The sequence below is a fragment of the Coturnix japonica genome, chromosome 1 (assembly GCF_001577835.2).
Source record: "Coturnix japonica isolate 7356 chromosome 1, Coturnix japonica 2.1, whole genome shotgun sequence".
Classification (NCBI taxonomy): Eukaryota; Metazoa; Chordata; class Aves; order Galliformes; family Phasianidae; genus Coturnix; species Coturnix japonica.
Genome location: NC_029516.1, coordinates 5,958,303 through 6,018,047, shown reverse-complemented (window position 1 = coordinate 6,018,047; position 59,745 = coordinate 5,958,303). Strand labels below are relative to the sequence as shown.

The window sequence follows — 59,745 nt, the reverse complement described above, 5'->3', positions numbered from 1 at the left end:
GGGGGGATAGAGGTTAAGTTCAGAATTGCTTACCATCCAAACCTTGGTTTCTGTTTATTTGTAGCACTAACACACTGCAGCTTAGTAGGTTGAGCTCTCGTTTCATCAAGGTGCTTGTTGACTTGAGCCTCCTGAAGTAGCTGGAATGCAGAGTTTTGGGGGTACACCCTGTCATCATGAGATGGCCTGGAGCAACAGCAGAGCTACACTCCTGGAGCTGTACTGCAGCAGTAATGCTGTGTCTAGAGGAGCAGGACCTGGCTGGACTGCTCATGCAGAAGGGAATGATGAACCAACTGAGCAGGTGTGAAGGTTTGCATACATTGGGCTGCCTGGCATTCAAGGCCAGGCTGGATGTAGCTCTGGGCAGCCTGGTCTGCTGGTTGCTGACCCTGCACACAGCAGGGGGTTGAACTGGATGATCACTGTGGTCCTTTTCAACCCAGGCCATTCTGTGATAAACGGATTGTCACTCTGATGGTACAGGGTAAACTAAACAATGCCATGAGGGATCTGAAGAGGAGTGGTGTGGTTCTAAACAATGTGGTGGCAGCAGGGAGCTAACAAAAATGACAACTTTTGGAGCTTTGATCTCAGATATGATTGTTTCCAGTCCCTTTATATTCAGCGTTAAGTCAGATGAGAGGGATCTTCCCCGCGTCCTCCCAGCCTCCAGCGGACCCTCCCATCTACAAACCCTGCCAGCTCTCAGCTCCTGACATCCTCCTTTCTGAGCATGCACGGCTGCCGGCGCATGTGCAGCCCATGCGAAGTCTGCAGAGCATGATGGGGCTGCGCTCCTCCCCTGCTGCGTATAAAGGCTCGGGCTGCGGGTCGGGCGCTCCGGCTGCGGGGCGCAATGGAGCAGCTGGGGAAGCGGTCGGGGCCGGCGGCTCGGCTGGACGCCATCCTGCGGCACCTGAACCCGCGGGCAGCCCCTGCTCTCGTATCCTTAATGCGTCGGGTGGGATGTTGGCACTGTGGGGTGGGAGCTGTGTGCTGGCTGTGCGGGTTGGCGCTCCAGGCTGGGATGCAGCAGGGTTGTTGCGTGCCATGGAGCTGTGCTTGGTCTTATGGGCTCAGCAGACGGTGTACTTGAGATATGAATATTCATAAGGTTGGAATCTGCATATTATCTGTATATCGGATATATATACACAGCAGTTTGGGGGGAGATAGCACACAGGCTGTAGAATTAAAGGCCACCTCAAACACGCAGGGAAATGGAAGATTCAGAAGGCAGCCACACAGCTGGTGTTATTTGGATGTTGGACTTCTTAGGTCACGTAGCAGTGGTGCTGGTAGAGCTCCTGGGGATTCTCCCGCTGTAACTGACTCCCAGCATATGGACTGCAGATGAAACTGATGACAAAACCTACTTATACTAGAAGAGCTCGTGCCTTTATGGCACGTGGAAAAGGTTGTGGTGAGCCATGGAGGAAGGTCTTCAATCTCTATAAAGCTCAGGAGTCTCCCAGTTGGACCAGCACATAGAGATCCACTTGATAATATTCCTTTTTGTTGTCCTTTCCCCTGCGTCAAGTTTCAGTACCATTGTGCAAAGCTGTTGTGAGTGTTCATTACCAAGTGATGCTTCATTGTTCTATGGATGAGGTTGTACTGTCTCTACATAAGGGAATGCAGGTTTTCTTCTGTCTGTGCTTTCCCTGTGAGGTTTGGAGGGATCTGCTCTCTGCAGTAACTGGAGGCAGAGCAGGTTTGTGCCACCGCTGTGTGAATGTGAAGTCCCAGGTTCATCTCATTTGAATTCTGGCTCTGAATTTGGCACAGCAGCAATTGGAGGGGAGAGATTGAAAAGCACCTGCAGGGGACAGCACAGGCTTTGGGTAGGTTTGACTGTTCTCTGGAGCATAGGGAGACCAGGCAAGTAAACATCTCCAATGAGCGTCTCCTTAAATATCTTCATGTTCTTGGAGATAAACCCTTTGAAGTCTCGGGCATTGTACTGACTTTCCTATATGTGTGGACAAGGCGCATGCTTTTATTGTGAACCATACTGTAGGATTCAGGATGTGTAGCTGTTCTACTCTTTTGTGCTGCAGTTCCTTGATTTTCATTCCAGACATTCGTTCCTACTTCAGCACAAGTTAGTGCTGTTCATCAGCCGGGGAAGTTTCGGTAAGTTATAACCTCATTTATAGAGAGGAAAAGCCAAACTAACAAAGCACAGAACCTGCCATGGGGAGGATTTATCACTGTTTTCCTTCAGGCATTGGGTGGGGGTCTGGTGCTGCTGTTGTACCTGCTGTGCACTAACGTGTTTCCCTTGTGTTTCCCAGCTTTACTCTGGACAACAATATCTTGACTACAGAACAAAGGCAGTTCTATGAAGACAACGGTTATCTGCTCATTAGGAAGCTTGTTTCAGATGAAGACATTGAGCGTTTCAGGTACAGGATGCTTTACCTAAGGTGCTTGTGGGTCTTATGTACAGCAGTATCCTGGGGAAGCTTTAGGAAGCTACATGAAGTTGGGCTTTAACTGAATGCGTGTGCGTGGTGTTGCTGGATTCAGTGTGTTTGAGGAGGGTCGTTTGGCCAAAAATAGAGAAAATAGACCATCTTCTTATTCCCTGTCCTTTTCAGGAAGGAGTTTGTGAGGATCTGTAAGAAAGAGGTGAGAGTTCCCGGAGCCATGATTATGAAAAATGAGGCCCTGAGATCCCAGTACGGCCAGACTGAAAGCGTCGTTAACAAAGTGCAGGACTTCCAGGAGAACGAGGAGTTGTTCAGATACTGTACTCTGCCACAGGTAACAAAGAACCAGCTTAAATTAAAACAGAACGGTTGTGGAAAAGTATATACGAATTAATTGGGGTTTTAATGCCTACCTGAAGAAACTATTTTGGTTGTGCTGAAGCCATATCCATTATCCTTAAAGCCTCTGCATGTCACTCCCATAAACGTATTAATGAGGGAAGATACTAAACCATCCTCTGTTCATTCTGCATGAACATGGGATGGATGGAGGCCTGGAGGGGAAACTTAAAGCAAAGTTCATCAGCTCCTGTGGTGGGTGACCCACCTGCTGTGCCCTCATCCTCAGCAATTTCATCTCTCATGTTTCTGATAATTTTTTTTCTGATGTCATCTTCCCTGTAGATCCTCAAATACGTTGAGTGCTTCACTGGGCCCAACATAATGGCAATGCACACCATGCTCATCAATAAACTTCCAGATTCTGGTAAGGAGATCTTGGGAAAGATAAGTACAGAAATTAATGTGCGTATGTTGTTTATCTGGCCAGAACTGAGGCACCTTGTGGTATAGGTTGTTTTCTTTAAATCACGACTTACTGTGATAACATTCATTGTATTTCAGTTTCAGGTGTTTTTTTTTGTTGTTGCTGTTGTCTGTTTCATATAAAGACTGTTATTTTCTTGGCTGCACCACTGATTTTCAGGGTGGGCCAGCGAGCTCCCTATTCAGCCAGCTGCACTTGCACAAAGGCTCGTTGTTGGAAACATGACATGCTTTTAAGCTTGACTTTTCAAAGGTGTTGAAAATAAGTGTTTCTGTGGACGTCGGTGAAAGGCAATAAATACAGAGATCATCCTTTGCTCGGAGTTTATATGCTCCTGACCTCACTGTCAGTTGGTGCACGCCCAGTGGTTCTATATGAAGGTATTTGAACGTGTGCTAAAGGAAGGATTTTGAAGCCTGGCTTTGGCTGCTGCTGGAAATTCAAATCATTACTGATACGAGAGCGATGAATAGGAAGATGTTCTGGCTTTGTCTGTCCAAGGTGTAAACTCCATGGCAAAATAAATCATCTAATATGTAAAAGGTTTTGGTGTGGAAGAGGATGATATGGATACGGTTCCATTTCCATAGTGGGAAGAGAAGTAGCAATCAAATTTTCAGTAATGTTTTTTGGTCTAGGCTTCAGGGGGAAAATAAATCTTTAGGAAGAAGGTTAGTAGAGTGCTGGGTAGACTTTGTGAGGAGATTTAAAACAAGAAGAGAGAAGACTGAATAAACATCTGTTGGCGCAGCTCAGGGGGGGGTGATTCTGCTTACAACACAGCAGTAGATCAAATGGCTTCTGGATAAGCCTTTCCAGTGCTGCTGTTGAAAGTCTTTGTACTGGGAGAGGTTACGCAATACTGTGTAGGTTAAACGTTCACAGATTGGACAGCAGCCATGAAAGGCAAAAGCGTGGAGAGTGGATGGTGGAGGCCACCAAAGGAGGAGTCTTCTGAAGGGTCACACAGCCAGGCAGCCTCCTGGCACATGCTGTATTCTCATGCCGTTGCTGACGTAAGTGCATGGATTTGCTTTTGGTCTTGGACTCTAGGGATGAGAGCACAAGCTAACCCATTTCATTTCCAAATCAGTGGTGGTCTGGAGCATATGTAAAATCAGCAAAGCCTTCATGCTTGCAAGCAGTGTCTTCTTTAGACAGGATATGAGTGCAGTGTCTTCATAGGAAGGAAGAGACCATGCCTTATTTGTTAAGTTGAAGATTTTGGCCTTGTGTTGCAGATAAACAGACTTTTCTCCACCCCATGCATCAGGACTTGCACTATTTCCCATTCCGGCCGGCAGACCGCATCGTGTGCTCCTGGACTGCCATGCAGAGGGCTGATGAGAACAACGGGTGCCTCGTTGTCCTGCCAGGGACACACACGTTGCCCCTGAGGCCTCACGGATATCCAGAGTGGGAGGTAGGGTTGCATGGAGGCACTGTGTGTGTTGGGACCGCGCTGCAGCTGGGGAGGGTTCACAGGGAGAGGTGGTGAGCATGTCAGAGCTGAGGCTTCCAACCATGGCTTTTCTGCCTGTCCAAACACTCACTGTTGCTTTCTGGCAGAGCTGCTTAGTTTACTTCACTCCATATAACTTAGCAGCGGCTCTCCTGAACCTGGGCAGATTTGCTCTTGTACCCAACTTCACCTAAAGCCCTGTCGAGTGAGGTTACTTTGTTTCTTCATCAAGAAATGCCTGGTTAATCATGGAGAAATGTTGGCCTGCTCTCCAGAATACTCTCCAAAATTTGAACCTGGGTGTTGGAGGGGATCCTTTTCTGGAGCTGAATTGCAACACCTAGTTCAGGGCCAGGACCTCAGGTTTCTGAATAGTCTGGCATATTGTTGCATGACTGCATGAATACATGCAACCATTTTCCAGTGTCCTTGCCAAGTCTGAGGACTCCCTTCTCCTGTGAATTAATTCCTGCTTGGTGAGCACGTGTGCTTTGCTGTAGGAGAGAAACAGAAAACAAACAGCTGGCTGGAGTGAAATATCTGGTGTTATCTTCATCTGAAGAACAGATGCTACCTCACCTGGCCCAGCACAGATGATGGTTTTACAGGGAGCAGAAAGCCGGACTCCAAAGGTGCTCTTCTCTGTTCTCTCCAGCAGAGAAATTCTTGGTTGTCAGCATAGAGCTTCAGAAAACAGAAGCAGTGTTAACCTGCTGTACCTCAGACTTGTAGTAGGATGACTGGTTGGCAAGCAGGCGGGCTCTTAGTTGAACATACTGAGTGGACTGCCCAGAAGCTCACAGATCAGGAGCCTCCCTGCTTTTCTTTCACTGGAAATCTGCACTTGCTCCATCTTTAACTGAGTTATTTTAACTCAGCTTTTTATTTTATGTTATTTTATTTTTCCTAGGGTAAAACAAACAAATTGTTTCACGGGATACTTGATTACAACGAGAAGAGTCCCAAGGTTCACCTTGTCATGGAGAAGGGAGACACGGTGTTCTTCCATCCCCTGCTCATTCACGGCTCTGGGATAAACAAGACATCAGGTTTCCGAAAGGTAAAAAACCAACTAATGCTCTGTTTATGTATATTTAAACTGATCAAAAGGATACTTCACCTCTCCCCCTAGCAAGCTCATGAACATTTGGGTTAGAATCATAGAAGCAAAGACTCGTTAAGCACATCAGCTACCGGGAGTCTCATCTGCTGGCTCTCTCCAATGCAGCGGAGCTGTAACTTTGTTTAGTTTCCCACAGAAGCACAGGAGCTTTGTTGTTACTCTGCATTTGGTACTAACTAATGAGTTCTTGGAGTTCCCTGAACAGAGCTATGGTTCAACACTCTTGGAAATGTCATGATTTTGCTTGCTGCTGACATAGCCCTTTATCCAGTTTTCAGCTGTTGAATTCTCCTAGACTTGCTTAACCACAAACTGATTACAGAATCTGACATAGAGCTGCTATGACTCCAGCTTCTCTGATTGCTGGTTTAATTGCTGATAATCTCAGTTCAAGTAGGCAGTGCATTGCTTGTTGTCAAGAGCAATAATGTGACTTGTGCTGTTCAACGCTCAAGTGAAATCTGGGCATTGCACTCAAAGCTTATAGAAACTTATAAGATAGAAAGCTTAGTGCTGCTTTATCATTTCCAGGGTATCTGGAAGCATCCTGCCTAATTCTGGTGTGTGGAGGTAGAGGGATGGGAAGAGGGGAGAAAGAAGAGCATGTGTGCATGAGTGTTTCTCCAGGGATACGCTTAGAGGAATAGTCTGAAAGGAGGAAGGAATTTGCTGACTTGGTCAGTAAGGATGGTGTGGGGTGTCTATCATCTGGGACACAGGAGCTTTTTCCTACCATTTTCTTTCTTTGCAATCAGTTTGGGAATGAGTGATGGCCCGTTTCCTCACACAGAGCATAAGCTGCCACTTTGCCAGCTCAGATGGCCATTATATTGATGTCAAGAACACGACCCAAGCAGACCTGGAGAAAGAAGTGCAAGAAATAGCACACAAGAAATATGACATGCCTGATCTGGACCTCAAGGTAAGACTTCGATATATGTGCTTCCTTACCATCCAGGTTAGTCTCCTTTGCTCAGCTTCTCTCATACGACAGTTCTGTTGTCTGATGTCACAGTTGGAGCCTGGCAGAATAAAGGGTGCAGAACTCTGAAAGTGGCTGCAGGTTTTGGGTTGTTTTTGACCTTTGTGCTGCTAAGACATTTTGTTGTCTGGCTGTCTGCTGGAGGAGTGATCCTGCTCTCCAGGTGTATCCTTCATGTCCCTCGAGCTCCTCTTGCAGCCCTGCTTATCAAAACGGGTTTTGAGAATGTACCTTGATCCCTTGCTCTGCAGGCAGGATTATCACAGAATCAGAATGGCTCAGGTTGGAAGGGACCTTAGAGATCATCTTGAGTTTGTGCAGACTGTCAGCACTTCTTGAGGTGACTGCAGCTGGAGTTGTGTAAGTGAGGAGGAGCCATGCGCTCTGCAGCCCCGAGGCTGCTCACATTTGCTGCTTACACCAGAAAGCTTTAGGTTTTCTGACCAGACAGCCCAGCAGGGAGGATGAATGACACAAAGCAAGGAGGCTTATGAAGAACTTTACCCTTCCCTGCATCCCTCAGCTCCAGGTTTGTCCTGAGGAGTGTGTCTGAACCAGAGCTCTTTGCAGTTGTGTTTGGACCGTGTGATAAAGCAGGAAGATGCATTTATCTCTTGCCCTGAGTTTGCAGTAATGAGGTGCAGTCAATTCTGTGCTTGGCCACAGTTCTCATGGGTTCAGCTCCTACTGGCAGGTGCGTTTTCTATTTAAAAACAAGGAGCCACATCTCACTGGTTGTTGTTGTTGAATTTAATCCTGTATCAGTTGTTTAGAGCTGAGACTACAGCAGGAATGCAGGCGATGATATACATCTGCCTCAGAAAGATAAACAAATGGGCGTAATGCGTTCTTGCTAAATAACTGAAACCATTGCGTAAAATAGAAAGCAAATCTAAAGTCTTCCAAGGTTCAGCCACTGGAAGGAAAATAAACTTTGTTGCAGGAATTTCTTAACCCACAGCAGCTCACAAATACGTACACATCCAGTAACAAGGCAGCAAAGCCTACATGGGATAGGCAGCATGTTCCTTTTAAATCCGTGCAATATCTGGGCTGTTGTGGAGGAGGGCTTTTCTTCACACTGTTGGCTTGTTGTTTATTTTCCCAGCGTGTGCCAAGGTAGGGCTGGGTGTCAGCCTCTGTTTGGCAAGCCTGGATTTAATTATTGTTTGTACAGTTCCAGCTGATTGACTTTTGGCACCTGCAGTTAGTGAAGTTCCCAGTCCAAATGGATACACATGGAAGCTCATTCCAGCTCATGAGTTGGGAATAAGTGCGTGCCCATTTAACTTAGATGAGTCTGTGTTTTCTTGTAGCTTTATGCTTTTCTTTAAAGCGTTCTCCCAAATAGTGCCCAGATATCAAATTTTGCCTTCCCAAGACTAATAATGAGAACTCAGCAATCCTTGGGAAAGCAAGAAGAGAACTTGCCCAAGGCTTATCTCTGTGAAGTAAACAGCAGGCTTCCCCTCTCCTTTGCAGTCTTCAGCTGTGTCTGCTCAGAACTTGGTTCCCGGCTAAGGGATTGTATTTGTATGTAGTATTTGCAGCTGGTTTCTGTTGCACAAGGAATAGTGCATGCTCATGTGCAGCAGTGTGCAAGATGCTGGACTGTGAGCTTTTACAGTCGTCCAGAAGTGTACAAAGGAGGCACTGTGCTGTTCAAGCAGGTTAGGACACCTTCAGCAAGGATCATTCCCATTGTGTTACTCATGTTTTCCCTTCTGTCACTTGCCAGAACTGAGTCTGGGTATCTTCCAGCCTGTGTCAGAGCTGCAAACGATCCCCTTTCTGCAGGTAGAAGCTGTGCCTCAGCCCTAATTTTGGCTGTATTTTGGTTCTTGATCTTTAGGATTTGAAAGGATCCTCAGTGTCTCAGTATGATTTGTCTCCTTTTTGTCTTGAAGGATGTTTGGACCTTCAGAGCACGAGTTGTGCAAGGGGAAAGAATTAATCTGTAGAACAACCTGCGAAGACCAGGATGGAAAAATGTGCCTTTATGAGCTGCTGTGATGGGAAAGCACTGACCCTACATCAGCAGTTGGAATTCTGTGCGCTTTGTTGACCTCTGTGTTGGTAACTTAGCCCAATGCTGCACTGCTAAATGGTTTTATGCTAATACAAAGTAATTGCACTGAGGTTGAAACAGCTGATGTATGTCAAGGAAAATCTAACCTAGAAAAACAGATTTGCTGTGGTTCTTTCAGACAATCAAAGAATAATGGTCTTTAAAGACCACCTTGATCTTCTTGATGTCTTCACTCTCATTTTTAAGGTTTCTCCTGTGACAGACCTTTGAGCTGATGCTATATAAGATTTTTATGCAAGTGTAAGTGATTTTTAAACTGCCCAACGTCCTGTTCTATGCAAAGGAAGCGCAGGGAGAGTCAGTTTCATGTGAGCCTTCAGTACAGGATGAGCTCACGTGGGAAGTCATACTGATACCAGCAGAAAGAACCCGCAGGGAACTGGGTAAAGGGAAAGCAGCAGCTTGGATAGAAAAACGGGTGGAGCAGAATATTACTGCTTGCACAGTTCCTCAGACATGGCTTGGTATGGTGTGGTAGCTAACCAGGCAGCACTGGCACAAGCTAAACGTGTGTCTGATACAGCTGGAAACCACTGAGCCTGCAGAGCATCCTCCTGTTGGCCTCACACAGCTGCTGTCGGGCTGTGTAAAACAAGGGAGTCCTGCTGAGACGGGCAGTTTGGTAAGCGTGCCTTTGGTATTGCCTGCTCAGAAGGTGGTTAGGATCCCCTCAGCATGTACCGGGTGGCAGGGTGGATTGACGTGCACTGAAATGATCTCTTGCCTTTCATAGTATTTTTCCTCAACTTCTGAAGGATTCTTCTGCTTTCAGAATCTGTTTTTGGAAACAATGATTAAACGCGAGTAAAATGACACCGGGAGGCTGTGTTGTGTTCTTGCCATTCAGAAATCCTGTTGATGCACATGGAGTTGTATACCCCAGTACAAAAACCGTAGTCCTCAGTCCTTTTCTGCTCTGCCCTTCCCACATGATAAAGGCACCAACAAGGCACCAAACCCTGCTGCTGCATCCCAGTCCTGCAGGGGCACCTGCTTTGAAGAGGCTTTCCATGTTGAAAATAAGTGCTGCTGTATAGCCTGGTGAAAGACAATGAATGCAGAGGAAGGCTGTTTTTTAAAGTTCAGATACGTTGTTCCAGACTAAGAGTTCAGACATCAGATTGAATCTGTGCCCTCCCTGACAGCTGGTGCATGGCTCAGCGCTTCCAGAGGATGGCACCTGAACAGGAGCCAGAGGAAAGGTTTTTGAAGCCTGGATTTGGTGCCTACTGCTGCAGATCAGAGTTGTACGTTCGTACAAGAGAAATGGGGGGGAAAAAAAGGAAGCTTAATTAACCATATTACGGGCTTTCAAAGCTGATTCAGCTCTTCAGAAGCTTTCACAGTTTAACGAAGCTGAGACCCGAGCTGTTTCCTTTGCCGAGGTGCCCAGACTCCATGCAGGCACATTGTGCAGCGAGTGCAGTTTGGTGGTGCAACTCCACAGAGCAGCTGCAGACCCAAGAGCCAAGTTTGGGCTCTGATTGTGCCACAGAACAAGATTTAAACTCATTTGGTGTCGTAACTGTGTCAGCAAAGAGTGTGCTTAGAGTTTCACCTGCAGCTTTGGGCCAGCTCCTGAAGCCATATTGTCATGTTCTCCTTGGGAATTCTCTGTAATAGCTCAGATGCGTGAGGAACTTTCAGCACAGCTCCCTGTTGGATGATGAGCAGCTGACCAGAGTTTAAATGCAAGCAATACCTTTCTCCTAAGCAAGGATGGTTCCTGATGGAAAGTTGACCTGACCCAGCACTGGAGATACCCTCAGCCCCTCGTGCTCTTCTCCCTTCTCTCCAATAGGAGGCGTGTATTCTTCATCACTTATGCGTGCTCTTTGAGGAAAGCAGTGGGTGACCGTTGTTGTGTCTCTTCTACATGGATAAGTTGCTATTGTTCTCATTTTGCTGAATAATTTCATGTCTGCCTTGGTTTTGTGACTCAAGCCATCAAACTTTCCCCTGGGCTGCTTGATTTTCCTGCGACCCAGGGCTCACCTTATCATGGAGCACAGAGACAGATACAATGTTTTTCCTTCACCTGTGTATTCACAGCTCCAAGAAAGTAACCTGACCAAGTGTGGGCAGGGGTTTGTGAACTGACAGGGCAGAGCTTTCCTCCTGCCTGCTTCTGTTGGCCTGGAGCCACCTCTGGCATAAGTAGCTCTAAAAATTGACTGAGGCCCAATGAATTGGTAAAGTGAAGCCCCCACCACTCCCTCATTTACTGTTGGTTTAAGCAAAGCAATCGGTTTTGGTACCCACACCCTGCTTTTGCATGCAGGGATCAATGGATATCATTGCTTTCAGTCCTTCCCTCAGGAGGTATCTACCTTACCTCTGACAGTTTCATTTCTGCAGAACTTCCTTTCCAGTGGCTGGATAGGAAAGCTGGCAAAAGCCCTGAAGCTTTCAGCTTCCTGCCTGAAGGCTGATGGAGAATTTCCTTGCTTTTGTGGACTCCAAATGAGTAACACCTGTCTGAATGGAAAAGAAAACACAACTGAAAACACAACTGCCTGGATGCTGCTTATGGACCATGAACCAATTTCTTTTGGTGATTCAGCAAAGAACTCTGAAGGAAAAGGAAGATCCTCTTCCTTAGAGAAATGAACCCATACAAACCCAGGGTGCACTCTATTGCACAGAGTTTATTCTGAGTCATGGAGACATTAACAAGCAGCGTCACAGTTCCATGTTTGCAATCACTGATCACAGTGACAGCCCCCTGCCCCACAACAAACAGTACAAAAACGAGACTGAAATGAATGTAATGTGCTGAGCAAACCTGCCCAGCAAAAGCACCACCTGGAGATGGAGGGCTGCAGAGTATGGAGGTCAGCTGGTGTATAGATGCTTAAAATAGTCACTTACTTGCAGCCCTTGTGCAAGCAAATAAAAGAGGTATTGATGGGACCACTGGGATGGGAGATTGTGGCTGTTTCACCAGCACATAGAGCTGGTGATTTCAGGTACCTAAAAACACCTACTGAGCACAAGTCAGAGGCAACAGCCTTCCTGCTGAGCCATCTGCTCTTGCTTCATCTCAGACAGCTCCTGGCCTCCTGGAAGCTGTGCCAGCATCAGAAGTCTGCATGGTAATAACAGGGAAGGATTTTAAGAGATAGAAATAAGGGTAAAAGCTATGAAATGTAGTCACTCCGCTCTTTAAAAGTGCTCACAAAGCAATGCCAGATTCATTAAAACACCTTTCCAAAGTGGGAGTTGTTACTAAGGAAGAGCAGACACGAATGTGTATTTCGCATGCAGCCTTATTCAGTCACTCTTAAGATCAAAGCTGGGTATCCATGCAGTGGTTTGGCGAAGACTCTGTGGATGTCCTTCTCACAAGGAATTCATTTCTCTGCTCATTCATCCCTAAAGCCAGAATCCTCCTGGCGTTCCAGTAAATAAATGTGTGGGTTGGACACAGAATTCAGGTCACTTCAGGCTATTGAGGAATTTTGGTTGTTCTTCCCCTCTCGGTAAAAGTGTTTCTCCACCGATCTTCGGCCCTTTTTTCTCCTAGAAATAGGAATCATGGAGGAAAGTTAGAACTGGGAGCCATCTTGACATGTTTTATGATAGAGTTGGGTCTAATTTATCCAATTCTTCAGTCAGACACTGAAGAAATATTCACATTCTGACTGCTTATGGATACGGAGAAAAGAAATTCTCCGTGGCTACTTAAAGCAAAGCTTCAAGAACAGAAGGCAAAAGGAGAAACTCCACTAAAGCAGAGCCTGTAGGTGACTGAGAAGATGCAGAGCTGCTTGGCTTTGCTGGTAGCTTATAAGGGATGGAAGCACCAGAAGCAGGCAGAGCATCAGGATGCTCAGCAGCTGCTGGTTGACACTTACCTTCAGCATCCCGTCTCGCTCCCACTTGAAGAGGCCACAGGTACTGAAAGATGAAGGTGGCAGATGAAGACAGCTGTGTGCTACACAGTGTGAGGGGATCCTAAACGACCCCACACTTCTACCACACCACTTAACAGATGGGACTAACACTACAGTTTTGGGATGTGATTATGTGCCTCCGAAGCCCAAAGTGCTCTTTTACAAGGTTTATTTCTTACCTGCAGGGCTTTTTTGGGAGCCTGTCAAGGGCAATAGCTCGGTTGCCACAAGGACATTTGAAAAACCTCTTGATGCCATCGTGCCAGTGGTAGTCGTGGTTATCCTGCACACAGGTTTCCAGAGGCTTGAAGTAGGTGTAATTACACTGTCAGGGAGGAGAAAGAGCTGTGAGTGCTTCACCAGCATGTAAGGCCCAGGCTGAGGGTCCTGGTACAAAGTGCTTCAGGGAATTAATGGCAGAATACCAACATCCAAAGAACCCACGGTAATAAACAAATGGAGATGTTGAGCATAACACTACAGCCTGCCATGACAGCATCTTCATATCTCAAAGTCACTCAGCACACAAGCTGCTCTCAGCAAGGAATTAAGCAGTCTCCATTTGATACCTGCACTGAACTATGGCCAGGTGAGTGACTAAAGGGGGTCTGCAGGATGACCCGCTATCACTCTGCAGTCCGTGTCCTAATTTCCTGCTGTCACCCTGACCACCTCACTCACCGTTTTACATGTCACCACTCGACACTTCACTTCCTTAATGCTCCTCATCTTCTCTTCCATTTCTTCTTTTTTCACCAGCGGCTGAAAGTATTGTTCTTGTAGCTCAGCTTCAGCCTGCAGGGGCACAGGAAAAGGGGAATTCATACTAACACATCCTGCACAAGAGCCATATCTACTGGAGGTGCAGTATTCCTAGGAACATGCTCAGGGATCCCTGACGCTGCTCATCATGCTGCCTTAGTGCCTACGACACATTTGGGTGCCTACTTCTTGCTGAAGTCACCATCAGGAGTATTAAGAGCACCCTCATTCTAAGCTATTAGTCATGGCTGGTTGAGGCTGTACCTCTTTCAGGACACTCGTGTGCTTGGATTTGGCATTGAGGATCTTCTGGAACTCTTCTGACTCCAGATAGGCCAATTGCTCACGTCTTTTCTTCTGGGCAGGCTCCTGTTCATCCACACCTAAGAAAAACAAATGATTTCAGCCTTAAGTTCAGGAAAAGGTTGTGATTTCATTCTTTCGTTTCTATAAAACCAATGTTACTTACCATTCTCTGCTTCTGCTTTCTGTGACTGAGCAACATTTTTCTCAACTCTTTCAGCGATTTCTAGGACACCATCAAGATCGGCTCTTTTCCTCTTGATGCTGTTTGGATCGGTTTTAGCAAGAATGTGGCCTTTTGCTCGTAGTCGGTGTATCGCAGCCAGCTAGAAAACAGGAAGAAGCAGTGAGTGTGTTTGTGATCAGCCTGGTTCCTGTGTTCCTTCTTTCAGGAGTAGCAGAAGTCTGTTAAGTGGAGGAAACAAGATCCACTGGTCTGAGCACAGAAGTGGACAGAGAGAGGCCTGATAAAACCCCTATCACTGTTGTACATCTAATTCAACACATCACACAGCTCCTAGTCACTTCCCAATCTATAACATGACCCTTGCAGGGGTGTTATCAGGATATCTCTGCAGATATGCTTTAACTGCTCCACAAATCAGCAGGTCCTGCAGAAGAAATCAGTAGGAAATCACATGTAACTGCTCCTTTCCATACTTGCAAAATGTTACACTCCTTCCTAATAGACTTTCTATGAGAGAGAATTTCTTTCATAAACACATGAACAGATCTGTGCCATGAGAAGAGGAACGAATTAGCCTATGTATGAGGATCACAGAGTCACAGAATGGTTTGGGTTGGAAGGAACCTTTAAGACTTCTGCATCCCACAATCCCAATTTCCCTTAACTTCCCCTTCTTCATAGTCAAAACCCACTCATTCAAAGAACTGTTACCTTTTTGGCTTCTGCCAAGCTGTCCAGCTTTGGTGTTGGAGGTGGAGACCCATCATCAAAGAAAAGGATGTCTTCTCCCTCTGAGAAGCCTGTGCCCAGCCTGGGCCTTGGAGGAACGGACATTTTTGCAGCTTTGGGGAATTCTGCCCCGGGTTTTGGGGACAGGAGTGAAGGCTGCTTGGAGGTGGATGGGAGAGCGGGGCTGCCAGCTTTACTTGTGTTCTGGAGAAACCTTTTAAGACAAAATAATCCACTGAAATAAGGGTATGAGGGACAGAAAGGTTTGAGAAACACACAGGAACAGAGGTGATTTTTTTCCCCTCACCGGCCTTTTGTTGCTAGAAAACCATTTAGTGATTCAGGCATTCAGGAGAGCAAAACAAAACTGGTGAAGGATTCACTGGGTCACTGAAATGAAGAAGTCACTAGAAAAGGTGAACAGCCAATTGCTTTCCAAAACAAAAGCAGAGAGGCTTCAAATGAAGCTGACAGAAAAGGGCCGAACGCGCTTCAAAAGAAATGGGCTTTTAGTGGAGCAGGTAGTTAAAAGCAGCAGGGTTCTTTGTCACACCAGTCACATAAATACTTGAGTTTACTTAAGTCATGGCAGAGCCTGGACGGGTTTGTAGGGGAAAAAAGATCTCTTCAGGGATATTAATAGGCACCACCTTTAGCTTGGGAAGTCCCTGAAATACATTGTTACAGACTGGGGGAAGTATCGAAATGATTGTACCTCAGGCTCTGTTTTGTATCCTTGAACAGAAGCAAAGCTTAAACCTCAGACTTTGAAGGCTACTAGGCTACATCAGCCTCTTCCTGCATGCAGAAGACCCTTGTAGGCCAGCAGTGAACAGAACCTGGAGTCCTGACCCCAGTTTCCTACTCTTCCCACCATGCCATCCAGTTGCTAGGCAGCACACTGGAGTATTTGATTCCACACTGAATAAATAGTTTGTATACAAAAAAAACCAAGTTTCCTCCACAGCTGCACTGGGCCACAATAACGGACCTCCTTCTGTGGAAGTCAGTCTGTATTTACCGTCTCTGAATCTCTTCAGATCGCTTTTTCCTGGCCTCCAGCAATTTCTGTTTCTGTTGCTTGAGCAATGCTGATGCAGAGATAGACTGGAAACCGGCCTCTTGCTTCTTTCCAGCATCTGTAAAAACAAAACAGTGTAAAACACCACCACCATTTGCTAAGAAAGAGCTGTGCTCCCAGGCACAAGGACATACCTGCTTTGGTCCAGTGCTTGCAGAGGTTTCGTGCTCCAAATGTTGGCTGTGCCAGCAGTTCCTTGAATTCCTCAGAACATGACATAGGTCTCTTTCCTGCACCTGGGGAGGAAGAGTCACACATCCAACATAATTGGAGCCAGGAAGGGAAGCACACCTGGCTTTAAAGACGTAAAGTAGTCTAGGTTGGAAATAACACTTATAGGGGGCACCTGATCAAGCACTCCCCTGCAAAGCAGGGCTAACTTCTACATTATGTTTGGTTGTCCAAGCACTGCACACTGCAGGTATATCTACCCCTTCAGCAACTCCATCAGTCTCTCACTCCTCCACTGGCCTTGTTTCCTGTAGTGTTCTATCACTCCCATTTATGGCAGCTTTTGCCTGAAAGGCCCTCATCCATCACATCTCTTCCATGAAGACTTAAGAGGAGCTAAAGGCCAGAGACAGCACACATAGATGACACATGCTGTCTGAAGTGGTGGCAACTGAAAGAACTAAAATGTGGATAAGACATCTAAGCAACATCTGGAGTGCGTGCTTTGAATAACCTATCATCATCTGCTCTCCATTGAGTGTAAAGAAGGTGCAATATTAAGTGCTTTTCAGAAAAGAAATGGAGGCAGAGAAGATCAATGCGTTTCCAAAGGCTATGGAAGGAACATGCTTTGAAGATGACAAAAGGAAAGCTCGAGAAACAGGCTGGGTACTCATCAGGCCCCCTGCACTGCAGACCTGTCTCTGATTTATACTTAGTATTCCTTGGAAGTTCCCAAGACTGACAGAAGTCATCTATTTTAATCAATTAAAATAAATTCTCTGCTTCAAAGTTTTTAGAACTTCCAGTTCTCATTAATCCTCCAAAGATCTTCTGTCATTGTCCAAAGGCAGAACAGGAAACTTAATGCAGGGGCACCGCTGCAGAAAGGTGAGCAGAGCTACACAGTTGCTTAGTTACGTTTGCCTTGCAGCTGTGATCTCAGGAAGAAAGGAGTTTAGATCAACTGAGAAAGCCTGCAAAGGTCTGTAGCAATCATTGCCTAATTCACTCAGTGGGCAACAGGGTCCTGGGACACAGCTACACATCAAGCTGAGAATATCTGGAGGGTGAAGAGACTACGTGGGAAGTTCGGTACCAATTTTCTGTCTGGTTTCCTGGACAATTGCATCAGCTCCTCTCACGACCATATTGGAGAGAGTGGTCTGAACCTTCCTTTTTGGCACTGCAGCAGCTGCCCTACAAAGGGGAAACAAAACCACAACATCAAGAGTTTTTCCGAGTTCAGAGCAAGGACAGAGGCTTGAATGCCATCCCAGCACTAAAACTCCAGATGCTCTTTAGTCCAAACTGGTGCTTCTCTCCTGGCATTTTTCTCTTTGGGAACATCAATCTAAATCCAAATTCCAGCACAATGCTTAGGATTCTTTTTCTCACTGGCTTGGGATACACATTCCTTACGTTTAATATTCTTTCAATGCATATGTCATTGCTAAGCCTCACTCACAGCCAGCTCCAGGGTTGGAGAGGAGGCTGGAATTGCTTCATTACTGAGAGGTCACAGCAGTTCTCAGATGGCAGCAGGCAGGGAATCAAAGTGGTTTGATACAGCACGTGATCCAGCTGTGACTTGAATCTTTCCACAGCTGTCTTCAGGGGGATTTGGATTAAGGGTCTGACCCCTCTGCTCTACCACGAGATGCATACTGACCTTAGCCACTGAATAATACATGAGGTATTGTGTATCACTGGCTTTTCGTTAACACGCAGTGTTACTGCATCATTTCAGTCAAGAAAGGGAGTAGAAGGAGGAAATATAGAATACACCGAGTCTGGGATTAAAAGGTAATGAGCCATGACAAAGTGCAGTAAGGGAATGGCACTGAGAAGTGCTCATCTTGGAGTCTCCAATGCTTGGGACCTCACGATAAAGGTCGTTTAACCTCCTGAAACACAATACCCCACTGGCTTCACAATGCAGTAATAACATGGAGGTAAAAACACATCTTTTCACATTGACTGATGAAATCTGCCTATCAAACAGCATCTCTGTTATCCCATGAGGCCAGAAGGTTTACACCATGCATGGGACATCCGTTCCTGTTTGATGGATGCAGTTAAGTCATGGGGAATTCTAACTAAATAGATGCCCTTATAGAGAGAGCTTCACACTTGTATATGGAAGCTGGGAACTGTACTTTAGCTCAAGAGAAATATGTGGTTTATCTTACATTGAAGCTGCATACGCTGTTGAAGAGACTCCTCCGTAGTGAAATCCATCCTGGCACAACCTCTCCTTCAAACTGGGATTTTTCCGACTAAACTTTTTGGGAATGCGGCCACCAGAGAAGGTAGATTGCAGATCTGCCCTCCTTGAGCTGAGCTTCTTGTACTGGGATTGGATGTGATACTGACAGTACTCACAGTCGTTCTGAAAAGAGAAAGAAAGTCTGTTGTAGGACGCTGGTAGATAGAATTTACTTTGTTCCCCTCATGGAACCCGCACGTAACCTTCTGCCCTGTTGCCATTTCAAATGCTTTTAGTTCCTTCTGAATTCTTCATCCCTTTTCCTTTTCCTCTCCTCACTCTGTGTGCTTCCCCACCAATAGTAACCTTTCTGACTTATCACTGGGTTCCTTGCAGGTCTCTTAATGATACCACAGCCATGAAGTGACACAGTCTTTGAGTCCTTTAAACTAGTACAAGCCTGTACAGTCTCCATAAGAAGAATCCCACCACCTTTTACCCTCTTCTCTCCCTAGTGGTTGTGCAGGCACAAATATTCTGTTGGTTTATGGGCATTATGGCCAAGAGTCTGGTTAAGATGGCCTCCAAAACCCATTGCCAAGTAAAACATCCTGTCACTTCACCTTGGCTGAGATCCTTGGTGCAGTGCTTGCACTGGCACAAAGGAAAATGGGAGGAGGTGGTGAGATGAGTCCAGACCATGGCTTGTCACTGTAGCACTAGCTTTGCATTTAGGGAACTGCAGTGCTGCTGCTCCAGGCCTGTCATACAAACAGCTCCTCCGGGTTACGTTCCTCAGCACTTCCACACATTGAGATACAGAAGCAGCACAAAAGCAGCAGCTACATTTTTACCAACACCTTACAGGATACTCTGAGCTACTGAGGTACCAACCAGGTTCACAATCTGTGCGCAGGGATCGCCATTCTTCTTCCTGGCTTTGCAGGTGCCCAGGTCCAGAGCTTCACCCATGAGCAGGACCTTCTGTGGGTGATCAATAGACAAACACACCTAGAGAGAAATCAGAACGTGCCGTGAGGAGGACTGGATGTGCTTCTCTCTAGATGAATAAAAGGACGTTCATGTTCAACTGCTCGGCTCTCAAGTCATCACAGCTACTATATTTCAATGAATGCATCCTCAGAAGGTGAAGAGATGGAATTCTTTGTCTTTCCATATGCCAAAGTACAACCAAAGCTCACTGCTGTGATACAACAGGAGCATCACCTTTGCACTGCAAATAGTGGGACTTGTATTTGTAGGCAAGAAATAATCTTGAAGTCAGTTTTAATGTATTCTACATGTGTACATTCCAGCTAAGAAGAGCCATTCAGTACTGCCTTTACATTACCTCTGGATGCCTTCCTGCTCACCAGCAGGACTTCCACTGCTTAGCCATGTTAATTTAAGCAATTATACAGTTTAATCGACAATTAATGAGATTCTTAATTTTTCCATTTGGAGAATTTCAAATGCAAAATACTCCATTGAAATTACCCTCCACAGAAGCCAGTAAAAGCGGTTTCCATTCCAGCGCAATTAAAAAGATATTAAAAAAGCATTTAACTTATTAACAAAATGAAGCTACCTTAAATGTTTTGATACATGGAGAAAATTAATTTGTCACGTTCCGCGTTAATAAGTAATTGATTAAACAAATTAAGCATTGTGTATCAACTTACTAATACATAACACGTCGTTTGTTTTATAAACCAAACACTGCGTTTTCTTAATCTTCATTTTGGAACAAGGAGAGAAATGAGCACCCCCTTCATTTTTCAGCTTGTTGAGAGAGAAACGGGGGCTGAAAGCAGCTCAATAATAAAGCGCCATGAAAATACAGTTCTCCTGTATCTGCAGAGCTGAGTGACCTACCAAGAGCAGGTTAAATGCTACAGTAAACTCTGGTCTTAAGGATCTTAAAAGGACTCCTTGAAGTCCAGAAGGCTGGCAGCAAATACACACCATGTAAATACCTGTGTAAGACTGAACTGCATTAGGCAGACTGCTGTAATTCCAATCTGCTCTCACCTCATCTGAGCCTTCCTTAGGTTTCATAGGATTGGCATTGAGCAGCCCAATGACCGTGCCTTGCTCTGTCTTCCAGAGTTCTTTGTGGACATCACCAAACAAGAAGAGCGAGACGCACTGATTGAGATCACGCAGGTCGTTCAGCCGCCAGATGCTGAAGGTTCTGCCCTGGAATAAACATTCACTTTGCTTTCAGCTCGGCAAGAGGACACACCAATTGCACCCCCCTCTTGTAGTTGTGTTTTAAGATTTGTTATTATTTGTAACCTCAGTCCAGCCATGCCACACAGCCAGTACTAGGATTCTTAGAGACCAAAGCAACACAAAATCTTCCTGATATGGGAGCTGGGCAGCAATCCTGCCTGCTGAATAGAGCTCCTGACCCCACTCAACCAAATCCAAGGCATATTCAGTACTGCTTTATCAGTGGAGTTCTATAGGACACGTGCTCCATATAGGACAGAATGATCTCCAGGGGAATTATGGAAGCACAGTCCGTTGGCACATTTAAAGCAAGAGAGCAGCACATGAGCCAAGATCATAGAATCATAGAATCACCAAGGTTGGAAAAGACCTAAAAGTTCATCCAGTCCAACCGTTCACCTATTACCAATAGCTCCCACTAAACCATGTCCCCAGATCTCTAACACAGCAGCTTTTCATTTACTACAAGGAGGTGGCTGATGAAATTGAATGAGTTTCTCAGGATAGAAAACCAGCATTTAGGATCCAGAGGGAATACAGCAAAGTGACTTACGTTATTTGTGCTCTGAGGAGTGACCTTCTTTACTATGACTCCAAATGTTACCCAGTCTGTTTCCTCTAGATTTTCAGTAGCAAGTTTGTGCTTCAGTTGGGACAGTCGGATCAGCTTCCTGCCAGCCATTTTTCTGTCCATCTCAGCTGATGAAACCCGGGGTTTTCTGCATCAAATACACCATGTAGAAGAGAACACATTTATATACATAAATGAGCAGACAGCCAAAAGCACTCAGCATTCTCCTGCGTAGAACGTATTTCACTGCAAAATGCCTTTGTGCCTTATTTCACCCTGAGCTCACTTGAAACAAAACCCCTCTGTTCCAAATGCTGTACAAACATCGGAGAGCTACAAATCAAACATGTTGTTCTTTGTCCAAATAGCTGCACTGCAACTTAGCTCTGAGCCTTCAGTAACGCTTCTCACTTCAGGAAGGACTGAGTATCACAACTCACTGGAAACATGCTAGAAATCCAGCATGATTTCTGGTGAGGAGGGCACAGTGAGTGTTCAGAGACCTCTCGTGGCCATGGGGAGTATGGGAATTCTGAATGCTCCCCGAGGTTTCCACCTGTGAAACCAAATCTCCTCAGTTGGGGCCCAATGAGACCTTGTTTGTGCCCATTGTTGAGGATACGTCAGGGAAGGCAGCGATAATAAAATGACAGATTTATTTAATTACAGATTTTAATAAGCAAGCAGGCAATGCTGTGGCTTTGTGTTAACCACAGTCCTCTGCTCACCACTTGTGCAGTTAACACATCACAGTGCATTCAGTCCCACCACTTGAGCACAGCCTCCCCATGCAGGGGTCAGTGCTGGGCTGCTGACCTCAATCTCAGTCCTGAGAAGGTTTCCACAGATACGGGTTGCTGTGTTGTACTGGAGCATGTTGACACGTGAGGAGTCTTCTCTCTGGGCACCTTATTGGGTGTGTTCCCCGGGGCAGATGTGAGGGGCTGAAATGCCAGACTGAGGACTTGTCGTGGTGGAGGAGTCTTGGTCTCTTTAGCAGGAAATAAAATAAAATAAAATCTTGATAAAGAAAACCTATAACTCAACATAACATTCACTTACACTTGACTGGACACAGGGGTCCAGCACAAGCGAGGAATAAAATGTCTATAACTGTCTTAATATTGTACTGATCTCAAAGTCAGCTCAGAACTGGTTAATATAAATACTGCCCTGGATGTGTCCATGCTGCTGCTGTGAACTATGTAGGCTTTCAGCAAAGCCCAGTGTGTCTCAGTGAAGGCTCACTAAGAACCATACCTGCTGGGGAGGCTTTTGATTTCTGGTTTCCTTTCTTGGCTGCTGGTAAAGGATTGTCCAGCTGGGCTGAGAAACACGGTGACTCCTGCAGCTTCTGAGCTTTCCTTTCCTTTAAGGGTGGACAGAGAGATTTACCTAGCCAGGAAAACAAAAGCACTTATGAGATCTCAGGATCCAGTCTCACATACTAAACATTACTCCAAACTGAGTAATTGTTCAAATAAATCCAAGTCAGGGTCCCACATGGAAACTCTTAATTGCCAGCATGTGACATGCAACATCTGGGAAAGCCCCAATGATTCTTACTCCTTCTGACCTTAAACTCTTGATGTCACTGAAGCCAGAAAGCTGTAGAAAGTAGGAACATGTCTTTGCTTTTCAGTTTCCCTGTTTCATTATTACTACACTAAATGTGCATCAGCAACGAACACGGCTGTATTTTCTGGGTGTAGCAACATTTGAGTGCACCAGCATCTGCTACTAAGAAAGAACCTTTTCCAGCAGAACACTGGAGCACCACAGTCATAGAAGTTGCCCCATTTCAATCAATCCATGATGCCAATAACAAAACCATTTAGTCTGTACTGAAAGAAACAACCTGTACAGGAATATAACAGACCATCATTCCTTTTTGCTACTCAGTTCCCACTTCAGATTATCATCTGCCTATAATTTACACATTGGGAAGTTAACAAATCAGAAACTCATTTAATTAGTCTTGTTACCAGAGGCTTTCTGCCCAGGGCCTGAACTGGACTGCTGCCCAATGGCCGTCTTCTGCAGCTGCTCCTGCAACATCTTCATCTGCTCTTGTAGTTTTCTCAGCTCAGCTAAGAAAGAAGAAAAAGGACAATAATGAGGACAGCAGTAAAAGCCACAGTAAACAGGGATTAACAAAATCCTGGGGAGCCTGGCAGTATTACTACATCACAGATTAGGAACAAAAAGACTAGAGCTACAGGATAGATTTAGCTCTGATTCTACATGGCTCACAGGGAAGGGACAGCTTTCCATGCAGCCTAGAGCTGACTTATATCAATATTTAACTTTTTTGTGCTATATTCCTTGACATGTTGCGTGTATCTTCTCTAGTGAACACAAGACCATTTAAAAGATGCTGTAATAGAAACCTTGTAATTCTTCATTGGTTTTCTCTTCCCCCTGATTGGGAACTGAAGCTGTGACAGTGTTTTCTGCCTCCTCTTCTTCCAGCAGGTCATCCACATCTCCAAACAGCTCAGCCAGGTTCTCCTTCTCCTCATCAATTATGCTGTTGTCAGCGTCCACCTCCTCAGTGTATGATGCATCATCTTCTGCATCAAAGAGCTCATCATACTCATCTGGTTCTCCCTTCTCAGTCTTCGAGGTATCTTCCTCCTCAGGAGAATTCCCCTCTTCAGCTCCCTCATTTTCCGCCAGGAGGGAGACCAACAGATCCAAATCTTCATCACCTGAAGTAGAAATTAAACTCGGTTTTACTTCTATCCTTTTAGAGGAAAGCTGCTACAGAATCAAACATTCAAGTCACTGTCTTGAATACGCTTTTTGCTCAAGAAAGTGAACAGAGCAGCAGAGAAACATGAAGCAAAAGGTCAAAAAGCTTGAAGAGAGTAGATGTAGGTTGGATTTTTTCCTTGTCTTTTACAGTGAGGGTGGTGTGGCACTGGAACAAGCTGCCCAGAGATGTATTAGATGCCCCATCCCTGAAGACTTTCAAGACAAGGATGGATCAGGCCCTGGGCAACCTGATCAAGCTGTGCATATCCCTGTTCATTGCAGGGGAGTTGGATTAAATGACCTTTAAAGGTCCCTTCCAACTGAAAAGATTTGATGATTCTAAAAACAGGGAGAGGAACAGGACAGACAGAGCGGAGATACATACATAGAGCAACATGAGAAAGGTATTCAGCCTTTGGCCCTGAGGAAGACTCAAATGCAGCCTCACAAGAGGATGAGGGTGATGAAGGCAACAGACACAGCCAAAGGGAGCACAATATGATTTCCTTTGTTAAGAGGCTAATGGAGCTCTCTGCACTTGGTCAGAAAGCTTCCCTACTGAAAGTAGGGCAGTGCTTTTATCCCTTACCATCCATGATCTCACCACGATTCCTTCCACAGCCCCCCGAGGCAAAACAGACTCTGTCACAGAACAAATGGATACCATTGGAATGGAGATCACCTACAAACGGAGGCCAGCACCCTCAGTAGATCACTACACTCTCCATCCACAGCTGCCCACAAGAACTTTAATCCACAAACCTATTCCCACACGCGCAGCCTGCCTTGATCAGAGCCAAATGCAGCACAAGGGCACAACATGGAGAATAAATCCTCACCACAGGCCGATCCCAGCCCCCCATCCTGGGATCCCTCCTTCCTTCTTCCACCAAAGGATTCCCTCTTCATTCAGCCCGATCTCCACATTCAAGGGATCCTCTCCATTCGTACCCGCGATCCCATTAACCTCCTTCCCTTTCAACCCTGATCCCTCTAAGGCTCGGCCGCTCTCCCCTCACACACGGCCCCCATCTCCCCTCACAGAAAGCCCGACTCTCCCCTCACAGAAAGCCCGACTCTCCTCACAGCCCCGCTCTCCTCACACACACGGCCCCGATCTCCCCTCACACACGGCCCCCATCTCCCCTCACACACGGCCCCCATCTCCCCTCACACACAGACCCGCTCTCCTCACAGTCCCACTCACCGCCTCCCGCCTTCCAAGCACCCGCCAAAACTCCAACCCCGCTCCGCCCTCCTCGCTCATGCGCGCCGTCACGTCGCTCGTTGCGTCGGCGCCATCTTTAGTGCTGGAGGCGCGGGCGCCATCTTGGCTGCGGGTTGTTTCTCCACAGTGATGCTGTGGAGACTGAGAGCCCTGATGGTAGGCGAGCGTTCTGTTTTAGTCTCTTTCAATTGTTAATTTCCCCTTGTAATGTGAATTAAATCACCTCAAATTGCTCCTAGGAGGGTGAGCTCACGTCATGAATTTGCAGTATTAGATTTTATCTTTCTATGAAGACCTACCTCAGCTCACACCCATGTCTTCCTGTTGGTATTCCTGTGCTCAGATCCTTCTCTGACTGAAGCCTCTTAAAATGATTAAGTTTGGCTTGACAGATGTATAAGTAATTCCTCCTTTGGCCTTTCACATCGATTTTCTATGTTTCCATTAAGGTTAATGCTACTCAGATGAAATCAGCTCTATTGTCATTCTATTAGTTTGATTTTGGCCTAGTAGCATTTCCATCAGTTTTTTGATCATTGCGGAATCTATAACTATTGCAGAGCTCCCGTAATAAAACTGGATGCAAGGGGAAAAAAAGCCCATAAATCCTGCTGTCGTGAGGAACTAATTAAAAGTCAATAAGAGATTGCATCTTCTGGGAGTGCTTGTAATTGATGAAGAAGGGTGCAACCAAGCCAACAAATATCTCCTCACAATAGATTTCAGGCAGCTCTTCCATTAGCTGAAATTATGGATGAAGCTGTGTGGGAGCGTGAGCTATAGCTAACAGAAAGCAGGCATTCAGCTTACAGCAGATAATTAGAACAATAGTGACAACTGCAACAATAAAGACAAATCTTTGCTTTAATTATTAGGGCAATAAAGAGATGTTTTTTTCTTGCTACTGGTAGCTGAGAGTTCACTGACAGCACGGCATGAGAAATGCTTGCCTTCACACACTAAAATAGAGTGAAGGAATATTTTCTTTGCCCCAAGGAACACCTACAGATGTGTTGTTTTTTTGTGTGTGTATTTTAAGAATATTAATCTGCTCGGAGTGAAATATAAATCTCACAGTATTTAGAGCTTTATTTGGAATGAATCAGCTCAGGACTATTTTCATTGTCAGGTCTGAAGCAAAATACCCAGTCGGTGAATTTTTTATTTCTAATTCCACTATTGATCTGTTCAGCGTTTTCTTCTCCTCCATCATCCGCAGGACAATTTAGAGAAGTGCTTATTTATTGAAGCAGGTTGACAGGGGAATTTGTCATGTAGCAGTACAGAATATCTGCTGTAACAGTGCACATTCAGTTGTGGTATCCAGCATCCCTAAGGCTTTCTCCTATAGAGTTGTTCCATTCTTCTTAGCTCAAGATCGCAAGATGACATAAGCTATATATATTACTTTTACTGCACATGCATCTCCATGTGTCATCCTTTTAACTTTGGTCTGAACTTCAGAGTAACAGAAATGTATTGAAGTGTCAAGTGTTCACTTATAAAACATTTCTCCTCCCATATCTGAAAAGCTGTGTTAGGTGTTGCTGATAGCAGTGGACTTCACCACACAGCCTGACATCTTTACCTTAAGAGTACCCTGCATTACCTTCCCTTGCAGCTGTCTGAAACCGAGGCTTGGTGGAGTTTTCTATGAACCCTGTTGTGTTGTGCCATCCCCAAACCAGAGCTCCTCTCTCTTCTGAGATAGCTCAGCTTCCATGACAAACACCATTGCTTACTGCAGTTGTATCATAAGCTGATCATGCTTGTTTATATCTTGTTAAGAGTTGTGTATTTTCCTCCCTTGTGTAACAGCATGCCAAGAACTGTTATCTGTTGAGATCCAAAGTGAGGACAAGAACAGAACTAATGCACTATGATTCTTTCTACACAAGCTTTCCAGTCACAGGTATTAGCAACCCCCTTTCAGCATCCAAAATATTAAGAGGCATTGATAATTTTCTAATTGTAATAGATTTATTTTGAGATTTGAAAATCCATGATACTCCTCTCTTTAAATTAGGTTACATCCACTTCAGCTTTCTCTGACACGATACTGTACAGCTTCAAATACATTTATTACAACGAAGAAGAATCGAGACAACACCTTAGAAATAAACAGTTTTATAAAACCCAGTGACTTGGGTACACCAGGAGCTACATACACCAGACCTCAGTGATCTGCCTTAGACCTTATCTACGTCCAGCTAAAGCAAGAAGTTACGTAAGCCATCAAAAATATAACATCAGATTAGTATGGTCACAAGGGCAGCAACAAAACTGCCATCTGGAGAAAGAGGTGGGTTCATTTTAAATGCTCAACAAATACGACACACTCCATTTTACTGGAAGCTTCCCAAACAGCTGTTTCATATATTCCTGATTAATAGTATATATGAGAGACGAAGTATTTACAGGCTTACAGTAGTTGATGGGCATACATCTCATCTCCTTTTTAACTACAGCAATGCAGCCCAGTGCTGTGGGGTAGCTGTAAGAGCAGAGCACATCAGGGGAACGTTCCTTCAAGATTTCATTGCAGCAGATACACAGGGAGTTCCTTAACGCATCCATGTTGTTAACCTGGAAGAATTTGTTTTCTAACTTATGATAAAACAAGTCCAGTGAGTACAGGGTAGGGTAGGAGGTTTTTCTGTTTTCCCATTAAATAAATGAGAAAAACCTTGAAAATCCCCTTTTGCTGGATGTAGAATTGAACTTACTCAAGCAAGAAAGAAAAAACAACAACTGTGTTTGGCAGGTGAAATTCCAGTAGATGAAGAACCAGAGGGGGTTATTCAATTAATGCAGTCCATAACGTGAATCTGCAGCGTGTCCAGATCGGGCAGAATTTCTTCACATTTTGGACAGGAGTATATTGAGATATTCCGCTGCTCTGGCCATTCTTGACTACCAGTTCCTGCAAGCAGAGAAGATACGTGATTTCCTGTTACATTACTGACAAGCAAAGGTGTTTTAAACTGAACACAGCTGGGCCTGGCCCTGTGAGCTGGAGGCTGCTTACAGTACCTCTCTGGACAAGGCGAGGTGAGCGCTCTCGATCTGGTGCCCTGGCTCCGTGGCGATTCTGCATCTCTGCCAAAGAGCTTCTGAGGAGAAACAGGGCAGTTACTTAAAAGTGCTCTGAAAACAAAACATGACTTAATAGAAGGTATCTTCCCTTTGCCTCCACAAAGTTAAAAGGCTTCAAAGTAAGCCAGAAGATCTACAAGTAACTCATGTTCTCATGCATTCAGTTCACAACTGCTGCTCTGAAACAGGACCTAGAAACACTGCTGCTCTACTGAGATAGTGCAAGAGTCCTGCTGAAATCAGGGTCAAACAACTGACATCAGCAGGATTTAGGCAGCTACACGCTCATGAATCTGGAATACGCTCCTCCAGAAAGCCCCAAGGACTTGTTTGCCTTTTTAACTGAGATGCTACCAAGACAACGTGCCAGCATGCAGGGGAACAAGACAAAACCAAAGGCAGCTCCAGCCAAAGTCTGTTCTCACCGGCCAAGATCTTCAAGGTTTTGCTGCTCTTTTAGCAGGTATGCCAGCTGGACAGCCAGCTGCTCCTTCTCCTCATGGATCTTCTCTCTTGCTGCCCTCTCGGCATGGAAATCAGAACAATAAACCTCCATCTGATCAGATAAATGAAATCACACTGAGAATTAGTAACTTAGACTGAACCAAGTCTATATACCATAATAGTATGCCATGTCAAAGCCTGCATCGTTGTGCCATGCTCCAGTGTAGGATATGGTGCTTCAGGCCCTGCAAGGATCTGCAATGCAGGCTGACTAAGGGAATTATGCTTTGGAATCGAGGAAACAGAGAAACAATATTCCACACTGAGCCATTAAATAGCTCCTTCTGGTTTCTGAATATTGGGTGAGCAAACCAGCCAGTTTCTGACTCATACCTGAGCACGGAGCACAGCCATGGTTTCAAGGTCTTCCTCTTGCTTAGCAATTAGCTGCTTCATTTCATCCATCTGGAGCTGCTTTGCAGCAAGGGCTTGTTCTGCCAGCAACACCTTTGCATTCAGTTCTTCCACCACAGCTTTATCCACCCTGTCAAGCTGCGAGGAAGAACGAAGACTGAGCTCAGAATGTGACTCTGCTCTGAGTGGAAGTTCGCTACTTAATCCTCCTGCCCTTGGAAGAAAACTTTCATCTCCACAGTCCATTGCTTTGGGCCTGAATTTATTCCCACATACATTCTCACATCCCTTCCCACTCCCCCCTCATTCACTAAGATTTCTTCTGTTGATGAATTTACCTCTTTGGCTTTCATTTCACTGATTGTTTTCATTGCTTCAGTGAGTTCAGGAAGGAGTTTGTTGTAAGCGTCCTGCAAGCTGCTGTATCTTGTCCTGTTTATGAAAAGAAGCAAATGTTTGGAACACTTAAAAGTTCTCACACAGATCCACCTTTCATTTTGCAATGCTACCCTCCTCGTCCCAGCTGAAGACTTCTTTCTCTCCTTCTGAAACCTCAGTTTCATAAGGGCTTAAGAGTTAAAAATGTAGATATAAATATAAATCTTTCAGACTTTAGAATGGATAACCCAGCTGTCTGCAAATGAATCTGCATTTCTGACGATAAAAGGTTGTGCTCTGTTTTTCACCATCTCTCTTCCAAGGAGTTGTGTACTGCTCCATTCCTAGGCTGAGTCCAAACAAATGTCTTTACTGATAACCTGCATGTCATGTTAAAGAATCTGTCATCCAGTAAGTTTATAATCAAGCTCACCAGACTTCACTGAGGGACTTCAAATAATGGAGAATTTATCAAGAGAAGAACCAGACAAGGACTTTAAATGGAATGAGCAGCTACTCCAAAATGGTGCCTTCCGACAGTTCCACCTCTCCATACAGCTCACACTGACATTTTAACACTCCTTACATGGACGGCTCATACAAGGGGAGAGCTGCAGCAAACAGGCAGTCTCTTTATCTCAGCTTCACTTCATATTTAACTCTCCTAATTGCAATGGAACTGTAGAGACCACTGACATCAATTTCCCATCACTGTTATCACTTGACTTGGCCTTACTCTCCAACTTGTGGTTGTGTTCACCTCCTGCTAGTCAAACTGACAAGCTGCTGTCCTTTTTCTGCTTCCTGCACTTGCATATCATTCCTGACTTTCATCTGCCTTGGGCTTTACAACAAGAGGAAGATACCAATCAGAGCTTACAGCTCCATTTTTTTTCTCTGTGTTGTTTTAAAGATACAGTTTGGGACTGGTGTGGAGACTTCAGATTCAAAGTGACATAGACAGACACAGAGGTTTCTACTTCAGCCTTTATAAACATAACTTGGCTTCAAACAGGGTAGAACACAAAGCTCCTATTTCAGATTGAAATTCCCTTTTGTCAGGTTCCCTTAATTTCCCTTTCTCACTAACAATACACCCCCATGATACACAACCAATACTCACTTTTCATCCTGTGTCTTGGCTTGTTCTAGCTTGACCTCTGCCTGCACACTCTCCACCTGAAGCTCCAGCTTCTTGATGGTGTATATGAGCTGCTGCTTCTCCTCCAATTCCATTGCAGCAGCTGAGTTTACTCTTTCTAATGCTTGGCACCTGACAGAAGAAGGGGAAAAAAGAACACACTTGATCTGTCCCGCTCACCATTTCCTGATGGATTTGGCATAATGGGCATCACACAAAAAGAATCCTTAGGTGTTTCATTTGAAAGGCTTATTTTGATGAAGAAAAAGGAAAGATGAAAATATATCTACAACACTACCTGAAAATAAAGCTACTAAACAGAATGTGTTTTTTCTTACTATTATGAATCTCGAAGAGCTGAAATTTGACAGAAAACTAAGCAAGTAAATTGAAGCTCTTGTTTACAGTTCATAATAACCTACAGATTGGTCTTCAAAGGCACAGACAGACTGTGTGAGAAGGTTTGTAACCAGGTCTCTTAGCTTCCAGGGCCAAAAAATGGAGTGATTACGTGAAAGAGAAAACAAGATCAGCCTTTATATCAACAAGGATCGAAACTAAAATATTAATCACATAATCACAAAATGACCCAGGCTGGAAGGGACCTCAAGGATCATGTAGTTCCAACCCCCCTGCCAGGCAGGGCCACCAAACATACACCTTTACTAGATCAGGTTGCCCAGGGCCCCATCCAACCTGGCCTTAAACACCTCCAAGGACGGGGCATCCACAACCTCCCTGGGCAGCCTGTTCCAGCACCTGACCACTCTCCTAGTAAAGAACTTCCCCTAATTAAAATGCCAAGCACTGGGTTTCTATTTGTAGAACTAGGTTGGCAGCTCAGATTTTATGACAATTACTGTACTTCTGTACTTTCATCTCCATTTAAAAAGAAGGAGCAATCTTTGGCAGCATTCCCATGAAATCAATACTTGCTATTTGTAGAGCTACTGTTTCCCAAGGTGGGAGTTGTCATCACAATAATAAACAGGTGTCAGGGCACAACTGTTGTTTTCTGAGCCTTACTTTTCTTGAAGCTTCTTCTGAATCAGTTCTGCTTCTTTTAACTTCTCGTGAGCCTCTTGGAGCTCTTTAAAGAGGGCACAAATCTGTTTCTTCAGACTTTCCACTTCACTGCCAATCTTTTGGAAAAAAAAGAATAAATAAGGAAAATTACACCTGGATAATTTAAGACAGGAAAATTGCAGGTTAACTAAGTAGTTTAACTAGGAAGCACTATTCTTTTTCCAGGGAGTACAGCATGAGTCAGTCTGCACCATTACGCTCCCAGCTCAGCAGTAAGGCCCCTACTGCTCAGCTGCACAATTACCGATTAGTCCTAATTGTGGCAGAACCACATTGTGACTTTAACACTTTCCTAAAACCTGGGTGACTCAAAGAGAACTCTATTACTGTTGTTATGCAGGCAGGTAATACATGTACAAGGGAAACTCTGAAAGTAACGTCTCCTACTTTATTATGCTGGCCCACATCACAGTCAGACATTGCTGGTATGGCAATAGGGGCTGAACCTTCCCACCAACATTCTTTTCTATTACATTTTGTTGCCATGTGATCACAGAATGACCCAGGTTGGAAGGGACCTCAAGGACCATGAAGCTCCAACTCCCCTGCCACTGGCAGGGCCACCAACCTCCACATTTAATACTAGACCAGGGCCCCATCCAACCTGGCCTTGAACACCTCCAGGGATGGGGCATCCACAACCTCTCCGGGCAGCCTGTTCCAGCACTTCACCACTCTCATAGTAAAGAACTTCCCCTGACATCCAACCAAAATCTTCCCTTCTTCAACTTAAAACCACTTCCTGTTGTCCAGCTGTTAACTACCCTTTCGAAGAGTTGACTCCTCTCCTGTTTATAGGCTCCATTTAGGTACTGAAATGCTAATGAATGTCAGCAAGGGGCAGCGACAAAACAGAGTCTGATATGGAAGTGTATATGAAGCAAAGGTGTGTCACTGAATTCTTCCACGCAGAAAAAAACTGCATCCATTGAAATTCACTGAGCTTTTATGGAGTGGATGTGAGCACAGTGAGGCAGCGGGTGATGTTCCTGCAGAGGTGACAGTGGGTCACCCCCTCTGATGCAGATTGGTAGCAGCATGGCAGCCTCTTGTTCATTGCTGGCAAAAATGCAGAGCTAACAATGGTGATTGCTGAAAAACAGCATGTTGTAGCTGAGAATCTGCTCCATTAAATAGTGCTACCTTGCTCTTCGTAGCGGCTGGAGTTTCCATGGAAATAATTAGGTTTGACTTTTAATGTGACCCGCATACATTGTTTCTTAGAGTTCCAGATTAAAAACATACAAGAAAAGCAGACAGGCAGTGAGTATTGCCAGTCCTCCATGCATTTACAATCTGTCAAACATCTACCATTGGTGGCCTGCTTAGAAAGAGGTGACAGCAGACATAGGACAGAAACAGCAGCTTGCAAGTAGAGAAGGCAGACTAAAATACTGTACCATTCCTCCTGCCATTTGCACCCTACACTGGTAATACCCCTTCCATTCCAGTTTCCTACTCCAAAGGGAGTATCATTATCATCCATTCATGAATCAATGTTGTGAATCAAGAAGAAAAGATTTCTAGTAAAACTACCAGTTTTGTTGCGAGTCTGATTCTTTTGTTTAGGCTTTGGATGAAGACCAATGAAAGATCCAAAAGCAGGAGGAGGAAAGAAACAGCAGCTGTGTGCTCCTCCAACCCAGCACACAGAGACTCCTCAGGGTTTCAGTACCTCAAATACATCCCCACAATGTACAAGAGGTGAATCTCCGACTCCTGCTGCTTTTAGTGTCTGGAGGTACATTTAGTAGCTGGAAGCACTTCAGTCTCGTTATCTCATCCCTTCCAGTACTTGAGGGGATCTTAGGAACAGGAGGGAGACCAACTTCTTACACAGTCTGATAGCAATAGGACAAGGGGAAACTTATTTAAAGGGCACAGGTCTCCAGCAGATTTCATATCATATTTTCTAGCCCCACATGGTACCTCAGATAACCCACAGTGCCTCACAGGCATTCTTACTTGCCATTATTATGCATCTTATGGAGAAGCCTACAACTGCAGGCATATGAATTTAGATAGCTGAATCTGGAGCTGAATTCCAACCCTAATACCCATTCAAAGCCTAAACTGAAACTATCCGGCTAAGCTTGCCTGAATCTGTGTTGCAATCCAAGATAGTTCTGCTCTACCACTGTAATACATCCTACCAGGAAAAAATTCATATCAGGTGCCATATGAGCTCCCCATACAGGGTCTGTGTTATAGTAGGCTGCCAGTAGATTCTGATCTAAAAGCTGACCTAGCCAGCAGTGAGGAAATTCATCCAGTTCAGAAGACTCTGTGGTGATGTAAATGAATGCATCTCCCTCTATTTAAGTGGAAAGGACCAGGATGGTGAAGCATAACTGCAGTTACACCACACTTCCCCTAATTCTCAGCCATCACTCTTATCCCTTTTTCATGGCTGGTGTAATTTGGAAGGAATCTCCTTTAAGATGTGGACTGGAGACTTCAAAATTCACTTCTGCAGCTCATGCAAGATATTTGCCCCTTGCTCCCTTTGTGCAAGTGGAAATCTAGACCCCAAAGTTGTTGGCCTCAACAAGTAAGTTGCGCACTGCTAGAACTCAGCTCAGAATGACAGGTACTCACAGCCTCTGAACTTTCCTCCTCCTGGTTAGTTTGTGTCCCGCTCTCCAGGCAGTTGCTTGCTTCATTCTCCATCTTTGAAATTCTGGAAAACAGAAGAATCCAGTAACAATGGATTTGGCCAATAGAGATTGTGACTGTTCAGGGATTTCACCCAAGCCCTCCTAACATCATAGCCATGAACCAGAGCTGAAAGTACTGACATGCAGGAACGCTTGCACAGTCATGGCAGCATCTAACACGGGACACCCAGCATGTATATTTAATTACAATGGATGTGCAGGTGCAGAGAAAGACAATGATTCAGTCCACTGTCATCAATCCCTGATACAGTCCAAAACTGCTTATCCTCGGAAAATGGGTCTGTTCACTGAACCCAATGATTAATATTGCCTCTCTTTTCCTTTGATCTTTACAGAGGCTGAGATTTCTAAGAATCATTTGGCTATGGCTCATTACCTCTTCTAGGAAGACCACGCAGAAACAATTACTGTGACACTAACCTTTCATCGTAAGTAATGTCCAGGACGTCTTACAGTCTCTGCAAACTATAGATTTGGAACAGCTACTGCTTAGACAATCCTCCATGCCTGAGCAGTCTTGCTGATATACGTATGACCGAGCTCAAAAGGACACTTATGGAGGTCTCACTGGATAAACTCTCTTAGGTAAGTCTGGAATTAAACTTCTTGGAAGCATTTCTAAGGAGTTTTTCCAAGCCCACATCACTAAATGTTGCCTACCAGTACTACAAAAAGGGCTGTAATATTTGTTTAATACAAAGTGATTGGCTTAAGCCCCACACGTAGACAATTCATACAAAAGCAAATAATGAGAGAGGAATGAGCAGGAAGAACATTCTCAACTAGTCCTCATTTTGTTTCACATCACCTGTGCCATGAGGCAACAGGTAATTTGTCTTGATCTGTGCTATGATAGGAAGTAATAAGACAGAGAAAGCCATAGTCACAGAACAGAATGTGGCTTATCCCTATCAGAGCTATGACAAACATTATTACTAGTGAGTGCTCAAGAAACTGCCCATCCAGTTCATACTGACAGTTCACCCTGATCAGGCCCAAAGTCGATAACTGCAACAGACTTGAATGCAAACAGCTGAAAACTTTACAATGCACCTACTTCATACCTCTCTTTGTGATCCTGCAGCTCCTTCTCGAGTTGTTCCCTCCTCTGAGTTTCATTTCTAAGGCAACAGAGCAGCTGGCTCACAGTCAGCTCCTCAGATTCCAAATTCTTGGTCTCGTCTGCAGATTTGCTCCTGCTTCAAACCAAACCACATGTAAGCAACAACAGTTCCGATGTTATTAGAGCACTCCCTTACCCTTCTACTTTTTGGACAATTTCACACAGTTCTGAAAAATCAACATTCTATATTAAGAGTTCATTCCCAAGAAGCATGACCTTCCTGCAACCCGCTAGCATGTAAACACAGCCCTCGCTTTCTGCAGTGCTCTGCAGTTCCCTTTTATCAAGCTGGGTGAACAACTTGGAATTTAAGAGAAGAAAATTAAAACAGTCAAGACAAAACAAAGTTCGGAGCATTTATTCTGACCAACTGTGCATCTCTTTCTGCTAAGAGCTACTATCTGGCCCCCAAATATTTTTTGCCAATGAAACAGGCACCATTTCTTATCTCAGTTTCATTCCTTTCAGGAAAGGAAGGCATGTTTCACCAAAGATGGGTATTGCAAATTGCTTCCTTTTTCAGAAGGAATTCCTTTGATACTGTGCTTCCATCATATTCTGTAGCTCTTTGCAAACTGCACATGCTACCACAGAAACGAACCAAAACAATTACAAAACTGCAATACAAGGTCTGTTAATTTCCTGGTGATAGAGATACTGCATCCTGTTCCCCCCACCTTCATGTCCACATAGAGAGAAAGTCAAAATCCCCTAACTATATGATAAGATACATAGGTTATACACACTGTACATTTCAGAAGCTCAGCTGGGAAACAGCATTTATATACAACTTTGTAATTCAGAGCAGAAACTAAAGCATAGGCCTGCATGTACTCCTGTGAGCTACATACATTTGGTGAGCAAAATTCAATACCCCAAAGAGGGTGCTCAGCCAAGATATTTCAAGTAAATAACTTTTATCAGGGGATTTTTAGTGTACAGGTCTACAATTACAGAAATGAACCCATCCCGAGTGGATCACATTCCTCTGAAGCTGTTAACAGCACCACTCTAAGGTTTCAGTGCTGCACAGAGACACGTGGTGACACAGGAAATAGTACAAGAGATATATATACCCGCGTGTTTTTGCAGACAAGGCCCAGATACTCATCAAAAGGGGAAGCAAATCCCACAGCCAACATCTTATGATCAGAGTGTTCTGACAGGCCACTGCTAATGACAATCTGAATGCTTGCAGCCTGACCTATGGTCAGCATTCCTCTTTTACATCCCTGACTATAGGTAATTTTTTTTCTACAGCTTCTTAACTTCATGCTGAGGGATGAGCTTCCTATGGCATTACATTAAAATGCTGAATTCCTCTGCAGTGAGGTAGGGGGTGACAGAGTTTAAGGGAAAAGATGCACGGGGCACAGCTTTCTGGCCTGCTATGCCCTCTGCATTTTCTATATCCCTCCTTTCCAAAAGCAGAGGCCACAAGGTGGGTAAGAGTGTTCAGTCACAACCAACTAGCTCTTAAATTGGGCAGCATCCAAAATGGAAAGTTTAATGGTGTCAGCTGTCCGTGTCCATGAGGTATAAATTTCAGCGAGGGGCAAGAAAGTCCCTTATGCCCCGGAGCTGATGTAAAGATCAAATTTTGAGAAGTAACTGAAACTGAATGCTCACACCTTATGTCTAGTCACCTAAAAAATAATGACTATATCACTGCACTATTGGCCCACCCCACCACGATATGTTATAACACACTGCTGAGGTTTTAATCAGACAAAAGCCTACGTACATGTAGACAGCGATGTTACTGGCCATTTCACTTCTATTATCTTGATTTTCTTTTGCAGTTCTATTTACTTCTTCCTGAATAGGAAAAAAAAAATCCCCACCCCCCAATATTAGTTTGGTACTTGAACTAAGCAGGGCGGTTTGATTTACTTAAGAAAGAAAAACAGGAAAAACTACTATGGTGACAATAATTAACAAAATAAAACACCAAATCAGATCAGTCTCATGTTTGCACATTCTTCACTTGCATATTTCACATGCCTTTCCCTGCATCTCTTCAGGACTGACTAAAGAATATGAACAAGATTAGGCCTTCCTTTTTATATCAACAAACCTCCTCAGCCACTCTCTTATAAGGATGACACAGCAACAACAACCAGCACTGCCAACAGATGTTGAATATAGCTCCTCTTTCCCACTGTAAAGCTCACTCTGTGATCTTTGTAGTCCAAAGGAAGAGCTTTCTTTGTAGCAGATCTTTCTTTGTGTCAGGGGTATGAAGAAAAGGCTCTGCACCAGAGGGCAGTGGGCACAGCCCTGAGCTGACAAGTTCAGGAAGCATTTGGACAGTGCTCACAGACATAGGGTTTGTATTTTGGGTGGTCCTTTGTGGATCCAGGAGTTGGTGTCTGACCCCTTCCAACCTGGGATATGATTCTATGCAAATGGAATTCTATGGAAATTTACTCTGAGCATGAAAGTAATAAATTCTCTACTCCTTTATCACTATGTCTCATAACATACAAGTGCCTCACGTCAGTTAAGATCATAAAACGCTTCTTCTAGATTCACTGTGCCTGTATTTTGTGTCACTACTGTTGCTGGCAGAGTTTCCTGTTCCCTCTCAAAGAGGCAAAAAACTAAATAATTGCCGTTGGTAGAGATTCCTGCTTCGTACTAAAGGAAGACAAATCTTCACTGTAAAAATGTCATCAGGTAAATAACCACACCATCATTTTAACCACACTCAGACCCAACTTTCTCATCACTTAGCATGGCACAATAAGAAAACCCAGCTTGCAAAAAAGGACCGAGCTAAGAACAAAGCTTCTGGCTTCATCTCACTGTGTCCATATTATTCCCTTTACTTACGTTCATTCCAATCTCCACAAAGGAGTCTTCCGCTGTGGCGATGTTCAGCTTGACCTGCAGCTCTGAAATGATGGCTAACAGATCTGCCTTCTCAGCCTGAAGCCGCTGCACCTTGGACTTGAGCTGCCTTGCCTCCTTCTCAGGAGCTGCACAGCCCTCCTGGGATAAACAAAAACCTGCATTAACCAACTCAAATCGAACAGCAGCCAAGGAACGCAGAGCCTGAGCATAACAGTGATGTCCCATTGCTCTTCTTCTCTTTTGAAGTTTGCTTGGAAAAATCCAGACAGATCTCTAAACTGCTTTGGTTGCATTTGATTTTGTGCACTTGTTTCAAGATAAGCCCTCCTGTGAGGGAGGTTTTTCACTGAGGGACACAACAGTGTATATCTGTGATCTCCTTTGAATGAAACACAGGTGCTGCTTCACAGCACCAATGGACTATAATCCATCTCAGTGAACAGTAAAACACAGAGGTGAGAGAAATTAGACTAATTTTAGTTAGCCTAAGTTCAGATAAATATTTTTTCATGTTTAGAAATAATAACAGTAAAACAAACGGAAGTAAAGTATGGCCAAAGCATTCAAGAGAGAGATTAACTGTGACTTAAATGACGCTATCAGCCTGAGCATCGTGATCAGAAATGAGAATGTTTCTGTCTTAATGACCATTAACACCAACTGGCTAAACTGTAAAGAATCAATGAAGAACCAAAGCTTATTTATGGAGCTCTTAGAGATGAGATAGTTAACAGAGATTTATTTTTACTTGTCTCCTCGTAGGATTGCTAAAGGAGACTGGATCACTCCACCAATAACACACTTATCCAAAGTACAAGAAGCTCTAAAACAGGTATGGGCAGAACAAGTACCCCACTTTCCCTTCAAATCTATTCCAGCTTTATGAAATCCTGAACTTCCTCGACAATCCTGAAAAACAACCATTAGCCTGGTTTCCTAACAAAGTCATACTTGCACAATCATGTTGTTCACACATGACCTTTTTCCCCCTTAATAACTTTTGAACCAATACAGATTTATATACTGAAAGAATTCTTAGAGTTCCATAAAACAAGCGCACATGAGAGGAAACGACAGCCTGTCAATGACTATGGATAAAAAGGCTGACACAGTCACCCCTCAACAGGCAACAGAGAACCCACATGAGTACTGGAAGTACCATATACTTATAGTACATATACCATTCATTGACTTAGCTCTACATGAAACTTGCTATTAAACATCTCTTCACGTGTGGGACACAAAGTAGGTTTTGTTCTACCAGACTTTGTCCACAGGTTTCTTTGGTACTACTGGCAAATTGATGCTAACTGGATATGAAGCGCTCACATGCAATGTTAGAAACTACTTGTTCCAGAGCCAAAGGTGAGACAGGGGGAGAAAGCTCAGCCAGAGATGGAGCAGCTGAAGAACAAATCTAATCTGAACCTCAGTAAAAAGGCTTTCAGGATTGGTGAAAGATATAATAAAGCTTTTTTTTTTGGGGGGGGGGGGAAGTTATATATCAGCTTGACTCTAGAAACACAAATATAGAAGCAGTCAATCTATGCTGAGAGAGATAATCTAAGAAGGAAAGGGAGGGATTACATCAACCCAACAGTAAACAGAATGAAAAGTTGGCAAAAAGTGTTCATTTTTTTGCTGATGTCGATAGCGTTGATGATTACTGTTAATTATTAATTATTAATTATCTCGTGTGTGGCATGATGTTATCTTACTGCACTTCAAGAAGACTTGCTTTATAAAAGAAGTCCTAGACTTCTCATTAGAGCATAAGGATAAAAAAGGAGAATGCTAACAGAACTCCAGACCTCACCCTTAAAAGATCCTGACATTCAATTTTAATGCATGAGAACTGATCTTTCTCTTATTTACCATCTCAGCTCCTTCTTCTCTTTCCTTTAAGCTCTGAAGCTGTTGCTGCAGCTGCTCATTTTCAGCACACTTGGCTAGCAAGCACTGCTTGGCTTCTTTAAACTTCGTCTCGTAAAACTCTCGTTCTTCTTTTTGCTTCTCTCTCCAGATAGAAAGCTCCTCATAGCGGTCCTTCATTGCTTGGTTGTGCAACTTCATCGCTTCTAAATGACAACCAGAGACAAGTACGTCATTGATTCACATCAGTACTCTGTCAATGAAACAGCAGATTTCCTCTACATCAAGCTCAGCTTTCTTCAGTATCAAAGGGATAAGCAGTAATCAGATATGAAATGCAAACCACTTTCTCGTATGTCTCAGTGAACTGAACTGAAACTCATTACAGCTCCTTAGCACCACAATAAATACCATTAAAACCACTGCTGAAATAACATGCTCACACTCTCTCGCTCCTTAAGTTACTCCTAAATCAAGAAGTACAAGCAAGAAATACTGCCCACAAGAAGTACTCGTTGTCTTGCACGTGTTATGCTCAGTCAACACAAACGAAACTGGTGTACGAAGATTCTGAAACTACTGAGATTCAGTAGAGAAAGTGTATGGTAAATTAATGCAAGAAAACAGCTGCTATTAAACTGAAAGTCTCAAATATGTCCAACCGTCCCCTGTTTGAACATTCAGTTAAGAATTTGATTAAAAACATTAACAAAAATGCAGCTGTCAACTTAGAGCAACGTCATTTCATCCTGACTGGGAAGCCAAGTGTACGCAACAAAGTCAGTGAGGCAGCAACTCCAGTCTCACCATTGCAAAACGCTGACAAGATTTTTATGAAGCCAATTGAAGTATTTCAGATGTGGTTTTTAAAGCAACAAACTCAAAGCCAGTTGCTTGAGAACCTTCTATATGTTGTATTTACCAGAAAGAGATGTTATGTTTTCACATCATATAACAAAGTGCCAAAAAGTCCTTCACATAACCAAAAAAATTTTGTAAGTAAAGGTAACTCTGGAGAGTGATTCTGCAAGGCACGAGTTACAGCAGCTGCGACTGTTGTCCTGGAATGTTATCTTGTATGATACAGAGCCTTGTCGCAGAATACCAGGGTGCTTCCTGAAGCAACCTCCCTGACAGATAACCATGGTACTCTGAGGCAGAGAACTCAGACCAGGTCCAGAAATGACTGAGGTGGAATTCAGAAACAAAGCCGTATTACCTACAAGGCATTAATCATAATGTGTTTTCAGGGAAATCTATTAGTTTCTCCCAGACAGACTCAGCCATGGATGCTACTTTGCAGCACAGAAGGTGGTGCAACATCTAGGCTTTCAAAATGGTTACTACAGGACAGCACAGGACAGTCTGCTTCAATTCCCTTCTCTGTCTGTGAGAATACAGCTCCTTTCAGAGAGCATCCTAACACAACAGTACAGTACCCACTCTGTTAATCTGCAATGGGGAGACCCAACCATTCTAAGATACAAGAATCTTTTCAAAGCTGATGATGGAAGAGCATATTTTTCCTTTGCTTCCCAAAATACACAGTGCTATATTGTGATTGTGCATGTAGTTCTGAAGCTTAGCTTAGGGGGTGTTCTCCCCCCAATCTTCCTTGCCAATTCAATGAGCAGCTCTGTCAAATCAGCCTTACCACCTGCAGAGGTGCTTATAGAGTGAATGCCAGTCAGATATAAGAGGTTAATCAAAAAGACTAAACACAGAATTCATACTTGTAGGTCAAAAAGAGATTTGAACCCGAAGAAGAAACTGATCCACATTCACCTTTTAACTCATTGTTCTCACTAATAAGCTCTTTCATCTGCTGTACCATCTCTTCGGGTGTGTAGGTACTGAGGGTGGGGGGAGCCACGCTGTCCATTCCATTCTCCATTTTACTCCTGCAATGCTCTCCATTTTCAGCAGGACGGCTCTGAGGCTTGCTGGACATCTCTGCAGTGACCACTACGAGGTCAGCAAAGAACATTTATTGCTCAGTAAATCACAGAATCAGTAAGGTTGGATAAGACCAATGAGATCATCTAATCCAACAGCTGTCAACCCATCACCCACTAACCCGTGCCTCTTACACTTCCTCCAGATGAACAACCCCAGTTCCCTCAGCTGCTCCCTGTAAGATTTGTCCCCCAGACCCCTCAATACTTCGTTGCCTTTCTCTGAACACACTCCAGGGCTTCTTGTGAGGAGCCCAAAACTGAACACAGCACTGAGGTGAGGCATCACCACTGCTGAGTACAGCGGGGCAGAAAACACCACCACACTTAGTTTTTACCCAGACAAGCAAGCTGTACATGTAGCCAGCACACACACAGACCATCCAACCCCTCTGACCCCACTAAACCCATAGCACGTTAAACCCTCAGAGGAGTGCATGGATTTGACTCCCAACCCACCTTTCAGACGGAGCCTTTCCCTGTCAGACCCTCCCTGTGGGAATAACACATAAAAAAACCCTTTTGTTCCCTTCTCTCCGTCCCAGGGCAGAAGAACAGCGCAGGTGCTCCTCAGTCTCTCCCCAGCTACTCGGGGCATTCCCAGCCTGGGCCGCACAGCCCATTTCATCTCACGTTTTCGCTTTCAGTCTCTTTGCTCCCTCCCCATCCAACCCGGCTCCCGGGACGCGTTGCTCTGAGGCGGCCTCCCTGCCCCGTCCACAGCCGCTCCCTGAAGCCCGGACTGCGGGAATCCCTCGGGAGCCACAAGAAGACATTCATTTCCCTCTCCCCCTTCCCCAGCGCGGCCCATCCTCCCCTCAGGCCCACCCCGGAGCCGCTGAGTCACCGCCTACGGGCAGCTCGAGCAGCGCGGCCCGCCCGGCTACCGAGCCTCTCCGTCACCGCCTCAGCCTCCACCGGGGGCCGCGGCCGCCGCTCCCCGCAGCTTCACCCCATCCCGGCCCCTTGTAGCGCTCACCCCGCTCATAACTCGCCCATGGCAGCGGCTGGCCCGGCTCAGCTGACCGCCGTCACACACCGCCCCGCCCCGCCTCCTCCAAGGGGATTTCCCGAGCTCCTCGTTTCCGGAGCTGCTGCTGAGTGTCAGGGTTGTGTGAGGCCTTGGGTTGAACTGATGTTGTAGTGTATGGCAGCCCTGCACAGGGACAGTGCCAAGGATGGAGCTTCTTGCTGAGTTCAACCCTGGGAATACAGAGGGAAACAGGCTTCTCAGGGGATGGGTCTTGTTTGCCTGGGCATCCCTTTGAATGTCACTTCATGGAGCTCCATATTTTTCCTGTCAGAGTGGAGACCTTGGAGGTGGCAGGACAGCCAAATCCCATGCAACTAAAAACCATAAGATATGAATCTCCAGCATGAGCAGAATCATGGAATAACTTAGGTTGTAAAAGCCCTTCAGTATCATCGTGTCCAAGCAATAGCACACTGGGCTGGAATTATCTTGGGGTGACTGTTCTTAGGGCCAACTATGTTACTCTGATTCCTTCATTTTCAATGCAGAAAGGCATTTTAGCTAATATGTCAGCTTTCCATGTGGAAAATATCAGTCTTTCATTAAATTACTGCTTGGCTTGAAAACATGTCCTTTCGATTTGAAAATGTTATCACATTGAAACTGTAAACTATGTTTAATGAAGGCAGGCTCTTCTGTGGACTGGTTTTTCCAGCTGTACTCCAAACCCTGCAGCCAGAACTTAACTTCCATTCACCCATGGAAACGCTCTTTGTATATTAGGAAATGTGAGATAACTCAGCTTAGCTTAGTCTGAAAAGACAAGAGGGTTGTGTTGAATTATTTTACATTACACCATGCCTGGATGTTTTTGCAGTTGTCCAGGAGCTGAACCCTAAGAATCTAACAAAGCAGGGACAAAGGCTTGAACTTGAGAAAGCTCAGAGAGGAAGAACATCTATGTCTATCTCTGTGTATATACACAGTCTTATCTGCCTGTGTCTGCTTTATGTTATGTGGAACTCACTCTGTCTCTGACTCTCTTATGTTGGCTCAGCAGTTCCTGTCTTTCCAGTCTGTGTTGCCTTCTTGCTTCTGACTGGTGCTGTGGTAGCTGCTGGAAACTCCTGATTTTGGCCAGGATCCCATAGATACGGTACAGACAGCCCAAAGACTGACTGCTCTTTCAGTACACCATGAATATGCACTATATCAGTCTGGATTGCTTCCTCTGAAGAGCTTGGGTTCCTAAAGAGCTTTATTTTATTCTATCTACAGAGGGTCTGCTGAAGGACCACTACCTTTGATTAACATCTGGGCTTCTTGCCAAAGTAAATGTTAGAGAGTTTGCTGTGCCTTCAGATTTGCTGATTAAGGTTAATTTCCAATTGGCAGGTAATTGGAAAACACCATAAAGATATGTTCTTCACAGGCGTGTGGGGGAGAAGGGATGTTGTGAAGTGCATCCAACTTCTGTAGTCAGCAATACTGCATGATGGATGTCACCATAACCCAGAGAGAAGTGGGATAATGAAGTGCATTCTTTTATTACAAACAATTAAGGCCTACCATGACCTGGAGATGGCTCACACCCAACTGGTAAAATTTATGTTAAAAGGTATCAGGCCTCACATGATGATCTATAGTAGAACAGCTACAAAGAATGTGAAATTCAAATGTATGAACTGAATGTTTATCTGCCATGAACAGATGGTGTGGTATATTCAGTCCTAGATCTCATGGATTACCAGTCCAGTATTGAACTGATTTCTATTAATGCTATTGCTACCTTAAAAGAGAGAAATACCAAATGCTGTGGCCAGCAAGCCAAAACAGAAATAAAACTGTAGGAATAAATGACCAAAGGTCACGTTTTTAGCCTGACAAACCTGATGTGGGCAGGGATCCCTATAGAGTATGTGAAGCAAATGGTAATGACAGAGAATGTATCTAATTGATTGCTTTTGGCTCGTCCTGCACAGTCGAATTCGCAGTGTGTTATGTACCTCTTTCCCTCCCACATACAGCTAAATGGATGACTCCTTTTACAACTGCAATTATATAACATCTCTATGCAGTGACACAGAAGAGAAATAATAGTGCCTCCAGTGCAGCTTTTAGATTATCTAATCCTGAGCTTGCTGGTATGTATAAAAGTTGTAATGCCATGGTTTGATTGAAGTAAAACTGCCCCAAAAGACCCCATTTATTCTCAGTCCATCAACAGTGTCCATAAGAAATGCCCCATATGACGTCCTTCAAGTACAAGGTTCTGCAATAGAAAGCATGATAAAGTAATCTTCTGCCTGACAGTTGGATGCCTTGTAAGCATCCATTGGCTGAGAAGAATAGCAAAATGATTACCACAGATCATAACCACAGGGTGACTACAAGATAACTGGGATATGGTAGGCCATCAAAAGGGCCAACTGTACCCTGGGCTACACCAGGCCCAGCTCTGCCACTGATCAAGGGGAGGGACTGCATGCCTTGTGAAATACATAATAGTTTACGTATTTATGTCAGAAATGTTCTGATTCATCCTGCAATGTCTGCCCTTGGCAGTGCTATAGGATCCTTGACCTACGGATCCTAAAGTGTCCTTTCATCACCGCTCAACAGATACTCAGGCAGTAAATTTCAGGCATCCTCTACTACTACATCTGTGGCTGCTTTTTGTCCTTAGACCCTTAAGGATAGAGTGGGAAGTAGGAAAATAAAAGGATGAATGTTCAGAAAGGGCAGCAAACGAATTGACAACCGTCCTTGTTTTCTCTTTCCAATAGGTGGCACCAATTCTCTTTCCAGAACATCATCAGCCGACTAGGTCAGGAGCTCCGAAATACCATACGTATTTAAAAACACGGGCATCTTTACCCTTTTCTTTTGCTGTATCTGAGTGTGAAATTTGGACCAAGAAGGCAGCAGACTGAGAAAATATCTGAAGCCCTTTGGAATGTGGTGCTGCTGCCAAGAACATTCATGCCAGAAAAACACAGGCAGATCAACGAGCGAATGTGACCGAGTGCTAGAAGCAGGGAGGGAGCTTTACTTTTGACTAAGGATGGTCAAAAGTAAAAGTGGGACTATTTTAGGGAGCTACCGGGTGGGAACTGGAGAACTATGGACAGAGGAAACTGAAAAGGGGGGTTCAAGGCTAAATGGAGCTTTCATGGGCAAAGAGAGATGACTGAGCTTGCTGAGGGAGAGCTGTAAGAAATCATGCCAGAATGAGGCCGAAGAAACGTCTATTCTAGAAGTACCAAGTGAAAGAGCAGAAAATCTCTTGTAAATAACCCTATTGTAACCCTGTCTCTATCCTGTAATGCTCTCTTGTTTATCACTAGAAGAGAATGGTGTCTGTAACCCCATATCACTGTACAGGCCACAGGGAGAGGTGACCCATGCTCCCATCATTCACTTTAGCATACAGAGCCATGGTTGCAAAGCGATGCTCAAAGCAGCGAGGTTTGGATGGAAGCATGGCATGATTTTAAAAGGCAGAACTCTCAAATAAAGCCTGGTGGCACATGTAATTTAACACCCAGTTCTTTGTCAATCTTACCATCTAAATCCCTTTGAAAATCCACTTCTTATATTTTTAGTTGAAAAGATTGCTTGCTTTCACCTCGAATGACTTGCTGTGACATTTGGTGGTACTCAGCAGTACTCCAGAGAGCTGTGCACTAGAGTAGGGCCGTATCCTCCTCTTGGTCTCATGGCTTCTGCTGAATGGAAATGAAGATTGCAAGCACATCTCCCAAATTCTGGTATCTTTCTGATCACTCTGTGGACCTCGTTGTGTCATAGCCTGGAATTATCTCTGTGAGGGCTGAAGGAACTCCCCACTGTACCTGGAAATGCACCTGCTGCAAGGAGGCACGGAATGATGAGTTTTCAGCCATATTCACCTTTGTTTTTTTCTTGGCAAGTGACAAGAATATTGGGAAGAATTCAGTTTGCAAGAAAAAGGTGAATTTTTCTGAGGCTATTCAAGGCTGTGAATAGACTTTAAATGCTGGCAGAAAAACTTCATCAGACAGGTGAGGGCGCTCAGGCCTTCTTAAAAGAAGTTGGTTTGAGGCTTGAGACACAGCAGTGAAATACAGTCGTGATTAGACCAATGTTGTGCTGCTATTGAACAAAACCTGAGTAGGGGTTTAGGCTCTAACACTGCTAACAACAGAAAAATGAAAGACCCAGAGCTGCTCAAATAGCTGCTGATGTGCTTCAGCACAAGCACATGTTAAATGCCTTAATTTTAATGGTAACTTGAAAGAAGATTTTGATCACAGATTTTCCCATATGGAGCAGCAGGGTTTTATTTATTTATTACAATTTCAAGTATCTCCATAAAAGTAACTTTGGAGAAAGATGTTAGGCTAACATACCTGGATGTTTATATTCAGTGTGAGACTTTCATCTCACAGTTCCCTCTTACAGTGGTTCTATCCTTCCCTTTGTGATCTGCTTCTTATCATGGGACCCCTTGGCCAGAGCCATCCTCTATATCTGGTCCAAGTTCCCCAGCAAAAGGACTTCTGTTGCACTGGGCTGTGTGTGGTGGGGAAATCTGTGCACTAGTGGAAACAAACACACCCAGACCAAATTACATATTATTTAAATCTGGTTTATGTGAACCTGTTTTCTCTGGCTTCACATTTATCTTCAGTTGGTTGCTGTAGCTTACTCTAAAACCCCCCTGTGATTTTTATTTATTCACCATTCTTCATTAGCAAACGGTTCAACTTTAGTTCTTGTAAAACTGCTTAGGATATGAAACAGTGCTTCTGAGTTGTTAACCATTATTATTACCAGTAGTGGCATAAATAAAAACCATAGAATTTCTCAGGTTGGAAAAGACCTCAAAGATCATCGAGTCCAACCACAGCCTAACCATGCTACCCTCACTAACAACCCTCCACTAAATCATGTCCCCAAGCACCACATCCAAACAGTTTTTAACCACATCCAGGGATGGTGACTCAACCACTTCCCTGAGGAGTCTATTTCAGTGCTTAACAACCCTTTCTATAAAGAAGTTTTTGCTGATATCCATCTTAATGAATGTATTTTTCTGAAGTACCCTCATTACATACTCTTATTTTATTTACCGAATTATGGAATTATTTGGGTTGAAAAGAACCTCTAGAGATCGCCAAGGCAACCCCCCCTTACTAAAGCAGGTTCCCTACAGCAGGTCACCAAGGCAGGTCCTGAATATCACCAGGGAAGGAGACTTCACAACCTCTCTGGGCAGCCTGTTCCAGTGCTCCATCACTCTGACAGTGAATGAGTTCTTCCTTGGGTTAGTCTGGAACTTCTTCTGTTCCAGCTTCTGGTGTCAATTTAAGTCACTGCTGCTATGAAAATCTTGCTAGTTGGATATCTCATGTCCTCAAGAGGAAATATCCATCTAGTTATCATGGCAATGATTTCTATAGTTGTTTTATCTCTGAAGGTCCATCTTGTCATGGAGAGTTAATGAGTATTATGTCAATCTATTGCCACATCTCCCATCCACAGAGATCCACAGAGACTTTGCTTTTCAAACTCTGGTAATTAAATAAAACAACTATTGACCGCACTCCTTGAGAGCTAAACTGTTCTTCCTGAACCAGGCAACATTAATAGAAAACCATGGAGGGGATGGGTGCTACAGACAGCCCGCACTGTAAATCCCTGCTGCCTTCAAAGCAAGAGCCAGTCAAGGAACAAAACAGACGAGGGAGCAGACTTTATAATCAGGTTTACAAGTTGATCAATTATTATAATTGCTGCAATAAACCAACCACAGATATGAGAACAAGCTGACGTTATAGAAGAAAGCCTGCTGCAAGAAAAGGAAGCGTTTCTAATGCTGAATTCTGTGAGGACAAAGAAACAACCCATTACGAACTCTTTAAGCCATAGGTTGTAACCCATAGGTTGTAACCTCTAAGTGGAAGCTCACTCCATACATTTAATTTCCCCCCCTTCTTCACTTGCTTGTTTCCTTTGTTGTAATAATAATAATAGTTTTATTTGTGTAGATTATTGGTGAACAGGAGGTACAGTGGTCATTTGATTTGCTAAACACCCCCAAAGTGGACAGAGCTGCACAGTTTTTGATGCAGTGGAACAGGACCCCAGGCAGCTTTGCAGTCTCTGTGGTACTCACTGTATCACTTGCAGCCATTTCTTTAACTCCTTCCTCTCTCCTGATTCTTCTGCTGGCTTCTTTCTTCCTTTCTACCTGGCCTCAATCTGTGTGCTGCAAAGAGAGAGAAGTCAGTCTCGTCTTTGTACTGCATCATATCTTGTGTCTGTTAGAAGAGGGTTATTTATGCAAGAGATTCAGAAAAGTGAAGGAAGAGTAATGATATAGAACAAAAACCTCTTTAAAAGCCCCAGTAGTTCCTCCTCCAGGCTGAAGCTGGGTGCTGGAGTCCCAGCTGGACACCACAGTTTTTGGCAGCAGAGATGTGTCTCAGAGCAGAGGTCCCCTTCTGAAGGCTGCTGTGTAATCCTGGAGGAATTTTGTATAGGATGTGTATAGCTTAAGGCTGAGGCATGGGGAGCTCGTGAGAATAAACTTAAGAGACATTTTCTCTACTTCATTCTTTGAAAGCAAAGGGTCAGCTAAGGTTTTGGGCAGCCTGAAACTGCAGCCAGTAAAATACACTCTGGGACTGAATGAGGAAGACTGCTTTTGAGAGTGAGAGCCGGGCTGATGTATCACTTTAATTTTGTATCTGATTTTTTTCCTGTAAGTGCTTCAGTGTGATATCTATGTACCAAACCTATAGAGCTTCCTTGGTTACAGCCAGCTGTCATAAATGGATCATTTTCCTGGAGCTGTTACCCCAAAACACCTCATCCTTGAACCCAGGACGTGGAGAAGAATACACTGAATGACAGCAACTAAATGAATCTGAGAAAAAGGAAACAACTACCCCTTTCCACTGATTAATGTAATTCTTAGGCCCCTTGGATTACACACAACCTACCTTCCCTGGAAGCTTATTTCCTCCTTTGCTCTTTTGCTTTCCACTTTCATTTTTCAGCAGTTGTTTGCCACTAAGCTCAGAGAGGCAAAATCAATAGCAATCTAACATTAATAATTGAGCTAAGCAGGCAGCCAGATAACTGAACCCTCTCTCGCTGAAATCAGAGCAGTTACTTCCTTGCTTGAGCTAACTTAGCTGAGAATTAGGTGCAGACAGAGGTGGTAAATGGAATAAAACCACCAACATCTAAAAAGCCAAACAGCCTGTTAATCCCTGCGCTGTATTATCATAGTTCTCACTGGAGGAGTGGCAGAAGTGAGTAAGGATTGCTCTCTTGAATCATTTGGTATCAGGATGGAATCAGGCAGAATGGTCTGAAAACACCTTTAGTCTGTAGGAATGAACTCCCCAGGGGCTTAAGTGTAATTTCCACGTTTCATCCTAAAGCTTAAATGATGCGTTCATTGAGAGCTGATAACATAAAGTAAATGAAGAAGGAAAGAGCCTAACAAATAATAGTTTTTAAGTTGGGAAGTGGAAAAAAAGAAGGCAATAAACACCTTTGTCAAATGACAAATGCACTGCAGGAGGCGTTTCTGAAAGGCATTTTCTTGCAGTGAAGGGTGAGAACACAGCCAGGATGCAGTGCTTCATAGAATCATCTTGCTGAAGTGCTAACCTCCCTCCAGGAGATCGCAATAAGCTTCTAACAACCATGGTAAAATTCTGTAGTGGTAAAGGGAGAGGTTCTCTCAGTCATCACAGTAAACCATTGGTAGGGGTGCATCTGGAGAGCATACCAGCCCAATGGATTCTCATAGAACCACCTGAGTTAAAATACCTTTAGAGGTTGCCTAGTACAACTCCCTTGCAATGTAGAAGAACATTTGGAGCTAGATGTCCCTATTTTGCAGTTTACAAACAGAAGTTGCCTTCATGGTGTCATCCTCTTTGAAAGCAATGGCTCTGGGAATCCAGATGAAGCACAGATAAATACTGAGAACGGGCGGCTGCTCTGAGGTTTGTGTTGTTCTAATGGGGTGGACTACCTGTGAACTTGGTGTAAAGACATAAGTCATATCTGAGACATCAGGATGTAGCAGGCAAAGAAAGCCATTGAGAATTAATGCCAGGATCTATGAGACACACAACAGCATCACTGTAGAGCCAAGAGACAGAAAACAGAACATAAAGATTTTATATCTTTCATGGGATCTCCAGGGAGCCTCTTGCAGAGTATCCAGGAAGTGTTCTGAATCCTAAGCAGAGCAATAAGGCAGACAGCTTGAATAAGGGCATTCAAATATTGCTGAGGAATGGGATCATCCATCAGGAAGAAGCTGAACCCTCATCGTGTCCAGGCTTTTGTGTACCATGTCAAGGGCAGGCCACGTGCTGCAACAAAGCAGTGGACAATGATATATCATTGCTACAAGAAATATTTGCCGTGAGGTATAAGAATCAAGAACACTTTCCATACTGATGTGTGTAGGAATCCTACTGCTGTGTATCAAATCTTTTTTAAGGGAACAACAGAGGCTGCAGCTGTGGGCCTAGTTTGTGAATTGGCTGAAGCCATAAGGGTAAGTTCCTGAGAAGCCCAGCCAGTGCAGCCTTTTGGCAGGGTGGAGTTTGCAGCCCTTCTCTCAAACAGCAAAGATCAAAGCTTTTCATTTGCATTGCTTGCCATGTGTTCTTGTTGTTATTTCTTTTCAACAGCCTACAGCACAACAGAAACTGCAGCACAAAGGGATCATGATTTCCAGAAGCAAACAAACCCAGAGCCGGATTAGACAGGGCTCATCCATATCTCCTCTCCCAACCCTATTTTTCCTTGCTGGCTTTCTGTGTAGCAGCTGGTAGTGTGTGCAAATCCAGGGAAAGCCTTGCAGAGCCAAGGGGAAACCTAGGAGGCAATTAATTCATCTTGAAACTGCACAGCCCTAAACTGTGACTGGTGACCTGGACCTCCTACACAGAGAGCTTAGGTAGTTGTGCTGCCAACAATGCCATCAGGGCTGACTTTTTATGAATGATTTTTTTTGCAGTAAGAGTTTGTTCAACATACCTTTAAATATATCAGTGAAGTAGAAATTGTGTAGCTCTCCACTGCAGCAGGCACTGTTAGCCTCGTGTCTCTGCCCACCGCCCTTGGGAGTCAGTGTAGCACTACCTGAGGAAAAGAAGCTCCAACCATGAAGTCCATTTGTTAAAGAGCTGTCTATGAGAGCCAGGAGGAGAGGAGGAAAGAAAGGAAGGGGTTTGCCTGTTCCTACAAAGGTTGCATAAAGGAATTCCTACCTGAGCAGTGTGTGTCTTCTCAGGGAGTATCCCCTGGCCTCCTTTACAAAGCTCTGGGTGCTCTACCATCTCTACTATGACCTGCGAGGCATTAAAAAATGACATCCTGGCCCCTAACATTTCTGGAGGCAAAACACGAATGCATGACAGAGCTGTGTTAGCAAGACAAAAATGTTCCTTGTAATTAAACATGATTTGATCCTTCCAGCATTTCTATGTCTTCCCAGAAGTTTTATTATCATAATTAATTTCTCTGGCACCTACTCACAACTCCAGGCATTTTCCTGAACCTTTCAATGCAAAGTTAGCAGTTCTGAACCTTTCACTGCTGTATTTCTTTTCCTTAATTTGATAGTTATAAATTCTTTGTTTGTAGTCTTTCCTACAGAAAACTGGGTGTAGTCTATGACTTTGTTATTGTGAAACACTGGGATCTCTATTTTACCACATCACCGTGATCAAAGAAAATGATGTTATCTCTATATTACAAAAGGGTATTTGGGATATAATGAGACAAAGCCGTATGTTTACTTATATGCTTACTTATTTATTCTTTGGTACCCTGTCCAAAGTACCACAAGAAGCCAAGGGCAGAGAAAGGAATTACACTCACATGTCACAAGTCCAACTCCCGACCTGCTGGGTCAGCTTTGTTTTACTTAGCATTTATTTCATCCTTCACAAAATGCTCTGCATTTTCCAGCCCATGCAGGACTCATCATTTCTCCTAGGAGAGGGCTCTACAACCTCTCTGGACAACCTGAGCCAGTGCTCCACCATTTACACAGCAGAGAAGTGCTTTTTGGTGTTCCAGTTTGTGCCTGTTGTCTCTTGTCCTGGTACTGAGAACCACTGGAAAGAACCTGGCTCTGTCCTCTTTGTTCAGAAGATTCTCCTCTCTTGACCTGATACTTTCCTTAATTCAGCCAAGAATACCATCAGCCTTCTTAGTAGCACAGGCACATTGCTGCCTCAAGTTCATTTTGATGTCCATTATGACCCCTCAGCCCTTATGGGGATCAGTGTCAGAGGCCTAAAGGAAGACAGGGAAGACAATATCCCCTGCTCCTCCTTCATCCATCAGGCTGGTGAGTTCCTTATCTGTTTGGTCAAGTACAATTTGCCCTTGGTCAATCCATGCTGACTATTCCTGAAGATTTTCTTCTCCTTCATGCACCTAGAGACGTTTTCCAGAATTAGGCTTTCCATCACCTTCCCAGGGACCATAGTGAGGCTGACAGGCCTGCAGTTCCCTAGGTACACCTTCTTGTCCTTTGTGAAGATAAGAGTGACATTTGTTTTCCTCTGTTTTTCTGGCACTTCTCCCAGCCGCACAGCAACACCACCAGGCGCTGCCATGTGCAGCAGTGGTAGGATTTATGCTAGCTCTGTCATTACAAATTAATTGCTTAGGCTGCAGAAACTTCACAAATGCTGACTTTTCACCTTGTAAAATCCAACCCCATGTCACCCTCCCACCATGACTCACGAGACCCGCCGGTACTCTCAATCTGAAGAGTAGCCACCCACAGCTTCCATGCTGCAATGGGAATCAGTGCTGCTGAAAGGAACATCAAAATCGTGCTCTTTGTCAGGTGGAAACCGAGCCAGAAGTCAGGTTTCAACTCTTGCAGAACTTGGCTAAACCTTGTTATTAATTTAGCTTTCAACACAACAGCACTGAAATGCAAAACTGCCCTTTAGGTAGATAGACCACTCTCTCAGATTGTAGCTGATTAGGTGATCTGCCTCTTTAGCACAAATGCTGGGGTGAAAAAGTGGTGATCAGCCCCAAAAGATTGTGCTCCCACAACAAAGAAGTGGTCACCCCATCCTGCCCAGAGGGTGACTTAAACACAGATGCTGGTAGTACCCAATACAGTCCTAAATGATATCACTTTATTTACTGCAAATACAGCTTCAACCATGAACTAGGCAAAGACTTTTAAAAAAGCAAAAGAGCTTAAAAGAGTTTCCCTTATATTATTTAGGCTGTAGGTCAATGTCTGTCAGCAAACACCTATTCAGTCCACATTAGCACTGCAGCGTGAGGTCTGATAAAGGCTTAATTGCAAAAGAAAAGTACAGCCTCCGGGACCGCAATTGCAAAAGCAATTTCCTCCTTTACAATGGAGACGGTAACCAAACACCAAACACCCTCCTGCTTGATGAGAACATGAAAGATTTAGGGACAAAGGTAGGGCGTGGGGGGCCAGAGGAACCTGTTGGGAGCCTAGGATGAACTCAGCCCACGCAGCCAACTCTGCTGGTCCCTGTTCTCCAGCCACTTGGAGCACTTGGGGATGAAAGTGCGTGGATGGAGGAGAAAAGCCTATGGAACAACACTGTGTCTTTGTTTCAAGTGAAGCAGCCAAATTTACTGTGGGATGCAAAGCTGACCCTGGGGTGAAAGATATAACTGAGCTTCCTCACAAACCGCCCTCCCAGCCCCAAGCCAAACCCAGAAAATCTTGGGTGTATTTGCATTTAAAAGTAAGAGAGAGCAAAAGCTCCCTCACAGATTGTCCTAGAGGGAATAGAAAGCAGCAGAAGCACTGCAAGATGGTCACTGTGGATTTTATGGTGGACAGTTTTCTTTTACAGGCTTACTAATTTCATTTCTGGTTTACTAATAACACATCTATGAACTGCTATTCACAGCAACTTTCATTAAAAAAGAATATATATATATAGAGAGAGAGAGAGAGGAGTTCACACCTGTGCCTGCTGCTCAATGCTATTTTTCAAGCTTGTAGTTGCTCTCCAGAGAATCTAAGTGACAGATTTATGCAAAACTGCAGTTGGGATCTTTGCTTGCCCTGCAGCAAGGCTTTTATCTGAGGCTCTTCCTCCCCTCCTTCACAAGGTGATGGTGAAGAGGAGGAATACATCACACTTGAAAAAAAAAAAAAAGCAAAGGAGAAAAATCTCTCACAGCTGTTCCTAGCAGCTGGGATATATTTAATCAGAGCTAGAAACTAACGTACATCTGTGTGAAAATGAGATTTTTTCCTTTTTCCTTTGGATAACATTATCACCTATGTGGCTCAGGGCTCAACCTCAGCACCAGACTAATGGGTTGTGGGTGATTCTGTACTCAGATTCCCAGTAACTCCTGCAAACAGGTGGTCTTCTGAGTAACAGAGATGTCTTCTTCAGGCTGTCCACCTTGCAAAAGCCCCTTCTGAATGTTTCAGCACCTTACTCAGGCTATGCCTGTGCTCAGCTGCAGTCTCACTGTAGCTGGGTTTTCAATACTGCCTGCAGAAGGCAGCCCTTCTCTGGACATTGCACTGGTCTACTGTCCTGAACAAATGGGTTTTTAGAGATCTTGGCTTGTTTTACACTTCTGTTTTTAAATGGGAACCGCAAAGAAGGTACTTTCTGGTGTCTCAGCAAGTTCTCTGTGAATATGGATCCAAACTTGCTCCTACTTATAGCTGTAGGTAAAATGGTAAATCTTCAGCAGTAAAAGAACTAATGATGTCTCCTAACCATCCTGGCTTAATTCAAGGTGGTGAGACCTCAATAGCTGTTTGGATTGTGCTCTCCCAGAGAATAGCTAGGTTCATAGAATCATAGAATTGTTTGAGTTGGTAGGGATACTTTAGGGCCATCTGGTCCAACTCTTCTGCGATGAACAGGGACACCTACAGCTAGATCAGGTTGCTCAGGGTCCCAACCAGCTTGACCTTGGATGTCTCCAGGGATGGACCATCCACCACCACTCTGTGCGTGCAACCTGTTCCAGTGCCTCACCACCAAGTTATAAAAAACTTCTTCTTCATCATATCCAATATAAATCTCCCCTAGTAGAAAGCGAAGGTTTAATCTCCACTGCTTATTGTGCAGATGTCCTGAAATCTTCTGTCCTGGAATCATTAATGGTGTTAAGGCAGAACTTTAGAGGCAAAACTTAGAATACCTAGGTGGACTTTCCTGTGATGCTTGTCTCCAGTTATCTGAGTTCATTAGTATGTTAAGAATTGCACCTTCACAATTGCTTTATGCAGTAAGAAGCTAGTATTGATGACCTGACTTTTTTGTTCCTAAATCTTATCTTTCCAGTCAATCTCCTTTTCCATCCCAGCCTTTCAGCCGTATATATAGGCCTTGTCTCTACTCACAGAAGCACAGTCTTCAACACAGGTAAAATAAGACATCCCTCTTTAGCCTTGATGAAGAGACCATCAAAATGTTTTCCTTACGTCTTCCCAAGATAAACATGCAAAACATGATATTTTAACCCAAATAGTTAATATAACCCAAGGAGGAGCCAGGGTTAGCAGCTTTGCTAACAGGCAGTACAATCCAGCAAAGTATTTGCTTGTCTTGCTGCTGATGGATTTTGTAGCTCCTGTATTACCTGTCTTGTATGTGTGTCATCAACTGCTAAATCAGACAGTTTTGATGAGCAAAGAGCCATCCGATTCATGAGAACAGGAAGCAATCTCCATCAGGAGAACTGGATCAGAGCCGGTTTCACTACCATACTTGAGCCAACTCACGAAGTTAAGCATAGATTTTAGGACAATATCTAACATCCAAATAAACCCCCTGCACAATGGCAGGGATGATGTGCTTTTATGTCAACTGCTTAGCAAACACAAAGGACTGTGTCATAGATCCAGAAAGCCCTATCATACCAGAGAAGAGCAAGATCTGCTTAATCCAACACTGCCTTAAATTTTCCTTGATGAGTTACTTTCTTCACTACCCTTTTCTCTCACCCCAAGTCTTTTTCTGCTTTTTCACTCACCTCCCCTCTGCCTTTTCCCCACTCTCCCCAGCACAGGGAGGTGAGATCCCAGCCAAATTCTGGAAGAACTGCCAGATTCAATGGGATTCAATCCCTGAATCCAGAGGTCCTTGGGTGCTGGTGAGATATAGATAGCAGGCACTTGTGTCCCTTTTCACATCCCTGGAAAAAAATTCAGATACTCTGCTAATTTCTGCAGTTGACGAGGAGAAACATGGTGAATATTAAGCACATATTGCCTTACAATGGGCTATAGTTAAGTAAAAATGAGGTAAATTGCATGAAGGTGTTTTCTAAGAGGTCTGTCATATACCATGAGGCAACTTTGCTGGAAAGAACATCTCTAATGAGAAATAAATCACACTGACCTTTGCTCTAGGGCTTGAAAGCAGGTTTCTTTGGGGCTGCAGAGATTCATTTGCCCTTCAGCAGTGGAAGAATTAAGATGTTATGTTTAACATAAACAAGAGAAGTTTAATCCCAAATCCTCATGTGAGTGCACTTTGTGTTCTCTTAAAAGTTCAGTAATTCCATAAGCAAGATGGACAGTTGGGTTATTTTAGACTCAGAAAAAGCAGGGGAGTAACATGAGGGACATCAAAGGGAATTAACTCATCAGGGTAAGAACCCAGTTGTGAAAACTGAGCACAGTGTGAGCTCAATTGCATTAACTATACATTGTGCCAAGGTTGCTCACTATAGATGCCTCTCTCCTCTTGTCTCTGCCCTGCATTAAGATTCAGACTTGACCAACATTGCTTTTTTCATGTGATTCTATAGTCAAAGATACCCAGTGTGAATGACAGGGTGTGGAAGGGACAATGACAGGCAAAAAATGTGGTCAGAGTTACCTCACTTGACTGAGATATGACTGAAATGCAAACTTTACTTTGCCATTACGATTTTTTCTGTAGAGTGACCAATGCAAATTGCTCCATCCTTATTCAACCCTTACTAGCAGGATAAACACAGCTCTTGGGTGAAGAAGTGGTTGTGCTACTCCCTCATTGGCTTTTTGAAGATCAGTCTCTATAATACAATGTTCATCTCTGGTCTATGCAGGAAAAAAGAACACTGAAAACCAGAGTTCACCCCAGAGACAGAAGAATTAGACATCTTTACTCATTCCTCCATGGCTGTGGGAATGGTATGTTACGATATTTTTCCCATCACCAGTTGTGTCGGTGGTACGTATGTGTTATGCAGATGTGTGTCTACTGGGAGCTGTGCTCAGACAGCACATTTCATGTTGATTTATGAACAGCCTTCTGAGCGCAGCACTGCTGGCCTCTGCTGACTTGGGCTGGAATCAGCCTGCACACTGTTGTTATTCTTATTCTTGGACCTGTTGTCACAACTCATGTTCCAAATGCTGGAGAAATACAGAGCTGAGGAGGTCCTTGCCTCAGAACTTGCCCATAGGAGCTGGCATAAAGCAGGGGTTCGATGTGGGTGGACGATGGAGATGAGTTGTGAATGGGAAATCAGTATGTATAGGTCCAAGCTGGGTGGACAGCGGTGGGCCAAGACTGGGTCTGCACAGGAAAAGAAGCTGCAGGACTAAAGACATTAGAGAAAAGAGCCTGAACAGCAACTTAATTGTGCGAGTGGTCAGAAAGGTCACATCTGGTCTACGTGACCCTGAGAATGGAGAGAGAAGTCCAAGCTGAGGAAGCTCTTTACTTTCCTTAGAGCAGAAGAGCTCATCATCCCCAGGTGTAGGAAGTCAGGAAAGGAAGGCAACAGATCAACATGTCCGAGTTGGGACCTGCTGGTCAAACTGGAGAGCAAGAAGAACTAAAAGAACCACAAAACGTTTTTTTTTTTTTTTTTTTAATTATTATTTATTTTTATTATTATTTTTAAATAGGAATCACCCAGCCCAGACAGTTACACACAAACAGTTAAATATAATGGAACAAACATCAGAATGGATGAGAAGAATGACTCAGCTTAGAGAAGCACAGACAGACGCAGGTAATGAAAGCATCTCTTCCTGTTGGGACACTAATGTAGCTGAATGCTCCTCTGTGGGTTTCCCACTCTATAGAAGGGTGGATGTGGGGGAAGAAATCTGGTTTTGATATTCTGTAGCCTGAGCTACAAAGGAATCATTGCAGATGTATGAATAAAAGACAGCTGAGCTGAGGTTTCAGATCACCTGCACCCATCAGATGGGCAACCAGACTCCAAGTACTGTGCACTCGTTTGATACCTGGACTAACACTCTGTCAATACTTTAAAGTCAAGAAGAGGCAGAGACAAGCTGTATTTTACTGAAAGTCCTAAATCACCTGTATCACCATAGAAACAGCAAAGAAGATCACACAGTCTGGAGGGAGAAACCTTTGGTCTGAATATCTGTGAAGATGTGAGAAAGAGAAGGAAGAGCTCCTGCCTGGGAAAGCCATAGGCCTGTCACAAAGCCTAGAAGCCTATCTCAGAGAGGAAGTGAGTGAATAACTGTGGCACATGCATGAATGGCCTGAGAGCTAATTGGCTCCATTGACGCTCCTCTGATTAGCTGGGTTTTGGCTACAGCACTTGTCAGACCCGTGCTGAGTTCACAGCAAGGAAATATTCATGCTGCACTGAAGTTCGTCTCAGATCAGATGGTGGATCCCTGCAGAG

At 44.2% G+C, this 59,745-nt stretch overlaps 3 protein-coding genes across 10 annotated transcripts; 1 reads left to right on the top strand and 2 right to left on the bottom strand.

The window, feature by feature from the left end:
* Window positions 1-797: 797 nt before the first annotated feature.
* On the top strand, window positions 798-9,735 carry PHYH (phytanoyl-CoA 2-hydroxylase). Its single transcript, XM_015872351.1, has 9 exons — window positions 798-946; window positions 2,084-2,139; window positions 2,301-2,411; window positions 2,607-2,772; window positions 3,123-3,204; window positions 4,506-4,687; window positions 5,637-5,786; window positions 6,640-6,771; window positions 8,739-9,735. The coding sequence occupies exons 1-9, from the start codon at window positions 860-862 to the stop codon at window positions 8,790-8,792; spliced, it is 1,020 nt and encodes a 339-aa protein (XP_015727837.1). The 5' UTR covers window positions 798-859; the 3' UTR covers window positions 8,793-9,735.
* Window positions 9,736-11,548: 1,813 nt separating this feature from the next.
* MCM10 (minichromosome maintenance 10 replication initiation factor) lies at window positions 11,549-25,153 on the bottom strand. 3 transcript variants are annotated; one of them, XM_015871053.2, is made up of 20 exons: window positions 25,029-25,153; window positions 24,411-24,463; window positions 23,455-23,775; window positions 23,050-23,154; window positions 22,325-22,459; window positions 21,881-22,055; window positions 21,047-21,212; window positions 20,290-20,457; window positions 19,153-19,269; window positions 18,242-18,441; window positions 17,149-17,249; window positions 16,013-16,114; window positions 15,819-15,936; window positions 14,780-15,011; window positions 14,048-14,207; window positions 13,843-13,961; window positions 13,498-13,611; window positions 12,996-13,141; window positions 12,778-12,820; window positions 11,549-12,442 (listed from the first exon to the last, which is right to left on the bottom strand). In XM_015871053.2, the coding sequence occupies exons 2-20, from the start codon at window positions 24,415-24,417 to the stop codon at window positions 12,359-12,361; spliced, it is 2,613 nt and encodes an 870-aa protein (XP_015726539.1). In that variant the 5' UTR covers window positions 24,418-24,463; window positions 25,029-25,153; the 3' UTR covers window positions 11,549-12,358. The 3 variants fall into 3 exon arrangements, with proteins under 3 accessions (XP_015726539.1, XP_015726797.1, XP_015726707.1); XM_015871311.2 differs by having other exon boundaries at window positions 24,411-24,461; window positions 25,025-25,134; XM_015871221.2 differs by lacking the exon at window positions 25,029-25,153 and adding an exon at window positions 24,661-24,833.
* A 1,862-nt stretch (window positions 25,154-27,015) lies between these two features.
* Window positions 27,016-43,192, bottom strand: OPTN (optineurin). 6 transcript variants are annotated; one of them, XM_015871660.2, is made up of 14 exons: window positions 43,072-43,192; window positions 41,923-42,102; window positions 40,141-40,343; window positions 38,245-38,403; window positions 37,154-37,227; window positions 35,351-35,485; window positions 34,207-34,288; window positions 31,549-31,664; window positions 30,505-30,654; window positions 29,342-29,435; window positions 28,983-29,141; window positions 28,571-28,701; window positions 28,083-28,162; window positions 27,016-27,972 (listed from the first exon to the last, which is right to left on the bottom strand). In XM_015871660.2, the coding sequence occupies exons 2-14, from the start codon at window positions 42,086-42,088 to the stop codon at window positions 27,851-27,853; spliced, it is 1,671 nt and encodes a 556-aa protein (XP_015727146.1). In that variant the 5' UTR covers window positions 42,089-42,102; window positions 43,072-43,192; the 3' UTR covers window positions 27,016-27,850. The 6 variants fall into 6 exon arrangements, with proteins under 6 accessions (XP_015727146.1, XP_015727323.1, XP_015727236.1 ...); XM_015871837.2 differs by having other exon boundaries at window positions 35,351-35,482; XM_015871750.1 differs by lacking the exon at window positions 43,072-43,192 and adding an exon at window positions 42,921-43,014.
* Window positions 43,193-59,745: the final 16,553 nt, after the last annotated feature.

Coding starts and splice junctions, on each gene's coding strand:
- OPTN (XM_015871422.2), bottom strand. CDS start 42,720: ATGAAATGGGCTGTGCGGCCCAGGCTGGGAATGCCCCGAGTAGCTGGG. Junction 28,702..28,982: donor TGGCTGTGCTCCGTGCTCAG/GTATGAGTCAGA, acceptor TTATCTGATCAG/ATGGAGGTTTATTGTTCTGA. Junction 28,163..28,570: donor AACCTTGAAGATCTTGGCCG/GTGAGAACAGAC, acceptor GTTTCTCCTCAG/AAGCTCTTTGGCAGAGATGC.
- PHYH (XM_015872351.1), top strand. CDS start 860: ATGGAGCAGCTGGGGAAGCGGTCGGGGCCGGCGGCTCGGCTGGACGCC. Junction 2,140..2,300: donor CATCAGCCGGGGAAGTTTCG/GTAAGTTATAAC, acceptor TGTGTTTCCCAG/CTTTACTCTGGACAACAATA. Junction 2,412..2,606: donor GAAGACATTGAGCGTTTCAG/GTACAGGATGCT, acceptor TGTCCTTTTCAG/GAAGGAGTTTGTGAGGATCT.
- MCM10 (XM_015871311.2), bottom strand. CDS start 25,088: ATGAGCGAGGAGGGCGGAGCGGGGTTGGAGTTTTGGCGGGTGCTTGGA. Junction 22,056..22,324: donor ATCAAAAGCCTCCCCAGCAG/GTATGGTTCTTA, acceptor TTCCTGCTAAAG/AGACCAAGACTCCTCCACCA. Junction 13,612..13,842: donor ACACGAGTGTCCTGAAAGAG/GTACAGCCTCAA, acceptor GTGCCCCTGCAG/GCTGAAGCTGAGCTACAAGA.